This window comes from Coturnix japonica, chromosome 3, assembly GCF_001577835.2.
Source record: "Coturnix japonica isolate 7356 chromosome 3, Coturnix japonica 2.1, whole genome shotgun sequence".
In the NCBI taxonomy this organism is placed as follows: Eukaryota; Metazoa; Chordata; class Aves; order Galliformes; family Phasianidae; genus Coturnix; species Coturnix japonica.
In genome coordinates, this window is record NC_029518.1 from 45,333,792 (window position 1) to 45,405,880 (window position 72,089).

The 72,089-nt window shown below is 39.3% G+C and overlaps 1 protein-coding gene and 1 long non-coding RNA gene across 8 annotated transcripts in view; one reads left to right on the top strand and one right to left on the bottom strand.

The window, feature by feature from the left end:
- Nucleotides 1–25,092: 25,092 nt before the first annotated feature.
- On the bottom strand, nucleotides 25,093–40,266 carry LOC107311600. Of its 2 annotated transcripts, none has more exons than XR_001554159.2 (3): nucleotides 40,193–40,266; nucleotides 40,027–40,081; nucleotides 25,093–25,690 (listed from the first exon to the last, which is right to left on the bottom strand). It is a non-coding gene; the product is annotated as an uncharacterized LOC107311600 (long non-coding RNA). The 2 variants fall into 2 exon arrangements; XR_001554160.2 differs by lacking the exon at nucleotides 25,093–25,690 and adding an exon at nucleotides 38,701–39,232.
- An 11,934-nt stretch (nucleotides 40,267–52,200) lies between these two features.
- Nucleotides 52,201–72,089, top strand: part of SCAF8 (SR-related CTD associated factor 8) — a 144,167-nt gene continuing 124,278 nt past the window's right edge. For 4 of the 6 annotated variants that reach the window (XM_015858251.2, XM_015858252.2, XM_015858253.2 and 1 more), the window contains exons 1-2: nucleotides 52,223–52,302; nucleotides 62,885–62,905. In XM_015858251.2, coding sequence (XP_015713737.1) covers nucleotides 52,273–52,302; nucleotides 62,885–62,905 — 51 coding nt within the window. In that variant the 5' untranslated portion in view covers nucleotides 52,223–52,272. Of the gene's footprint in view, nucleotides 52,303–55,028; nucleotides 55,048–62,884; nucleotides 62,906–72,089 lie in introns of those variants that run through there. The other 2 variants (XM_015858254.2, XM_015858255.1) reach the window with 2 other exon arrangements.

The following is a 72,089-nucleotide window of genomic DNA, read 5'->3' on the forward strand; positions in this document are numbered from 1 at the left end:
TTAAATGGTCAGTAGGACCAAGTGTGCCCTCAGCAAGTTTGTGGGTGACAAGCTTCTTGGTGCAGCTGATACACATGAGAGATGGAATGGCATTCAGAGAGACCCTGACTCCATGTCAGGGAGCTGAAACTAGATAACTTTAAAGCCTCTTCTGTCTCAAGCCATTCTATGATCCTATGAAAAATAAAGCAGTGAACTGGAAATTTCATTGTACTTGATTCTCATTATGAGTGAGAGGATAGGATGCTGTTAGTAGCTTTAATTAACATGACTACTTGTGCAACCCCAGGCTTCATGGACTGTATAAATGTATTTCTCATACAAAGACATAAAGAACATGCAATAATCAAGATTAAAAACAAGTCATAGGATGATTCAAGTTTGTTTCTCTCAGAATGGATATCAGGGCTATTACAAAGCAATGTAACCTGGCAAGAGCCCAGGTGAGATGAAAGAGGAAGGCAGATAAAGGAGATTTCATTGTGTAAGACACCAGTGATACATCTAGCATTATATATGAAGTGGGAGAGGTTTGAAATAGGTTTTTAGAGACCTTGTCACAAAGGTGGCAGCTAAATCTATGGTAATAATTGGAGTAATCTCACATCCATCTAGCTACCCACACACATGCACATCCTTGCTGACTTCCTAATTGACACTGTAGCCAAGGAAGAAACACTGCATTCAGAGAGACTATTTGTTTGGGTTTTTTCTTTATTTATTTCTGATCCAGCTGGACCCAAGCAGTGCCAGGAATCTTGTGAGAAAAGCTCCGTTCAAAAAGAAATAGAGCTGTATTTCAGTCAGTGTGAATTATGGTTCTCTGAAACCTCAAGTTTTTCAAAAAATACTTTTCAGCTTGCTAAGCCAGCACGGTAATTTAATATGATTACATGGCTACATTATCAGATAGAGAACTTTGTAACAATTTTTAATAATTTCTGAACTGTGACATTTTAAAATACAAAAAAAAAGCAAGTCATTCTGTGAAGAAAAAAACTGATTAATCATTTTTTCCCTTTAGAATTTGCATTTTTCCTAGCCATCTTTTCATAGCTCCAATTCATGCTTTGCCTTGTACTGCAGTTTTTTTCAGCAAGGACTTTTCTCTGGGTCTCATTCCACTATTCATGCACTGATTCTCCTGAAAGGAGCAGAAGTTTCATATGTCTGACATCTTTATGCCCATTCATATAGTATAGGAAATGGTCCAGAAGTCTTACAAGGGCACAGACAAATAGAGCATAAAGGTAGTAGTTTTGTTGAATTTGAAAGCCTCAAGTTTCAACATCCAATTCAGTTCAAGTTCTTAATTACATAACACATATTAAGTTGTAGTGGTTAAGGGAAACAAAACCTGGATGCATCATAATTTGATGAAATGTAGGTCATGCTCTTCAGTTGTCTTAGGCAGCTTTACCATAGCAAAATAGCAAAGCACCTGTGCCATGCCTTCAGTAGTGCACCGGAGTAGTGTTGTGATTTCAGTGCTCATTTAACTGACACAACCTATTTCCTGCAAGACAGGAGTGTATATTAAACAAATAAACAAAATAAATAAATAGATAAAGTACTACAGACCAGAAGCCACTGGTCCTTCTTGCCTAATAACTTGCCTTTCTCAGTCTCTACTAGGATCTGCATTTGGGGGATGTCAAATCCTCACCCATCCCTCTTAATAATCTGTGTAAGCAAAAATGTATTCATTTCCTGTCCACCACTGAGGACTGATATAGGATCCAAAAGGACTGTTCAAGCTTGCCTGCCATGTTCTCTTTGTTTTCCTCCTTCCAAGGGGCATAATTCAGCTGATTAGTTAATTAAAAAAAAAAAAAAAAGCAAAAAACACTGTTGTTTATTTTTATATCTTCTCATTTTCTTAGAAAGATTTCTATATTCAGTACAGGATAATTGGAAGCATCTGATACAGTGTAGTCAGTGCCATTGAAGCAGGGCACAGATGTTGGACTACAGATAATGGAGACTGCTGACTAGCTCTACATGTCTGGAACCCTTACTGTAGGTTTTAATCTCTCAGACACTTACGTTGTTAGGTACCAGCCCCACACAACTCCCAGGGTACAGAATGGGTCCTGATGGCAGTTCTATAAGCCACTTGGTAGAACTAACCTATGGAGTCAGTAACTATTTCAAGCATCCTAATGTATGAGTTGTTTCCTGTAGTACTGATTTGGATATTATACTCAATAAATAGTAGATAGAGACACATCAAAATGTTTTTTCTGCCTGCACATATTCAACACAACTGACCATTTACAAATGCAATCTCCTTTAGCATTCACTTCATATAACCTCCAGCTTCCACTTGAGTCTGCTGTGCTGAGAGGTTTTGCTACAAGAAGTTTCCCCACGCTTGATTAGCCAGGCTCCTTATCCAGCTTGTAACACCCAGCTTGTTACAATTAGTCTCTACTGAAGGTAATATCAAATCTTCCTCCAGATTTTCTCAGTTTGGAGGAATGTAGGACACAAGTTTTGCCAAATTATTTTGACCCTCAGTAGTTATTATGTATCTGCATCTATTTCCAACCAAAACACAGAGTGAATTAGACAGAGACCAAATGTTCTAAGGCAGTTGTCTTGCTAATCTCTGCTACTGAGTATTGAACCAGGACATTTAAATTACTTCATTACCTTCTGATTTACAAAGTTAACAGAGCCAGAGTCAGTGTATTCAGATCTAAAGATACCCTCCTTGTTCTTAGACATCCTGCAGATGCTTTCCTTAAAAATCTCAATATTTGTGCTTCAGGAGGTGAAGTCTTGCTTAACTGCAGCAATGTAAATAGCGCTATACCTTCCTTCAGCAAGAATTATTCGCACACCTGTATTTTTTGGAAGAGTTTCAGTTTGCTATTTTTATTGTGAACACTGTTGGTTGACTTTTATTTATTTTTTCTTCTTTTTTTGTAGATGTGCCAGCAACACCTCTTCTCTAATCCTTGCCTGATTCAACAGTGGGCATAACTAATCACAGGAGTGTTTGAGAACCTCAGGGTACAGTGATTATTTTACATGCTCAACCCACTTCCCCTGTGCTAGTTGCTGTTATCTGAGGCATAAGTATTACCTCAGATGTGCCAGGTATGTGACATGACACATTTTCCCACAATGTCTTGCTCCTCTTCTCTGCAGGTATTAATACCTCACTCAACCGTGGGAAATATTTATGAGGATATTGGCACATGAAGGACAGCAGTGAATGTCAAAGTGGGCAGTTCCCATTGCCTGATGCCTCCACATTTTATTACAGCACATACGTCTGACTCACTGGGGTATACAAGGCCCCTAAAGGATTCACTGTTGTCAGTATTTTCTCCCCAATATGTCTTTGTAGCACAGCACAAGTTGTGGGGTGAGGCTGCTGGTCCATTCCACCATCCCTGAATTGGACTTATTTTTATGGTAAACTAAGAAGTCACAAATTAAATTATATTCAAAAGTGCTTACAGCTGAATGTTTCTTGTCAGTACAGTCAAGCACTACCAAAAGCATAATCCACATTCTCTCCTTCTGGAGTAAGAGCTGGAGCCACAAAATGGCCAAAAGCACTTTTGTCCTCTCAGCACATGCTTTTTCCTACCATCACTGGTGCAGTTGAAATGCAGGGAGGGACAAGGGTGGTGTAAGTAATGATACATCTGAGTATTTCATAAAGGTTGTAATACATATTTGGTAATATATTTTCAAGTTCATATAAAGACAGCAGGGCATAAACATGTTTTGTCGTTAATGTTTAAACCTAGAAACAAAATATGTGTAGAACAAACACTCCTGTGGCATGTGGCTAGATCCTACCTATGATACGCCCATTGACAGAAAGAACTAGGCATGTCAGTAATAACTATAGTTTTATTGGAAAAGGAAATACTACCTGTAAGGTCTGATAGGCACCTGAAGATCAGAAGAGCCTCTTTACTGATCTGGAGCTGTAGGAATTCAACTTTATTCATATCTCACAGAGACAGACTAACTGCTCTCCCTGCCCTGCAGATGCTTCCCTAATCTACAGGGAAGACAATCTACAATAATCTCATAAACATAAATTTAAGAACACTACACAAACAACAATGGGGTTCATATATTGCCATGTTTCTTGTACCTCCTGAATTCCTCCCATACTTGTCAAAATCCATACACTGGCAAGGGACATAAGTGGGGCTTTGGAAATCATTAATACAACAGACATGCAGGCCAGGACAATTGGAAGATGCAAAATCTCACTGCAGAGGAATCTTTTCTAACATGCTAGATTAATATCTAAAACACACTGAATTCCATCACCAAGAACATCATAATGAAGTGTAAGACTAAGATCATTACAACATGGATATACTTACAACATACAAACCTGTTACTTAACAGGCATGAAGAACTGCTTCCAAGATGTGATCTGCCTGTCCAGGCAATGCAGTCTTTAAAGTCAAGAGATGGAAAATATGTGAACTTAGTCTGTGTTACTTCTTCCAGTACTACTAGCTCCAAAATATTTAGCGGTATCATGGTGGGTAACTTCTGAAAATGAATGAATAAACAGATAAATAAACAAACAAAAGCTATTACTGACATCATAATCCTTAGTCTAGAAGTTAAATTTATTAGAAAAGTAATATTTCTCATAACAGATGTGAGGCAATGAAGAGCAGCTTTCACATGATGGTCTTGACACACCATCACTGAAAGACCACTAAAATGAACAAGATTTTTGGCAACATTCTCACACAGAGTATGTGTAAGTAATGCCTAGGGACATACTGACTATTTACTAGCCTATCTTTATATATAACAATTAGTTAAAATTGCTTACTTCTATAGCAACAAAGAAAAAAAGATATGTAACTATTTACATTATGTTTCCCAAGTACTTTCACAGTACTTTTTCCCACACAGACAATGGGATTACAAAAACGCAACAAAACAAACAAACAAACAAAAACTCAACAAGCCAAACTGGAATGTCTTTCAGGCAAACAGAAAACATTCATTCATAAGAGTAAGAGTGTGTTTCATCAGACACATCTGGTCAGATTAACTATTCAAGTCTATTATTACATAATGTTTTATTACTTTGATTTTTTTATTATTGTTAATGATTGACAAATAAGTTTCCTCGCACAAGGAAGGAAATAAATCTTTTAAAATCCCTTACTGTCTGCCTTGTATATTAATATTAAGTGAATAATATGTACATATGTACAAGTACATGATTTTACTATGGGACCATAGCCACAACCATAACAACTTTAATACACTGCAGGCTGTAAAGGACATCTGTAAAGAGTAGAACAGCATCTTCCTCCAATTACTATTAGCAGTTTCACAGTGGCAATAAATCCTGTTAGAATAGAAATCATACTGTTCTCATTTGGAGATTCACACAGTAGCAAGAAAAGAATTATTTAACATATTAATAATTTATAATGTGTAAATACAAACAGACTTATGAACATACATGCTCATTCTCACACACATACACTGAGTATATCTCATTACTAGTAAAGGAAAGAGCATTTGCAAAAAGCTCCACTCACTGTGTCTCCACCTTATACTTTCAGTTTCTCTTGTCTAAGCATGAGGCTTCTACTGTACAGAAGCAACTCAATCCAAAGAATCATAGAATCATGCAGTCGCAAGATTGGAAAGGACTTACAAGATCATCTAGTCCAACCTTGCTACCACAAAGGTCTAAAATCAAAATATCTTTGCTGTACAGCAACACATAATATTTGGGCAATGAATACTTGTACAGCTGCTCAGAAACAGGGATACAAAAATGCAGGCCACTTCATAAGGGATTTATAATGACAAAAAAATCCTGAATTACAAAAACCCAACAACCAAAACAAAACAAAAAACCCTACAGTGTGAGAAGATATTTCTCCAGAAGTAGAGAGCTAAGGGCTAATATTCAGGAGCACTACCTTAGAGTTCAAATTTTAGTGACATTTTAGTTGGATAAAGCAAGCCACAAAAAATACATTAGCACATCATATTCCAACACCTAAAAATTTCATTTCAAAGAAACTGAAACCTCTAAGCCTTGCTTCACAAACTGAGATTGAAACAAGCCTGTGGTCCTGTAATACCCTCCCTTTTCCTCAATCCCAAAGAATCCTGAGAGGTTTCAGTCAGACACTGCAACCCCAGCACAGAGTAGCTGCTGTCTACAAATAAATGTATATAACCTCTTCTAGGTCTTCTAGGTATAGGGTAGCTAAAAGTAATTATTCTTATATTTTTATTCCACATTTTAAACTCTTCTTCTCTCAGTGGCACCACCTTCCCCAGAGAGCCTTAGTTTCCAAAAGGGCTTGAGGAGATCCTGTACAACCCCTATCATCTCAATAAATTAGGGATTTTCAGTCATCCAGTGAAAGTATTAGAAAAAAAAATGATGCAAAGACTACCCCAGTGCTGTACTGTATCTTGAGGAGAGTGGTGACTGTGAGTGACAGAAGAAATTTTAAGTATTTTAATAGCATGCATACAGAACTAACAGCTAAATAAAGTACACAGAAATAGCTGAGATACTCAAATGAAAGCTGTCGTATACTCTATGCCCAAAACTGCAGGCAGTGAAATTAAAAATGGAGAGGAGGTAAATGAACTGCATTTATTACTGACTAGAATACAATAATAATAATAATAATAACAATAATAATAATAATAATAATAATAATAATAATAATAATAATAATAATAAGAAGAAGAAGAAGAAGAAGAAGAAGAAGAAGAATGTTTGTTTTTGAAACCTGTCATTAACAGTTAAAAAACAAACAACAACAAAAAAGGGTAAGCAATAAAAATATGCCAAAAATGGTAAAAAGAAAAAATAAAAATTAAAAAAAAAAAGAAAAAGAAAAATATTTGTAAAGGGAAATTATGCAAACTAATAGTTTTTAATGACTAAGGTAATACTTTTAATATGGGTAAAGCATTCCTTCCACACACTTATGAGCCAACTACCTGAGGAGTAAGTTTAGAAGAATAAAGAAAATGCATTTGTAATAATTTATAATTTATTATTTCTTTAACATGAAGTAACGTATACATGAAATTAGTCTTGGGAATTCAAATGCAGCATCACCAGTGCCATGCTATTGGCCTGTAGTGTTTCTTATCCTGTGAATGGAGATATCTTTGTCTAGCTATTTATTCTGATCTTCTTCCTTCAGTCATCACACCAAATAAGAAGGGCAGAAAATGTAAATCTTACTGCTTCCTTTAATAAATCCAGAAATATTTCTAAATTTTGGTTCTCCAGATTTGTGTCCCTGTGCCTCACAGGATTACACAGGAACTGCAAGTGGAAGATAATTAGTCTTCCTTTTCTTCAGCTCAGGAATGTTTATTTTAAGTCATAGCCTCTGACCTGCTTGCTTCACCATGGGTGGAAGTTCCAGTCATCAAAGCAGTTTCAGCAATAACCACATTAAGTTTCAGTCCTAATTTCTTCACGTGGAGAAGAAATCATACAGGAAATTGTATGTTTTCTTTTGGGCACTGCCTTTTTTGTACCACAATTAGCTTTATTTGTGCAACAATTAGGGATGGGACCCTATATTCCTAATCAGGGAGTGGATGTTTCTCTTCGGTTCCTGTGCTCGCTAATGGGCAAAACTATGGCGGTCAAACATCCACCACTAACACTAACATCTTTTAGAGAAATCATAAATACAGGAGGTTGATATTCATCTTACAAACAGTCCTGAGTACTTCCGCACCCCTTGGTGACTGTAATTTAGCACTGCTCTTCCTGTTGCAGCCCCCTTGGAACCTGTGCTGTGTGAGTGGAAATGGCACTCACTCACTAGGAGTTCCTCCTGCATAGCTGTGCTGCTCTGGCAGACCTTTTGCAGATCTTTCTAAAGGACTGCATAGAGACAGAGTCCATCTGGCTCAATGACATTTAAGTGAACATAAGTGGAAGGAGATCTCATTTCAGGAGATTTTATTGATTGCATGGCTCTAGAATATGCTTTTCCACATCCTCTTAAGAAAGGGAAGCATCCTCTTCTTCCTGCCATATCTCAGTTGTGTGACAAAAATGCAGACTGTTGGACATATACTGCATATATCTCATTTTGTCTGCCATGTCTTCTTCTTGCTGAGCACCAGAAGTGAAAACGCAATCAAACTGTCAATGGGAGTTGATTAAGAAAGAAGCTATGTGAGTCTGACCAGAGAAAAGAGGCCCATTCCTTTCATGAAGTCAGTGCCTCTGCTTCTTAAAATTAAGGAGGAGTTTGGAGATTAAAGGTGCTGTCTTGGCAAGCACCAGCAGAGGAGAGAGGAGCTTTTGGCAGACAGGTAGCATAGCAGACAGCCTCCCTGCCCACCTAGGGCAGGACCCACAAGCAGGTCAAGGGAAGCTACAAGGCTCTTGGACATTCTGAGCACTTCTGTGGGTGCTCCTTTGGCAAATAAACATGACTTCATTTTGGAGAAGCTGTTTTCTGAGTCACTTTAATTAGCTGCTGTCACAACAGAGATAAAGGGTGTGTATATGCCAAATCCAGTCAGTCCTGTTGTGTTAACCCTGCCAGTAAACTCTTCAGTCCAAGTCTTGAGATCTAATCTGAAAGTGGGAGCATGCATGATTCCCTTGAGAGGGGCAAGGTAGTCAGATCACCAGCCTCCCCAGAGGGTGCATTAATGGGAGATAAAAATAGGTCATCCACCTGTTGGGATGACCACAATTGGACTAGGTAACATAAGGACAGGCCTCTCACTGTGTCCTTTAGGTAGCAGAAGAAATAGATGTTTCCTATTCCTAAAGGGTAGGAAGTGGAAGAGAAGGTTATGTCTTCTCCTACCAGATGGAAAAGGAAAACATAAGGTGTTTCTATCCACCTGACACTCAATTATTAAAATAGCAGTCCATAATGATGAAATACTGTCCTAGAAAAGAAGCTTATGCATGTATCATCAACAGAGTACATGAAGAGGATTCAGTGTCCTGTGAGCCAATGTTCTTGCTACCAGCAGTCAGGTAGCACAAGAGGAAGGCAAGCCCTTGGTTGGCTCTGCTGCTGCCACCTGTAAGGGTTTGTAGATGTTGCCTCAGGAAAACAAAGAAACAAAAAGCTGTCTTCCTAAGACAAAGAAGACAACTACTCTAGAGTGCTGACCACAGTTGTATGTACTGTTATTTCTTTTTTTCCCCACTCCCCATTTTACCTTCATCTGTTCCACCACTGAGTGACACATGCTTGTGTTTTCTTAGGATTTGAGAACTGTCATTAACCATCTGTGCAGATTGGTGAGACCATCAGAGCCATTTGAATTACACATATTCTTTCAAATCAGTTGTATAAGATGGGCTAAGACCTTTGTCATCTCTGTGGAGATCAGTGACATGCATGAACACTTGACATCCCTCCCAAGCAAGCTGATGTGCCTGTTTCAGTATTTTCACCAATGAAAAGGGGGGTTGCTGTTTTCAATCTGATATGTTCCTCCTAGATTTTGTGAGGGCCTCACCACTGAGTCCTATGGAAAAGAAAGTCCTCCATCTGGAACAGAGGCAGCACAAAGCTCTTCAGCTTGGACAAAATGCAATTTTGAAACTCAGAGGTGGGAGGAACCAGAAGTACTTTCAAAGGAAGAGAAAAGGAGTGGGGAAAGACAGAGGAAACTATGGAAAACTAGGAAAAGGAAAGCAGAATAGGAGTAAACCTTAGAAAGCCAGGATTGCTGCTCCCTCTGAAGGGCATTCACCTTAAAATTCAGCAGCACCAGAATGGTGTTCAGGGCTCCATGCCAGGCAGTTTCCCAGTAGGCAGCAGGTGTGACTGCCTCACCTGCTTGTGCCTGTGCCCATGCTACAAATCAGCCCAATCCTCAATCTCTACTGGAGAGCAGCTGAAGGCTGCTCCCACCTGCATGCACCTGGCTGCCCCAACCCTGCTGGCACTGGGTGCAGGTAGTTCCCCCAGGGGAAAGGGCAGAGCTACCATCCAATTTTTATGCCAGCTCTAATTCCAGAAGCTGAGGCTCTTGAAAGGAGCTGGTACCACAGTTTATGAGAAAGTAATCAGATGGCAATTTCACTTGTACCTTTATGCTTAATCCTAGGCAGATATTTCCCATTGGATATTTCCCAAGGCAATCCCATTGCTTAGAACTGTTTTTTTGCAATGGGTTACAACTCTTTGTTTGCAAAATGACATCAACTATAAGTGCTGTTAGTGCTGCTGATTGTCACCAAACTGCCATATGTAACTGTATCCAAACAGCAGTCTCTAATTGTCCAACCGCATGCTTCAGCAAATTTATATTGTTTCACTAATTGAGCTTTGTCTTTATTTGGCTCAAACTTGTTGTGACTGAAACTGTTACCCTGTGATTGTACAGAAGCCAGAAGTATGGAAACTTGATTCCAGCTGGAAACTATAATTGATATTATTATCTACAATGCAAATAATTATAACTCTGTGTACTTCCTTTCTAGTAGATTTTTCTTGGCAGGACAAATTGACCCTTGTTGTTGAATTATTCATTTTCTCCCCACTTAAAACATAAAGCCTATTTCTTTATTCCAGAAACATGGCAGGCTATTCCATAGCTCAGCCAAATGCGTTCCAGAGTCATGTACGTTTTGAACTTCCTTGAAGCTCTGTGATTCTGTGAAGCTCCTCTGCTCATAATCGGAACCTACATAATATAAAAATATTCTTGTATGTCAAATTTTGTGAGCAGGTAGCAAACTCGGTGTTAGCAAATCAGTTAATTATGTGAAGATTATTAATTGGGTATAATTTTCCATCAAACCTACTTTAACCTAAATGCAAACAATCCATAAGCAATGAACTAACAAGTAATAAGCCTACTTGTTAGGAGTAAACAAACCTGAGGTGAATAAACTACAACTTAAGTAAAAAAGGGAAGACCACACTGGTCATAGGCTGAGTGCAAGCAGTGAGACAATGTGCTCACCTGCATACTTACCAGGATATTTACCTCAGCAGTTCTCTCCCAACAAGAGTTCAGAAACTGGGTTACAGGCAGCAAAGACACCAACTTTCACATGGAGACAGGCTTGCAGTCTTGAGTAAGGCAAATGGTAATGGACTTAACCACAAACCATTCTTCCCTAAGCAACAGTGCTCTCCTAAAAAACAGTGAAATATGCTGCAAATTAGGCAGACTTCCTATTAAATGATAATATGCTCTTAGCTAATGACATTGGCTAGTAGCTGGCATCTCCATAAGAGACTGAAGGGTAACCTGAACATAGCTTACCATTTAGTTACTATTTAGACATAGTAATTTCAATGCAGCATATCAGTAAATTTTACTTTTCCTGTTACAAGGCCTAAGTTTTGTTTTCATTTTTCTGGAAGGATTTATCTAATTGAACTACTGGAGCACATTTGCCTGAAACATTATTTCCAGTGAAGCTGAGATTAACTTCTATAATTTCCTTGGATTGTCTATGCATGAACTAGGGAATGAAGATGGTCTATCCAACTACACAAGGGATTTTTGCTACCTCTTCTTATTTCAGTTGCTGAATACATAAAATATAAGTGTAGTTTAAATAGCGTTTTGTGTGGGGGCTGTGATCACAGCCTGAACCCCTGATTGACCACCTGTGGCAAGCAATGAGTCAGCTGTGGGAACACAGGTGAAGGCAATTCAGCTGTGGTACCGGAAGGGGTGGAGCTTGGCTGCACCACTCCTAGACCCCATTTAAGGTCTGACTGCCACTAAGGAAGGATATCTCCCTGGAGATTGCTCCTCTGTGGACTTTTACTGTGAGCTTTCAGAATCAGTGAGTATTTTCATTTATTATTATCTTTCACTGCAATAATTTTACTTAATCAAACATCTGTATAAGTCTAGCCTCTGTACACTTATTGACTGTATAATACTATAGCATATGTTACATTCACATACTACTAGCTAAAATGTTCCAAAGCCCAGACCTGTTTCTCTTGCCTATCAGTCTCTATCTTCCATTCTAGAGTGTTTATGACATCAAATATACCCCCTGCTCCTTCTTCAGAACTTCCTAACATTTCCCAGTCTGAATATTCAGCCTCAATCACCTTTATACCTTTATTTTCCTCCCATACACAACTCATCATCCTTAAAACTTTGTTTTTCCAAACCTAAGCTTGTCCTGAGCACATACAACCTGTTTCACACTCTTAGTCCTTCTTGCTGCCCTTTTGCTTTTCAGTTCAACAGCTTCTTCAGTTCTTTGTTTCTGATTTATAGTCCCTGACCTTGCCTCAAAGCACCCTCTAAACTCAGCTCAATACACATGCCCTGAAATCTGAAGTATCCCTGTTTCTTCAGTCTCTACATCCATCTGTTTTTTTTTAAAGCTCATGGCTGAAGCATCTACACATCTTGCATGTTGCTGAGTTGTTCATCTTCAGTCTGCTTTATCATCCCAATCGTCAGCACCTCTCATCTGATAATAGCTATGTACTCTAAAACCTGCTTCCCAAGATCTCTATCAGGAAAGAAACAAATAGAAGGCATATATTTAAATACTAACTACTTACCCAAATGGAACACAAAGGGTAGAAAAGGAGGGAATATTTGAGGGGAAAAGAAGTTATATAATAACAGGAATGTGGGTGTGGCAGCTCATTTTATCACAGGCAGTCTTCATGCTGAAACAGAGTAGAGCCACCTGAGGTATATGCTTCAGGGAAATAAAACATGAGGAAAATAGCTTCTGGTTATATGTATTAGCTATGCACTAGCTTCTAGTATGCTAAATAGACAGAAACTGCATACAAGTTTGTCAAGGTGATACCAGCTCTGAAAGGAACACTATCCAGGTGAGGGTTTGTTTCTGCATTTATTTTTTTTTTTCTTGTCATGGTGTAACATATCCCTGCCCTTGCTGGCTTTCTCTAGTAATGGTCAACAGGAGATAAATACAAGGCAGGAAAAGGAAGGATTCGGGATTTTTCACCTTCAGGTGTTCCAGTCACTATGACAGCACCTTCCTTGAGCACTTTTGCTTTCACAGGAGAGCTAAAGAAGTAATGTTCATGTTACTATCTTGTGACAGGTTCTGGCTTACATCTGAGTTTCTTTCTTCTCTGTAAAGGTTATAGTTTACTCTGTTCGTGAATTGCTCTGCCTTGTCCTGCTGAGATAGGAAGACCTTGAGAACATCACACCTGAAATTTCTTCTTGAGAGCTTTGCTAAGACAAAGATATTGCAAATATTACTGAGCTGGTACTATACATCACCTATACATAATGCAAATATATTGTTGAGCTAGAGCTTTTACTGATAACTACAAAGAAAGAAAAACAATTATCTTTGTTTTTAGTGCTGAATGCTAAGCCAAACATATGCACACCCAAATAGGTTTTTCATTTAATTGGATTATTAAGCCCAACTATTACAGCATCTAGTACCACTGGTTATACAACAGATAGGAATGGTTATTGTTGTTAGAATCTCTCTCCAGCACAGACACTGGCTAGGTTTCTTCCTCCACAGTAGGGTGAGTGCCAATCAGGCTGGCAGCAGTGGCAGAAACCATTTGGCAGTTTGCATGCAAGACTGAGGTTCAGCAGCTCTTTGTGGGACATGCTGATTAAGTAAATAAATGCACATCTAAATTCTGTCTCATTAAATCCTGTAGCTCTCTTATGGATCCACAGTCATTGAAATCGATCGTCTGAAATCTGAGAAATGCCAATGCATTGGCAGGATGTTCTGAAGCAGATTTTTAAACCTTACTGGCGCCTGTTGGGCAGGAAGAAACAGTCCAGGGACAGCTCAGGTTACAGAAATCCAGTACATACATCCAATGGGAATGTTATGCTCCACTTTAGTCTTATTTAATCTTTCTCCTCGTTTAATGAATTGAGAACAGGGAAAAGGTATTAGAAGTTTGAGATACCCCTGCATTAGCTGATACACCGACTCAACAGTGCTCTTGAATGCAAGTGCCACATTTCCCTCATAATAATCTTTCAATCTGTGTTTCAGAACCACTGAACTGTGAAGATCTCATACCCTTCATGCCCACAGCAACTTGAATTAACAACCTAAGAACATATTTCGTCCATTTATACACAGGCACTAAGTAAAAGTGCCTGAGGGAAACACTTCAAACCAACTGAAAAACATTTCTAGGGAAAGGACACCTTACTTGCAGGAATGAGAGTCAAGAACAAGAGGTACTTTCTCCTACGAAAGTTTTGGCTGTAGACACAGAAGCAGAGAGCGTTCTTCCTCTAGTCATCATTTCATCTCAAGCCTCTCTACCTTGATTGTGGAAGAAAGGGCAATGAGACAAAAATTAAGACAGTCTTCTCCAGTATTAAGTGATTTGCTCATTAATGTTACAGTAGAAATATCTGGGATTCTTTATAGGTCCCATCACTACACATTAGAGTTTTAAAAGTATAGGCTCCATTTTCTGAAAGAAGCATGATTTTGTGACATTTGGCCGGTGTTTCCAGGATTAAGTGCCTCAAGGTCAGTATTTGGTATCAGGAACCTAGTTTACAAAGTTGCTGCTTGTCTCACAGATCTCGCTTGTGTCTCTAGTTTGTTGTGCTTTTTAGCCATCCCTGGAGATCAGATTGTTTGTATCTATTCATCAACACTGAATGTGGGTCCCAAACCAAAGCAAATGAGTCTGATGTGTTGCAATCCTGACAAATCCAAAAAAAGTAACCTAGGTGTACTTTTCTCCCCCATTGATCTGGCCTCCCTAGCCCTGCTAGTTTGCTCTTAGGCTTAAAGAAAATGGATTTGCTGTTATACAGTTAATGAAATGTAAAGCTGCTATGAAGCTATTAAGGGCTCCAGCCATCTAAAAACATATCACATGACTGCTTGAATATTCAAGAACTGCCCTGCAAAAGCAAACAGTAATACAATGAAATTAGCAATGGAAAATACTAGCAGCTCTGTTCAGATTTGACAGTAGTGGACCCCCAGAGCTCCTGAAAACATAAACCATTTAAACAAACAGAAGAATATGTTTCACAGCTATAGAGGTTCTCTTTAAGTTTGTATGTGCAATGACTGTTCTCCCATGTCCATGCCATCATCTTTACTGTAGACTGTTTATATAACTACTCATAACATCTTCAAAGACTTCTTCTTTATGAAGGAATCTGTTTCTCTTGAATGTTTATTGTGCATATTTATGACAATACACTTTTATTTCTGCACTGTATTCAGCCCCTTGACCTATTGCATTTTGTTCACTGTAGTACCAGTGAACACCACAACTTCAAGTTGTTTTCTTTTTTTCATCTGGTCTTTGCACCAGGGTGGTTCAGCCATCTGTCTCCCAGGGAACACAACCAGGCCATGCAGACAAGTGGGTGCAACAGAATCATTCAGCATAAACTCTTAGATCAGCAACAGCCAATTGTTTCATACTGTAGTGATGGTTAACACATCTCTCAAAAGAAAAGCAGTAATGCCTGAGGGCTGTACTATCCACTAGTACCCTCTCTCAGCTCTATTCCTATATAGGAAAAGCCAGAAATACCTGTTGCAGAATACTCTTTGGCTCTCTGTGCCACAGATGTCATTAAGTTGTTAACCAAAATGACAAAGACTTAGTAGGCATACATGAAGTTTATTTCTCAATCAAATATTTGCTTGACTGCACAGTTTACAAATACAGTCATGTGGAAGTCTTCATGGGACAACTATCCCTTAAGGGCTTTCTCTCCCCTTGGGATTCCAATATTTTTATACCCAGGAGGTGATATTAACACTTCTGTAACTAAACAGAACTTGTGGGAAGTGTTGTATCTTAGGTCTATATAGGATTATTATTTTTTTAAAGAAGCAAATCCAGTTGAGAAAACTTTAACGCTGCTTCACTGGAGTAAGCAATTAGCTCAAAATTAATAAACACTTTGAAAAGATAAAATGATGTGAGTACAAAGCTTTTCGTAAACATCTTTTAATCCTCTGATGTCCCTTTGCCAGTTTCCCCACCCTGGTTTATAAACCAGGCTGTCCAAGGCCACACAGCAAGTCAACAGCTGAGCCAAGATAGACTTTAATGCTTTAATTCCATTTCTCAAGCACCAATGTTTCTGTCTTTTCTTACACTTTGCCTCCTTTTTCAAGCAGTGTGTACTTCTCAAATCTGTCCTCTTACTGAGAAATGAAGGCTATATTGATTCCTATGCTTTGTGAGTCCAGCTTTCTACCACTGTGTCCTTTACTGGCATCTGAAGCCAAACAAATTCTAGCCATTAGCAATAACTTCGTTCTGTCTGTAGACTTGCTGGGAGGCAAGCAAACACAAGAAGAATAGAGTCCTAAGAAAATAGGCAAGCAGTAATAAAATTGGCCAGAGAGAAACTCTTCAGCATTTCTCAGGTTGCAGAGATGCCTAGGTTTGCATTTGCGCTGTTATCTTGAAAAATATGTGACTTGATTGTATTCCTTCATCACAGCAGCAGTTTCCTCTCTTCCTGGCTCAGCAATGACATCTTGTTTCCTCCCTGTCTGCAAAACAGATCCCTGCCTCTAGCATTCTACTGGTGAAAAATTCTGCTTTGTTGATTGGTTGCCAGCCAAGGCTACTCAGAACACAAGTGAAGGGGATACAAGCTTTCAGATAAACAGTCTTAAGTTCCTGCATACCTGAATTTGTGCCAGATTCTTCCAGTAGCATTGTTCATTAGTGCTAGCTACCATCTCTAGAACTCAAACAGCATTTGAACTAAGCTCTCTAAAGAATGTCAGTGTTGAGATATAGACCAAATAGTGGAGGACAGTCTCCAGCCTCAAGTCTTTGGTAACAAAAAAAGACTGCGCACTCATTGTCTGTAATTATAATACAGGCTTTCTGTTTTATGTATTTTGCCTTACTCCGTGTGTGAAAGGTGCAGATGTTGATATGGTGATATGTTGATAAACGAAGAGCATTAAAGCACTGCCATTCAATGAAGTACCCATCTGTTTTACTACATCATCTTTAAAGTTCCAGTTTAGCATATATATCAAAGAGAGGATTACTTTTGATACAACTGGAGGGGAGCACAAACTCTATTAGGTCCCTAGAATATTTTCTATATTTCCTTCCTCTGTCATTCTTTACCGCTTTTTTTTGTCAAAGGTTCTACCTTTAGTTCATGTACTGCTCATCTCAGGCAGCCTGGAGGAAATCTATTTACACTCACACTATGGCCCCAAGCTAGAAAATTCTTAAATGTCTTTCTACCCCACAGGCATTAGTTGTATACCACTCCCAGAGGAAGCAGTCTTTTGGAGTACAGAGAACTTTCCCATGCCCACTGTTGGTACACTTGTTTGTTGCACGAACCAACAGCATAAGTATCCATACAGACCGCAGATGCATCACAAATGCAGGAGTCTGAAAGCAGATGCTCAGGCAGGAAAGGGCTTCTCCACAGCTTTCTGAAAGACTTACAAATGAGAAGTAACGAAAAGGAAGGCCCATGTGTGCTGATATGAACTTCTTAGAAGGCTTTTGCATTGAACAAGTAGAGATAGGGATTCAAGGTTCTGTTTCAAAACTTCCTGTTCATAGCTGGGAGCTTCAGAGGCCATCAAGGCTAAATGCCAAACAAAATGAAGGCTGGGCTCTGTCAGAGGCTTAGGACATAAACACCAATCAGAAAAACATGAACACCAAGCTCAAAAGTAAAAGCAGGACACCTACATCAGTGCTTTATCAGCTCTTGGGACATAAGCAAAATTGACCTTTTAGGCAGCACAATTTTGTTTTCTTTAAATGTGTGTTTATTCTCAAGGGACTTAATTTGTAATGTTTGGAAAATAATCTATTTTAAATGAAAAATTCTAAGAGAGGATTGTTAATGTTGCTAGGTATCCTTCAATCAGAAACCCATTTGATAAAAATGGAAATTTCAGTTTGAGATATCTTTTCTTTTGCTGTTGAATGGCCTACACAAACAAGGGAAATGACTCACTAACTAAAAGTAATTATACTTGGAGGGCTGGCATACACCAAAAGTAAACTGAAGATTCATACACATTAATACTTAGGTCAGCTATGTGAAATGCTTAGATATGAATTCAGAACATTCTACTTTCCATTCACATTTTTAACGATCCTAACAGCTGCCACCTGTGTTCAGAGGAAGGAACTGATCAACTTCTGAAAAATTTCAATTGTTGCCATCAAACTACTTAAGAATTTTCTTCAGAGTCATAGTTCTGAAGGTGAAAGAAAATGCATAAGATCTCAGCCCTGTCAGGGCTTCAAAAGAGTCATCAGAAGATGACTACCATTTCTGGTAGAGAAGAAAACTGGAAGTGATCTTTAACCAAATTCTTCTTTCTGTCCTAGAATCTCTGGCAACACTCGGAGGACAAGCAAAGAAATGTTTTCATACCAGCTAATTTTTCTCATCAGTTTTCTTCAGCAGCACTCCCCTATGTACCCACAATGCCACTTCTTCCGATCTCAGGCAGATATCCTAAATATTTCAGATAGTTATGTGACACAAAACAAAACAAATTATGGTTCTGACAAGTAAGCTACAAGTACTCCTACTCTTGTCTTCAAAAGTTTCTCTGTCATTGTTCAAAATATATGTGGCTGAGCAGACCCCACATGGTGAGTTCCCTGAGGCAACATGAGGAATTCGGTCTGGTCTCAAACAAGAGGGAGGATGTTTTAAACAGTACTTCTATGTTTTAACTATTCTCTGCAGGTTTGTTTTCTTTTATATCAAACTACATTCAGAAGTCTTTTAGTGCCTGTGGTAATTTTAAATAAAATTCTCCAGATGAGTAAGCTGTCTTGTGCCTTACTGAAACAGTTGAGCAAACAACTTAAGCATTTCATTCTTGGCTCCATATTGAAGCAAATAACCTGGTTATGATCATAGGAGCTTAACCTACATAGGACTAAAGAAATACAAAGGATGCTGTTCCACATTTAAGCGCTCCATGTTAAGAAATGAGGCTCTTAAGTTTTGGCTCAGTTTGGTTAATTGTTTTGTTTATCCTTTCTCCGTAAATCAAAATACACCTGGAATTTTTGCCAAGAGCAATTGCATACTGGCCAATGGCAAGTAGCTCAGAATCACTTTTTTTCTACAGTACTATGAAGCATCTTAGTAGCCTTGTGGGATGTTTTTTGTTTATAAGTATATATGATTAGATCTAAGACACTTACACTAACCCACAAATCTCTTTGCAGGTATTTAAGAATATCGCAAGTATTCTTAAGGTGTCTTAAAAGTAACAGCAGTGGATGCTGACAGTGAATTTAGAACAGACCAGTGCAACACTAGATTGCCTCATACAGCATCCTCTCCCTCCCTCTGACCTGAGCCAACAAGGGCAGCTGCTAATCCTTCCATTTTTAGCACAATGCAGACCTTTCTCTGTTCACTAATCCATCACTACATCAGCAGCATCAGCTGATGGGTGGCCCCTTTCTCCTGCAAATGCTAACCCCAGTAGCTCTGCCAGTTTGCCTGATCCTGTGTGCACCTCCCACCCAAAATCCACAGTGCAGTGAAAGGTGAACCAAATCCTGCCCCTAGAATGGTGCCCCATGAGAGCTCAGGCAGCCTGAGTTTGAGTTTGTTTTCTTTAAAAGGCAGTTAAGTCTAATAGATGTAAGATTTACAGAACAACGGGAGAAAAAAACACCCTAGTGACACTGTCATTAATCTCACTGTAGTATTGGAAAGAAAGGCCATTTTTGTTCCTAGGGAGGGTCTTTGCTTTATGATCCAGCAAAGGCTGGATGCTTCCAGGCTGTCTGAGCTTGTTCCAAATTCAATAGAGACCCACAGCAGTGGAAAGCAAAGTCACTTAATTCTTCAATTAACTAAACATCTACTATATATAAAAGAAACAAACATAGATACATCTTAGATTAAGTCCACAGTTTTGGCATTTATCCTGAGTACGTATTTGAGCACAACTAAATTTGTTATAGTCAGTGGCAACACACAAGGTAGGAAAAACTGTACAGCCCAGCAAGTAGCTTTTCTTTAGTCTTCATTCATCTTATGGCTCTTCTTTATCCTTTTGATGATACAAAGAGTGCTAAAAACTGAGATTATGCAAGGAAGGAGATGTTCAAACTGTAGAAGGTACTCTAAGATGCAATAGTATGACATAAAAAGTACAGATCCTTACTAGTTGTTTTTATTAAAGAAAACTCCTTGCACCTGAGGTAAGGAGATTTATATGTAAGGTTTCATATAGATTTGTTCTCTCCTGAGAAGCAGTGGGACACTTTGAATTAGCTGTTATATAGTCCACAGCATAAAGCTCAGCATATAATTCATTCACAGCACAGTTTAAAAAAACATTTGAGTCTTGAAATCTTGTGTTAGCAGGAATATGTAATAGGCATTTAACCTTTACAAAGAAAATGAAGTTTATATTTAGAATTAAATTTACTGTTGTTCAGCAATAATGACCTGTCTCCTACTTCCAGAGTATGGATTGCTCCTACCTTATCTGCCACTGCTTCCACAGAGGGGAAATGGAACAGCTCTCCAGACAGCAAATATCTTCTCTTGTGCTTCTTAAGAGCTTTTTAAAATGCAGCAGGACTAATGTGAAAAAGCACAGGTTGCAGGCACAGCCCTGCATGTATACAAGATAGCACAAAGCAATTGGAAGTTGCTTCTGCATCACTCTAGGCCCCAGAAGGAATGGTCTCAAAACTGGGACTTGGTCTTTCCCACTTGCTGATGGGCAGCTGGAAATGTTTGCTCAGCTTCAAAAACACTGCACTGCATGTTTCTGAGCAGCCTTGCACCTTGCTGTGGAACTTTGATATTCAAAAATATATTTTAAAAAGCATGTTAACATGCCTGAGACAATCTCAGGAGGGAGCTGAATAATAGAATTGGTCCTGTAACAGGTCAAGCCTGCAACAAGCCTCACCCATCTGTGAAGTAGTCACATTTGTTGATTCAATTCAGCTTTGTCCAGTAAACAAAAGGAAAGAGGAGTATGCAGCAAAAAAATCCTGGCTCTTGCTTTGGAACAAACAGGAAACAATGTTACATTATCTGAGGAACTTCCTACATCATGATTTTTGCAAGGCAGTCAGATTCAACTGTCAGTAACATAAGCAATACCCACAGCCATAGAGCAAAAATCTCTAATCACAACTACACTAAGCTGAATGCTTGCTCTGCCAGTGGCCAAGCAACACAAAACCAGCTATGCAGAAGGCCATAACTATCTGGAGAGTAATATAGTACAGCAGGCATTTGCAGATGTGGAATTATAAGGAGTCTGCACAGCAGATCTTGCCCTGCAGACCTCAGACTGTATTTGCACTGTATACTGCGGAACCTTCCCCCCTCTTCACCCCAAGCTGCACATGACAGAAAGTGCAGCACTGCCCACAACCTACCCAGCAAGAAGGGAACGCACCACCAGGCCTGGCTCCAGCCTTGCAAGGAAAGGTGTCCAGCACACAAGACCCATCAGGCTGAGCAGTTGAATAAAATAGGAATGTTTTCAACTAGCATCTCCAGGTAACACCCCTCCACGGAACATCTGGGCAGAAGGGAGGGAAATCTCCTGGAGAATCCCTATCCACATATTGGGAACTGAAGGGGTCAAAGAGACACCAGTGCTGCATTTGCTGTGCAGGGAAAGCGATGGCACCCCTGTACAGAGGTACACATTAAATACAAAATGGCTTTCTCCACTCTCCTTTAAAAATAATGGTTTCCTTGTCCTTCCTAAAATAAAAGGAAAACAAAAGATTTAGCGTTGATTATAGGGCATATCCACTAGGAACACCTGCCTGGGAGCATGCAAAGAATTGCTGCATCTAACTGTCCTCCCTGCAGCCCACTGTGCTGCTGGGGGTGTGCAGCAATAAAGGCACTTCCTCCAAAAAAAAGAAGGAAAGGCCACCCATCCTCCCCAACAATGAGATTAAATTTCCATTAACTTCTGACCTACCATTGGTCAGCATTTTTTAAAGCAACCAAACATACATAACATATGAGTTTAAATAAGAAACAAAAGCAAGAATAAGGATGAAATTAAATACAGTGACACAAAAAGCACTGGGGTTGGGCTGTGATGCAAAATTATAAATAATAGGATTCCTAACAATACACTATTTCTTGTTTCCTTTCTGGAAACATCTTTACTTTCTTTTTTAAAGTCAGTTCATGTAGGAACATATTGTCTCAGTAAAGTAATAGTTGTTACATTCCTCTTTCCCCTACTCCCTTCCCACCCTGATATATGCTTATAAACCAGAAGTGATTACAATAAATTCAGTTTCCAGACACTCGATTAGACATCACAGTGAACACAGACCACCCACTGACTTCATCTGCTTTGCTTTTCTAGTCCCAGATTTCTGCAGAATTTCCACTGCCCTTGATAATGAAGAACATAAGCTTTTTTATGTTTTAAATACGGAAAGCAACATGCAGAGGCCGGTCAAGGAGAATCTGTTAGAAGACTGAAAATCCAAGACAACCCATTACACATATCTTGCCCTCAACTGATGTACCATCAGCCAGAGAACCCTCCTTCCTTTTAAGCTCACACTCTAGCTCAAAGATGCCAACTGTTTTAGCTCAGCCTACCCCCAAAACCTGTGGGTCATCCTAGTCTGCCTTTTTACAGAGGCTACCTACATTAAACACAAGCTAGAAAGGTGAAAATAGAAGTGAAATAAAGCTTAGAAACATAGAATTTTTAATCATGGTTCCACCAGTCAAAGGCTTTATAAAGCTCTTCCCCCATGGTCCATGAATTCCCTAAAATTTCCTGGTTTGGGACATCAGTGCAAGAACATAGCACATTTCAGCCTGGGTGCTATCATACACAGCTATGATCTTGGAGAGACACACTGTAGGTAGAAGGAACAACAAAACTGACATGGTTTAAACCACAAGTCACTGCTAAAAAAATTATCTAGCTTCCAAGTCTCTGCAGAGCTAACACTTCCAAAGGTTGCCTCCTTCCTGCTGGAGAGCCTTCTGCCACATACATTCAATCCAGCCCAGCTACTTCTGCCAGTTAGTTTTTGTTAATTATTAACTCAATTCACAGAAGCATGAAACCCTTCTATTTTAATTGAAAACAGGGCATGTTGCTGACAAATGCTGAAGTTTAGTTTGCCATAAACAGTGCAGTCCTGTGCTATATTTACATAGCTTTTGCCAGCAGTACCTCAGAAAAACAACATACCAATAGGATCACTTTATCCTTCACTAAAATTAATCAGTCTGAAATTGTTAGGTGTTACACAGCAGCAGTCTGCAAAGCACAACTTCAATTAAGTACAGAAACCCAAATTAAAAAAAAAAAAAAAAAAAAACTGTAAGAACATCAGTCATAAATACAAACCAAAATATCGCCAGGACTACAGAATAAGTTCCTTATGAAAAAGGCAATGAAAGTTCTGAAGCTTCAGCTGGAAAACAGTTGATTTCTCATGGTGAAACAAACTACACATTGGAAAAGGAGAACACAAAAATACATCTCAGTATAAAGTTTCAGGAGCTGACTTATTTAATATTACATTAGTGAGACCACTTGTTACACTGTGACTTGGCTTAAAAATCAAAATTGATTAGCAGCTCTCTCTTGTAATAACATTAATTATGATTATTATAACAAAAACAGTTTATGCTAACTGTGGCCAGCTGCTGTGGATCATGTTGAATGTGGTACAGATTTCTGTGAAAGACCAGCAGCCAAGACATGCTCTTAGGGTGCACATGCACATTCTGAGATTCTTGCCAATCAAGTGAGATGTGCCTTGAAGCAACAGGTAGGAGCTGTCTTAAGTATTTAGTACAGTGAGCATTAAGAAAATAGCTAAAAGTAAAAGCAAACACATCAACCCTTAGAGGATAGACACCAAACTGTAATTTAAGAACACCAGATGAACGAGTATTCTGGACTCCGGGAAAGAAGATACTTTCTCATTAAAGGTAATAACTCCCTTAACCCCACTAACCTCTGAGAACAGATTCACCTTCATTTCTTCTTTTCCTCTCATGTAATAAACACATCAACACAGGGGTAGATGTCACTTGGCCAACTTCAGCAACCAATGACTAAACTGCCATACTTAAAACTGAGATTTTCAATCCCTGCACAAAGCAGAGAAACTTCTCTGGTTGAAGTGTCATCGTCAGCTCAAGATGTCACCTCCAGGGGCAACGAGGGCAGGGATTCCAGAGCCCTAACCTGCAGCAAAACTCAGTTAGCCAGAAAGATGTCTTGCGTAAACATCCCTGACAAAACACACTCCTCTACAACCTCAAGTAATCCTTCACCCTCAGTATTCCCCCTACAGCTCCCCACAGGTCCGTGCGCACAGTTGTACTGCACAGCCATACCAAACAGGTCAAGGAAGAATTAAACACATTAAAATGTTAGCCTGTCTCTTCTGGGAATTTTGAAAGATGCTAACCCTGCTTCACCACTTTTTCTCCCCCTATTCTATCCCCCTTATCTAAACATTAAACCATAAAACAAACATTTCCAGGGTTCAGCATGAGCTTCTGCCACTTGGGCCTGACATCTTTTCCCTCATCATCACCTAACCATACTCATTATCCACATTCATGTCAGGGACAGACTGCAATTCCTAGGGCACTTCTCTCTGGTGCACGCTGTAGACCAAAGTTGCTGAGGGAATTTAACAGCTGTCCAGAGGACAGATGAAAACAGGATGTCGTTTTTCCTCAGTGGCAAGGCTGGAGGTCTTGCCAAAGCAGAGGCCACAGTTAAGCTACCAGGTTATGGCCATTTAGCAATTCACATGACAGTACTTATGGTCTCAACCCAGTTAACGGTGGAAGTGTTGCCCAGCAACACGGCATTAATTACTACTGCCACTGGGTGGCTCCACGAAGGTCACAGCCAGGTCTGGATCACACAGTGAATTACTCCATCCCACTAATGGTGGGAATAGATGACAGATGGTTCCCATGGAAAGGTTAAGTCAAAAGTGACCATCTTATCTAACACAAATACAGCAGGAATTAGAACATATATAACAATATAATTTTTATTATATTTCTTATATATTATAATAAGCATATAGAAATCTAAGAGAAAAAAAGCAGCACACCACTGCTTCCATTCTACATTAAGCCTAATTGCAATTCATTCATCGTTATTCAAAAAAAACTTGAGACTCATTCAATTTCCAAAGAAACCAAGATTCCCCACTGACCCTCAGACATTTCAAACCTTTAAAGCACACAGGTGTGCAAGAGGATCCACAGCAGCAATGCTCATGTTCTTGTTTGATGGCCTGAGAAGATAGGAAGGAAATGCCTCAGGAGTTCATAGTGTTTGGGCAGAGTGCAAAGCTGGAGAAACTAGACAGATAACTAAAGCAGATGAAAATCAAATCTAGATTAGGCAGTGGGGAGTTGTAGCTGTGACAGTACTGGGGGATGTGACCACATCCTTCATTCTGAGCAGCCAGAGTAGTAACACTCCCTGCCATAGGACACAGCTGTACATTGTGCCCCCTGTTCACAAGGCCACATCCACTTCAGTTTAGCAGAAGTCTTGACTTCCTTGGACTGTATGTGTGTGTGTATCTATTAAGTTCTTAAGAATTTAGTTGGTAGAGAATGAGAAGGGTTTGCACCGCATCTCTGTGGCATAACTTCAGGCCAGCTACTGAAATCTGATGTGTGTTTCCAATCCTCAATCTTCTGTTGACATCACCATCTAGGAAAGAAAATCAGGGAGAACTGAAGTTTGGCTTACATAAAGTATTATTTTCCCTCCTTTCTTACATGCTATTATTGCTTTTAATTAAAAAAAAAAATAATAGATTTTGAGGAGATGGAGAGATGAGTCTCTGATGTGCAATGGTCTGAATCTGAAATCTGTCACAAAACAAATGTAGAATTAAGAAGGAAGCCAGAGGTTGTGAGATGGACCAAGATGAGTGCAAAACAAATTAAAGGGGCAAATAAAATGGATATAATCTGGCAAAAGGTAAAAGTTAAGATAAGCCATTCCTTCTAGATGACTCTAGAGAAGCAGCAGAGTAACAAAATGGAGAATGACCTAGTTTGTTTGCAGAAGTGCTCATAGAGACATGACACTGGCCCATGAACCTACTACTGACACCAACTGTGTACTCCACCATAGACTGCAGTGGAAGGAGGATGCCATCCTCACAACTGCACAAAGGAAACAAGACAAAACAAACCTCACAACAATAAAATATCAGGCAGTGAAGACTCTGAAATAAAGGGTTTGAAATGTTAATTGCCATTCTGGGGTATGGTTCTTTCTAACAGCCTGCTTTGACACTACAATTTCCAGTGAGGTAACAGAATGCTTTTAAATTGATTGTAGCAAGTTAGTACTTTCACACTTCATGGTCTCAAAGAGGTCAGATAAGACACTTCTGTCTTCAAACCGTGGGGGAGGGTACAACTTAACAGCAGCAACAGCTTCCTGTGTTTTTACATTGTTGACACACAGAATATATGTTTACCAGAATCTAAGCAAAAACATGGTAACATAGGCAGAAACACACCTCCTGCACACAGACCAAGCTGTCTGCTCCTTCACAGAAACAGACATCCTCACTGCATGCCAGCCCTGAGGAAACTGAGCCCAGAGCCTGGAAGTAAGTGACCGCCGTGGAAAACCAGAGCTCAGTTTTATAGACCTGACTCCCATTTATTAACATATTACTTAGAGGCTACTGAATACCTTTCTAGGAAAAGCTCATCAAGTGTTCTAGAAAGAGTATGAATTACTGTCATTGCTTTTATAGAATAAAACCTATTTTCTCTACCAGTGTGGGACAGGGCAGGTCTGTGCTATTAAATGTTTAGATGCCATTAGATTTACCACTGCAGTCACATTTCTCAGTGAGGACTGTATGGAAACAATTACGTATAGAACAGTCATATCTAGTCACAAGCAGATGGGTCTTTGTTGTGTTTTTTTTCTGACCGCTCAGGTAAAATTGTGAGCAGAAATTTGTTATGGCTTTTTGTACTGCTGGAAAGACAGAGAAACAAACATAGCACCTACCAACAAGTTCCTCCTCATACAGATGTGACCAAACAGCATTTTCCTTGCTGTTACACAATCATACGGAGACAGAAAGGGCCCAGAAGCAGGAGCTAATATTAGTACCGTATATTTTTATGACTTCTGCTATGTTTACAGAACACAGAAGCCATTCACTCCTTTCCATACTGAGGGGGAGGGAGCTGGGAAAAGGCTTGTGAACAGTGCTCTGCTGGTACACAGAAACCAGAGCCAGCAATCTCACAGTCATGGATCCCCAACCCCCAACCTCAACATTTCACTCAAGCCAGTGAAAAAGCAGGCAAGAGCTGCCAAATATGCACTAACATGTGACAGTGAATGAAATTTTACTCTACTAAAAAGGCAAGAAAACTTTTCTTAGCCTTCTGTTGAAGTTTTGTACATTGCTTTGGAGTCCACATAGTTCCATTGTGTCATATTTTAGACAACTCCTGATAAATACAAGATAAAGCAAAATATACAGTGGTATTTCTGTTGCAGCAAACAGTGTTTGAACTTGCCCTTTCTTTCCTGTACAGTAAATATTCCCATATTTTTCCCTTTTCTTGACCATAGAGGTTCCTCACCACTTAACTCACTATCAGCCATATTTGGTGCTAGATGAATATTAGAAATGGTGCTTTTTTTTCCAGGAAAAAAATCAAGCAAAGACCAGACCTTTCCCACCCCCATTTTCTCTCCACTTTTCAAGTTCTCCCCTAGTTCTAACAGCCATCATTCTATAGAAATTCTGTACCTTCCAGGAAATTGTCTCCTCAGAATCTGCTTTATAGATATAAAGCAGAATTCTCAGGACAAGGAACACCAGGCTGATGAGTAAAGACCATGAATAATTCACACTGATAAAACTCTGCCAAAGAAACTGTTAGAGCCTTTGGATCATCTGCCAAGGCACCATTTCATACGCTGACTAAAGAAGTCTCAACAACCCACAGTTTTCCATCTGAATTTATCACTTTTAATATACACTAGGAAGTATCCACTGTTGTAAAAAAATAAAAAATTTTGCTTTCCTTAATAAGACAATTTCCAGCAATTCCACACTTCTGATAGATGTTTCAGACACTGTAAAGGCCATAATTCACTCCGAGTATCAGGACGTTCTTAAAACATGGGTATTCAAATGAACATCTTCCCTTTGCGTTGCTTCAGACAGTATCAGTACTGGAAGAAAGAACATTAGTGACAAAGAGAGAGGGTATTAAGTTTGGAAAAGTTCAAATAAGGGGAATTTTGAGATCTTTCCCCATACCTGAATATTCTCAGGAGCCACCTTTGTAACATAGTCTCTGCTCTGAACAGTTCATCCATTTTGTTGGAGGGGAGAGGAACTGTGATGCTCAAACTCTTGTAATATGCTCACAATTTGCTCAGAAAGTAATTGTCACCTCAGCTTTTACAGGTTAATATTGTGAACATTTCCACATACATTTCTGTCCAGCCATTGGCTGCCACCTTTACACCCCTTAATATGCACATATCCCAGAAAATCACACTGCTTCATCTCATTGGCTGTGGGGCACAAGGAGACTCAACCAAGTAGCAGCTGTTACTTGAAAAAAAAAAAAAAAAAAATTAACACCAGGGGGTGTCAGCAGGCAGGAGGATCTGGAGCATCCCACCAATTAGTCCTTGGCTGGTTAGTCAGACTGGCACCTGAGTAAGAGGCAAATTGCTTTTTCTTGCCTTTGATCAAGCCCTACTCCTCAGTGTCATCTAGGAGTCTTCCCTGTGCTAGAGATTGGAGCCACACACTCCTGTTAGAACTAGCTCACAGAGAAAGGCCAGAACACACTAGGGCTATGCTGCTAGCTCATAACGCTGTTTAACAGTTCACATGGCAGAGAATGCTCTGGGAAAGAGCCTAGGAGCAGTGGACTGAACATATAAACCACCACCAACCAAAGTTACTGACATTTGTGAAAGAACACCAAGCTGGATCTTCAGCACAGACCACAAGCCAGCAGTTTTTCCATCCTGGGATCTGAGTCCCATACTCTTTGTCTTTAGCAGATCTGGCCTACCAGATCTGTGGTTGTATCATTCTTGGAAAACACTGAGTAAAAATGGACAAAAGATTCCAAGCCCAAAAGAGCAGTCGGACTGACAAAAATCAGTTCACATTTTGTTGTTATTTAAACTCCAGTAAATCCAGCCTCAAGAACAAGAGAAGTCTGGATGAAATCCAATAGATTCTTTGGCCCGAACGAACACAGCTATACTAGAAGCTGAGACAGGGAGAAAAGGCTTTCAGCAATGTTTTTATCCTCTTTGTCCTCGGGCTGACCCAGTATGGATGTAGGTCTCGGACATGCCAGACTATTTAGAAGGCCTGTTTTTCCAAGATCACTGGAGCACTTTTATCATGACACTGTGCACAGTCTGGCTCTACTGGTTTTGAATAGGAGAACTTGCAAGAGAGAGGTTAAAGCTTTAATTTTGCTAAGAAAAATAAGCTGAACTCCTTTTTATACTGAAAAAATAATGTTCCCTTTCCTTGCAGCATTGCTGAGAAAGTTCACTGCTTAGCACAAGAAAAGCCCCCATATTTTTACCCGCATTTCAGAAAAACTCTGTGGTTTATGCTGTTGTGGAGCTACAAGAGCTACAAGGGCTTAACCAGGTAGAATAGAGCTACCCTAGACAGAACAATCTCCCAAGCATGGGAATTAAACAGAACACCAAGTTCGTGGATTGTTTCTTTTGTCTTGTTTCCAATGCCTCCCACAGCTCAGCTCCAGCCCCAACACCTGTTCCCTGAGGCTGATTAAAAAGGTCTATACAAACAGCAAATGGGTTGGTAATCCTTAAGGTTACTCAAGCAATGGAAGCCACAGTCCTGTAATACCAGCTTAGCTACAAATCCACCTTTGTTACAACCATACAAAACACACTTTGGAGGTAGATAATGAAAATGTGAGAACCTCCAGCAGCTGATATACAATATTGCTACTGCTGATAGGCTTCTTTGGAATAAGAGGAAAAACTTTGGATATCTCTAGTCCAGTCACCCTCTCAAACCAAGACTGCTGCAAATAGTAAATCAACCAGCCATGCCTTTGTCTAACAGAATCTTGAAGACCACCTGGATACAGACTACAGAGCATCTCCAAGTACCTTCTTCCATGCTGCATCACTGACTTGCAAAACACTTCTCTAGTATGCACTAAGTTTTCCCATAACACAAGTGTTTCACAGACACCCAAGCAAGAAAATATGGCAGCTGACCCTTATAATGCCACCTACCACTAAGAAAGAAAAAACCTTGAGTAGCCAAAACTTGCATTAGATTAATCCTTAGTTGTCTCTTTGCAAAATTAAACCAATTGAACTCCCCCTATACTTCCCTACAGAGCATGTGTTTTGGGCTCCTGATCACTGTGGTAGATCACTAGCACTGAGCAGAAGAAGCTATTAACTTCCTTCAGACTGCTAGCCACAGTCCTCCTGTGACAGTATTAATAACAGCACAAAATCAGTAATTCTTATAAGTGAATTTGCAAAGAGGCCACTGTCGTGGCTCACTTGCAACCTAGTATGCACTGTAACCTACAGGTCCTCCACAGGACTATCTCTCAGACATTTAATTCCCAGCCTGGACAGACACAAGGATGGGGTCATATCACCTTAGAAGCAGGACTTCGGTTATCTTCTTATTACATTTAATGAGGCTTCTGCTGGCCCAGTTCACAAGTTTTTCATGGCTTCTCAGGACCATTTAATTTGTCATTCAGTTTCCCTAGGTCAGTAACACTCACAAATATGCTGAGAACACACTGAATTTTCCAGGCCACCAAGAAATATTTTTTCCATATCAGCTCCAGTAATAATTCATGAGGTGCTTTGCTTATTTCAAGTCACCAGAGACTAAGTCTCCAAATCTCACTGCCCAAGATTCAGCATATCTGATACCCTAAGAAGGCTGTGGGAACTGGAATAAAAAAAATTAACTAATTTCCCCTCACCCACATAGCCCTGTCATTTCACCATACAAGGTGATCTTGTTTGTCAAGCATGATTTGACCATGGTAAATTGAAAACTGCTGACAGCTCTCAGTTACTTTCCTGTCTTCCACACATTTGGAAACAGACTGCAAGTGGTCCCTGTGCCAAGCCAGCAAGCCTACAGTTTCCTAAGAGTACCCCTGTAGCAATTGGACAGATCAATACAATGGGAAAGGCATTACAACAGAGGTGTGATGACAGAAGGACCAGCACAATAGAAAGGTGCTATAAAGGAAGGGAAGAAGATTGCTCACCCATATCAGAAGATTCCAGACTCACAGAGGAAAGCTTCACCAAGGAGGGATCTCCAGAAAAAGATCCTTCCCCAGTGGCAGTCAGCCCTTAAATGAGGTCTAAGAGGTGCAGCCAGGCTGCAACCCTTCCGGTCATGCAGATGAATTGCCTTCACCTATGCTCCCAGGGCTGACCAGGTCCTTTCCCCAGGTGCTCAATGAATGATTCAGGCCATGACTGAACAGTTCCTGTACAACTCTGCAAGCTGAAAAAGAATCACATTTACTCCCTTTTGCTACAAGCATTTCTATAACATCTCTATTATCAACTTTAACATCCCTCACTAATTTTATCTCCAGTTACTTCTCCAATTTCATCACTAAACACCTGAAGAATAGTTGACTCTTCATTCCATTTTTTTCCCCCCTCATTTCTCATGATCATAGTTCAGCTAAAAGTTCCTCAGTCAAGCAGGTTTTCTACCTAAATTTCTTCCTTTTTTTTTTCCTAATGGATCCCAACCTCCTAATGAAGTCCTCTCCAAAAACTCTGAACTCCCACTGGCACCTCCTGCTTCCTAACTACCTCCTTTGGTATTCTGCCTTCTAATTCTACAAAGTAGTAGCTGCTCAAAAGGTGTTATAAACTTCTATATAAACACACAGTCACTTTGAAAGTAATGCCTCCTATTTATTTCCACAGAAACTACAGCAGATACAAAGAGCACAATAACGCCATTTAATAAAGGAAATTCTCAGCTACAAAACACTTTTTTTCTGGAGCCACCACCATGAGCTGTGTATTTTTATCAGCCATAAACAAAACCTGGATACCATGCTCATAAAGATTCATATCAGTGTAGGTGATCCACTGTCACCACAGTTGCGACACACCACCCACCACTTCACTGTGCTCACATCCACTGTCTGGTCTTCATCACTCTTCAGAGAACATTAATAATGACAATGGGTGTCAATCTTTTGCACTTGGAGGAATTCAGTGGAAAATCTGAACTTCACTTTACTTCACACATACTTCCATGTCTGATGTCATTTTGTCAGACTGTCCCACTGCTGCCATCTGTAGCACAGCAACAAAATGTAGTGGAATATTAGCCTAGAAGTTCAACCCCCACTGCCTGCCTTACCACCAACATCCACCTCTGAGGTTGTAGGCCAACATAATAAAATGGGAGGCATTACTTTCAGAGTAGCATTTGCATATATGAAGGAGGTTTTTGTTAATTAGAGAAGGATAATTGCCTAATCACTTGGAAAGCAAGATGCAACTTGTACTCAACATCCAAATAAAACTTTTAAAAATTACTGTTATGTATAAGCTTTCCAATTATATTTTAATTATCAAAATAAAGGCTTATAGAAAACAATGCTGGAATTGCAAAGAGTAAGTTACTCCTGACATTACCAGAATAGACTTGCTTGTTTCATTAAAAACAACAACAACAAAAATTAATTGGTAGCAAACTCACATAACCACAGAAGTAACTTTAATTGGTCTCTTGATCAATTTGACTTGGAAAGCATCACAAACCTTTTCAGTCAGTAACTCACAAGTATCACCCTGCGTTTCCAGCATGGAACACTACACAGCAGCCCTACTCTCTCCTTCCTGTCCAAGACATGCTAGTGTTAATCAGGACACTTCCTGGTGGCCAGAGCACAGCCAGACCACCAGCTACACTGCAAACTGAGTCTATTTGATTATATTTCTTCAGTTTCTGCAATATCATATGTAGGTCATAACAGCACAAATAAGTCCTGCCATACAAGCAAATAGTTTTGGAAATGGCATCCACTTGCCTTCAGAACTTCACACTTGTCTATAATCTTGAAGCTTCCTAGAATAGTGGAACTCTTTCCTCCTTTCTGTTACAGGAAGGGGTTAGAGGGCCAAAATGTAAAAAGTCATAAACTTTAATCCCAATAATGAAAAGGAAACCTTTCAGCTTCCTCAGCATTTTCTCAGTGCACAGACATCATGTGTTCTTCATGGTCACAGTTATTAGCCAGTTGCCTTTGAAAATCACTAGGACTGGCATATTTTCCTCACTTCCTGCAGGACTGACAGAGGAAAAAACAAAAAACACAACACTCCCTAGTAGTACAAGAGCAAACTTTAACATTTCTTGTCTTAAAATAAGCATTTCTTTTTGTATGCATCTCATTCTTTCACCATTTAAGGCCAAACCATAAAATGAATCTCTGCAGAATCTTTCAGTCAGGTTGTCATCACCAAAATATTCACCCCCCAGACAGGTAGAAACACTTCTGGATACTGGCTCTCCTTTCCTGTAGCAGCACAGGTACCAAGGTACACTTTGAACAAGCACCTGACTTTACATGACTGCTTTGTGCAGACAGATAAGTAAATTAGCCTGAGTCAAGCTATTAAGTATACAAACCTAGTGTGCATGATGGATGATATCAGGAATGTCAGTGCCCTGAATGTTCCCTGCATAGCTACAAGGAACATGAGCTAGCAGCCCTCAGGAATACTCTACTCCCATCTCAAAAGAGGACAGGAAAATTGGGACACATTGGGAATGTACTGACAATGACCCTTGCTGTGATCCACTGGCAAAAGATCAGACAACAAGCAGATCATGGAAGAAGAGAATTTCTGTTTTCAGTCCAACAGAGTCTGGGTTTTTTTTGATGCCCAAAGTGGGAGTTTTGATGTTTTGCAAAAACAGTTTCAGCATCATAAGGCACATTCTCTGGCTAGTAAGTTCAAAGGAGTGTGACCACCAGGATCAGAAGCTTTATTCAGTGTCTGCTGATAAGCACATGCTCTAGGGCACCTGTCCTGTAAATAGGGTCCTTTCCCTCTCAGTACATTGTAGCTGTGGGACCACCACACATACATGGAAAAAGAGAATAATGAGAGTCCATAACCACAACGTTAAAGTACTTCTCATAGAAACTCATAGAGTTATGTTCCTCCCAAAGGTCTTGTCAGGTTAGCGTTAGTGAGCTTACACATTCTTTAAATGGGCTAGTTACTAATTAAAACAGTATTACAGTAATATTTCCTTATCTTCCCTTTCTCTTCTTTCATTACATCAGGCTATTTTTTAGTATAATCTTTAAAGATTTCACGTTTACATTTCAGGAAGTGCAGGGTCCACATTCTTTTTTAGCTAGCTGGGGCTAAGAGCCTAAATGCCTCTTGTTTTGCTTAACCTTCATTACTGGTAGAAGAAAATCCTTTCAATTTAGTGAAGAACCATTGTCCACAAAGCAGACAACTAGCTCTCAGAATTCTTGATTGCCTTCCAGCTTCTGCCACGTGCTTCTTGGATGCCTTCCACGACTTTTATATTTAAAGAAAAAAAAAATAAAATTCACTGTGCCTCAGTTCTCCATGTATGAAATAGAAATATTATCTGGTCCCTATGGCTGGTGAGTATCATTGAGACTAAGCTAAAGAAAACATTCACAATTGGTTTTTGTGGTTTAACAACCTATAAACAAGTAATGTTTACCTTTTCCATCGGAGAACGAAAAATGGAAATGCACTTCTTCCACAGCACACTTTTATGCATTGAAATAACTGCATTTACAAACGGAAAGGAGCGAGACATGTTATTTATCACAGTGTATGAAGTCCCAGAAGAGATGGCTTAATCACAGCGATTCTTAGCAACGTGAGCCATCTATACAAATACAAATGAAGTCCCTCAGTAATCACTTCGCTTTCTTGTCTGAATAAGGGCTTGGGGAATCTGCTTCCCCGGGGAACTCTGAAGAAAGGGAGCATTAAGGGTAGCTAAGAGAAAAAGATCATCTCCCTGTGACACAAACAAAAGTCACTGAGAAAATGCAGTGATGAAAACAACAGACAAGTCTCTTAACTAATCTGGCAAGAAGATAAATAGCAAGACGCTTTCTGAGGAATCTGAGCCTCCTCAGAGCCACCAAACAAAAAAGCTGGGTGCTACAGAAGTGTTTTATGGAGATTTTTTTTATACTCCCTTGCGCTGAGGCAGCAAAGAGGTTCATGTCAAGAGCAATCTTCAGTAAACACTTGCTTTTTTCTTAAGCATGGACTCTCAGTGATCAATAATCTCCTTCATATAGGACACTCATTCTGTCCCTTTGGTCAATACTCAGAGAGCAGCCTTAAGTTTCAAGATTGAGTTCATGAGAAGATATAATCGTAAGGAAAATAAAACATCATGTTTCCCCGAAAAAAGCACAATATGCAGCTTCCTGCAATCGGCTGCACTGTGAATGGAATATAATAGGTTGGCTCTTCCCGGCATCCACAGGGCTGCTAAAAAAAAAAAAAACAACAAACTAAAGATGAAGTACGCAAAAGCACAGAAATAGGCATTGTATTACTTCTGTCATATTATTATGAGAGAGAAATGGGGCGCAGAAAAATAGGATTTATCATGAAAAATTAAGAGTGCGGAATGCAAGGCATGCACGCAGGGCTGCATTTGTCTGTTCTGCTAGTGCTGGCAGCTCAACCAGCAGCCTGTCTTTCCGACGTCCAGCACTGCCCTCCAGCGCCCGCGGCCAGCTACGCACAGGAGGCAGCAAGGGGGCAAAAGGATAAGTGGAGCTTTAAGCTCTCAGAGCCTAAGGGAGAGCAATAGAAGGTCCCCAAGAGATGACTGCGTGCTTTACATCCTCACCTCACTCAGCTGAATGCCAGATCGATTCTCTCTTCAGTGCTGCTAAAGCTTTATCAACTCTTGCATTTCTATCTTTCCATATAATAGGGAATTACATTCTATACACAGGATGACAGCTGTAGCCACGCAGCTCAGCTAAGGTCTTATGTTCTTAAGTCAGGCTTTCCCCCATAAATCACCTGGAAAGGTACTGAAGTGGTTCTGCAGCACTTCCCAACAAACCACTGTGAGTGCTCCGCAGTCAGTACCCTGCGCTTTTGGAGCCCACAGCGCTCTCCAGGACAAAAAAAAAAAATAAAAATATTGCTTTTCATAACACTGCTGGAAACTCAACAACTTAGTGAATGAAGTTTCACTTCTAGATTAACATTTCTACTTACAACTTAATCTATACCAACTCTGTCAAAATCTGACAAGACTACCACTTTAGTGAGACCACAGTACTGCCATATGCCCTCCTCCCTCTGGGCAGCCCTGTCCTACAATGGATGCAGTCCTGGAGTGATAAGTGGCTGCTACTAGTTTCCAAAGTCAAAAACCTAAAACCAGGACTCGATTCTTCATTTTAAATATTGCCACGTCACCTTCTCACAAGGCAGAAGGTGTGAGACCTGAAGTGTCCTGGCTGACCTCCAGTGCTTTGACCCTGGACTGACTCCCCACACTACTTCTGCAGCAGTCTGCCAATTTTTTTCCCCAAGTCCTTAAGAAAAGGATGACTCTATTTCTTAAAGCTATGTCAGCAAACATCCCTTTATTCTTTCTACACCATTGCTCCTCTACTTTGTCACAAAAAGTAAGTGAATCCCACAAGTTAAATCTCCTCAGAAGTTTAGCATCATTGAAAACAGACATCCCAGATAAACAAAACAGCTGGAAGGGACTAAAATCATACAAGAGGTACTCAGAGCCTAATGTAGAAAAAACAGTTTCAGAAAGAGGATCCTGTCTTTAAATGAAGAACAAATACTACTTACCTTTTTTTTTTAAATCAGAGCAAAGAACCCAAGTTCAGGAATACCTCAAGCTTATTTATTAATTAGGAAATTAACTAACAAAGTTAACAACCTTGACTTCATAAGGTGATTTGTACATTTCTATATCATAGACTGTATTAAAACAAAGATGTGACTCTCGTGCTACTTGTGTTCTCTGTTATAAAGAAAAAGGGGATGGAAAGCTGCAGTTTACTCACATAAGTGTGTATCAGTATCTAGATCAGAACATTTGATGTTTGGAGTTCACACAGACAAGTATCAAAATGCCCTGATATATATGTATATATGTTTGTGTTGTCCAAATACAGCAAAGCTTAACAGTCATGCTAGGAATGCTACTCAGCAATTCAGGCAAGAAGCATGTAGAGACTGGCTTTGCCACTTTCTTTTACTTTAAGAGAAAAAAAACAAGTATTTCCTAACATTTTCGCAGTTACTCCAGCCCTCTCAGTATTGTAACAAAAAGGAAGAACCATTTTAAACTTTGAATGGTACCTTTTTGTTAAGGTTACAAACTTACCTAAAAAAGGATTTGAGGCTTTGTTATTATAGGTCCACAGTGGAGTCACCCTGGAGACAGCAATGGTCTGTCACAGCTCTGTAAAACAACACCCTAATCCCCTGGACTTTAATTTTGGAAATTGCCCTGACATTTATAACACAGCACTTTGCCTCCACATATCCATTTTCTGCTTCAGCCAGCATTAAATACTTTCTGACTCTGTCACCCTAGCAGTTGTTTTATTTTGGTTTTGACTCCGTCTTTGGGAAACGTGACATTTAGAACAGAACAAGAAAGAGAAGAACCAAGTGCAGAACAATGAGAGCCTTTCCCTTGATGTGAAGGCAGCTCAGCTGGCATAGCAGTAGATGGGCGCACAGATGGGAGCTCAAGGGAGGCTTCCGGCTATTGCTGAATCATTTCTTCCTTTGTTATCGCTACAGGGCTTCCTGTCAGCCACTCAATAGGGCATTCAGGACGACTCTGAAGGGCCAGATCCTATTCACTGAGGAGCCCCGATTAGCCACGTGATGTCAGGGGACCTTCCAGATCTAACACAGCAACACTGTACCAGAATAAAGGTTATCCACGCCCAGAGCTAGAGGAACGAAAGCAAACAGGAGCACACCCACGTACCTCTTCTTTTACAGACCCAAAACCCAAGGCTTTACAGCATAGCTATCGGGATTTATTCTTCCCCGCCCTTTTCCTCTAGCAGATAAGGGAAAAGCATTCAATGGGATTTTTCTTCTTAGTTTAAGGGAACAGAAGATAAAAAGCATAGGACCTTCAAAGAAATGAATACGCAGTTTTTACCGAGCGTACAATGTATCAAACCCACCCACACCCTCCCCGCATCCTCAGGGCAGCACAGCACAGCCCCCCCAACCCCCCCCTCAGGAACCCACAGGAGAACAGCACGCACTTCTCACAAGGCCTCCAACTCCTATTATTCCTACCAGGGTTGCTAGTGACAGCTTATTCATTTTTTCCTTTTACATCAAAAAGCCCAAAATCAGAGCTTCTGTTATTAGAAAAAAAAAAGTAAAAGCAGCAGGATCACTTCCCATCTCTACAGTGGCATTCTCCTGCAAAAGATGTCACACTCTGGAGGTCAGTAGTCCCAGACAAATACTGGAAAGTAATAAAGCTTGTTTTTTATTACTAATAAGTAAAGGGGAAGGAAAACACATAGAGGATCCATTCTTCAGGGAGCTCTTGTCTTTATTGTCAAGGACATGATAACGTGACAGGTTAAGGCTCCAAAAGGTTTTTACTGTTCATCTAGTGCTTGCAAGATCAGCTATTATTTTATTTAGGAGGCTGCATAGATGCTGCCCAGAATCATCCAATTGCTTTGTTGCACTGGGCTCAGATGCCTGCTCAACCCATGCACTACCCAATGATAAACCCTACCAGGTTGTAGTAATTCTCCAAAGCTTATTACACTACTTTAGAACACCAGATAATGGCAAACAGAGCACACACTACGTTAAACTCCCTCTACCTGTTCCAAACCATATGTCTTATTATGCAACCAGGGACAGAAGGCTCCATTCTCAGTAACAACAAATCTACATCTAGGAAAAGTTTTGATGATTTTTGTGATGAAGACTATGTAACTAGGAACTGAGTAATAAAATACAAAGAAAATAATAACTTCATAGAAAATTTACACATATAAATTCTGCTACATAACACAAGAAACACTACTTCTGAAAATGTATCTGAAATCCCTTCTCTGCAGGGATTTGGACTGTTTTTCTTAAGCTTCCTCTGTATTCAAGGTTCTAAAAATAAATAAATAAATAAATAATGCACTATTTATTATACCCATTACATAAAATATTTTTATTAGAATTTCGAAGAAAGTGGGAAAAAAAGTCTCCAAAATTCCCAGCAAACTCAACATCTCAAGACATAAAGATAATAATTTAAGACTAGATAAATTCTGCTATAAAATTACAGTTAGCCAGCACAAATCATATGTCATATGACAAGTCAGATGAAAGATATCACTGCCTTTGAAGATAAGTCAACACTTTAACTTGAATTGCTGTATCTTACACCAGAGAGATAATTTCTTTAGGTTAATTTGTACTGCTTAATCACATGGAGTCACCATAAACTTCAAGGTTTAAAGTTTCATTACCCACCACTTAAGACAACCCTATCTTTGCTTTTAGAAACACAAGCATAACAAGGATACTGTATACATAGACAGCTTCAACAAAAGCCTAATAATAATCACAAACTCTACAGAAACACATTATGCCATAGAGAAACTACAGACATCAGCACTGAAATATATTTCCTCTTTGTCGTTTAAACTACTTAAGGAATAGTTTAAAGGAGTTCAAGTGCACAATAGATAAGATAGAATAGGTAAGTTTTTGTATCTGAAGCAGGTCTTTCCTTAGTCACACCTAGCATTTGTTAAAGCTTCTAGTACAGCTCTATTTACATAAGTACCTAAAGAGTATTCACTCTGTTCAACAGCAGAGCACAAAAAGCTACCAACAACACATTAGCTAGAAACATTACTTTATTCACCTGTACAAAATCCACCAAGCAATACGCTTACCTGTTCCATCACAATATAACTTCTTCCATCTTCTATCACATCTGCATCTCTAAGACTAAAGAACACAGAAACAAACACATCTGAATTAGCAAAGGACCACAGTCCAGAACCAATTACCCATAAAACCTCTGAATTCCATAAGCTCCTTAGAGGCCCCTAACAGTACCTGTTTTTCTTTTTTATAATAGCCTTTCATTTGTAATAATTTGCCACCTGCTCTCAATGAGGAATACCAATGAGGCACAGCTGAATTGGTTTATCTCACCTGCCCACCTGCCCCTTTTCTTCTCATCATGTAGGCTAAGATGCCTATATAAGGTGGTAGGCCTCACTGTGTGCTTTTTGGTTTTTTCTTGTTGTTTAAAAGAGAAAAGGATTCTCTAAGGATGCAACAAGGTAGCTGATTTACTTTTCTGCGTTCTAGATGTTAGTCAACCAGTGCAGTCATAGATGCATAGAATATATGACATATGTATTGAATGTAATTAAGAAAGCTTATTTCCTTTGTTGTGACATTCATTTATGGTCATGTTGCTACTTTAAAATGCTTTTATTTTGAAAGTTCTGGAAGTGTGGTACCTTTAGTGTAACTTTTATATGTGTTGAAAGTTTTATCTTGCATTCTGTTTGCTTATTGTATGTTAAAGAACAGGTTATGCTATGTTGCTTATTCTTAGTAGTAGTAGCTGCTATAGCAAGGACAGCTAAAGTTTATGTAAAAGCAGTATATGTAGCATATGGCCTGCTTTACTGAGATAAGCAAGTACTTACTATATGCAATATTACAGACATTTTTAGATAGTAGTATTGATTTTGTTGCTTGCCTTTATTTATGACTTAACATAAGTCTGATACTACTACTACTACTACTATCACTGATACTATTGAAGTGAGTTGAGCATCTCAGGTGCTTTTGTTGATGTTGCTAGTAATCTATGTGACTGAGTAAGTTTCTTCTGTGTTTCGTACCCAGATAATGACCTAGGTTATCACCACTTCAAAGACATAGTAGGACACAAGGTCTTCTTTATCACTGATAGATCCTACTTTGTAGACTGGAAAACATAAGGGTTTTTCTTCTTATAGGAACTGAGGTAAGTGTCATTTCCCTGTTTGCTTTGTATGGAGGTGGTTCCATCCTTTTCCCTATTCTGCTTTCAGGTATGGACGTTATTGTACCACTGAGATACATCGAAAGGGCAGAGATGTGAGGCTACGCTTTAAGGGGTAGGGAAGGCCTATATCACAGGCATAGCATGTTCTTAATCTCTCAGACAATAATCTGTTTAAATACATATATGTTTACTAATTGTTTATCTCAATTTTAATTGAACTTAAGCTTGTTGCTCAGGATGAAGAACTTGTGTTTGTGATCATATTAAGTCAACCCTCTTTTTTCTTTCCCATTTAAATGAACCTCCATGAAAAATTGATTTTGTATTTTTCTTCTCCGCAGTATCAAATTGAAAATACTTTTAAGTATAATTATTGTTTCTGCTAGTCAGGAAACCTAATGTGTTACACTGTGGTTTTTAGGAGAAGGACTTGTTTAGCAGATGATATCTAAAGTGAGTGTACTTTTTCAAGATTATGTAACTTAAATGTTAAATAATGATAAAACAAATGTATGGTATTGTAAGTCCCACTTATAGTGTGGCAAAGATTATGTAGAAACAGCTTCTGGAGGGAAAAACTGCAGAATTATTGAAGTGAGTACTATGGTTCCTATGGTAGTCTGATTTGTTTTCAGGTGCAGTATTGATCTGCTTTCTGGAGTTGTCTTTCTAGTGTAACATTCTTTCCATTTTTTCTCCAGTTCTCCTCCAAAACTCTCTGCAATTTCACATCCAGTACAAGTCTTACAGGAAGAAAAATACACAGCAAGTCTGAGCAGTTCTAAAACCCCAGTTCTAACTTTTTCAAAGGAAAACTTCATGTGAAGGATTGAACTGGCAAAATTTTAAATACTACAGCTAATTCCTGACAAAGAAACTGTATACAATAGCAATTACTGTTCCTTGATAATTAGGAGAACAGACATTGCAGCAACAGAAGCATGAAATCTAGCTTTGCTCTGACTGATTCCTTGTGTTCTGAGCTCAGCTGACTTTTCAAACAAATACAAAGAAAAGTCCTGAGGGATTGTCAACATCACTTGTAGTTGTGTTAGGTCTGATTCTGTAATTGAATGGACTGTTGTTTCTTCATGGAGGCTTGCTTATGTCAGCGCACTCTGGTACACAGTTTGATGTTAAGTTAAGGAAGAATTAAAGTATGGTTTATTAAGAACAAATTCTGTATTGAATGTTTTGTTTTTGTTTTTTTTCTAGATAGCATCCTGGGACAAGACAAGCATGTTTAGAGACATTTAACATCTCCTCTCTATCATAAACTTATTCAGCTAATAATTCAGAAATAGAATTAGTTATCCCTCACAGGTGCTACAGCATGCTTACTGAGTCTGACTGGTATATATCACATTCTGACCAGCTGCTAAACATGCAATTGTAAATCAAATTATTTTGGAAGTCTTTTGATAGTAGCATAGGGTTGTTTAACTTTTATGGTTGCCTCCCATAACATTTTTCAGCAATTCTCATGTTGCTGTTCTTGCTATTATTGCCTGTTTTCTGGCATCAGCTAAACCTTGCTGGGTTTCTAGTATAGACAAGACTTAGAATTTTATTTCCCTCTAGCTACACTCAGGTTTGTCACCTTTCCATGAGATAGTATCAGCAAAAATGACTCAAACTTGGGTTCCTTTTGTTAGAATCAATGTTTTAATTACAGCATTACTAGAACTTATTACATGAATACAAGTGCTATAGTTGGTAGACCTTATGCCTGTGCTTATCATTTACTTCATCAGTGTATAGCCTCATCATTCTTACATCATATTATAGGTTCAGTTATAACGTGAAGAATTCAGAGGGCATTTAAAAAGATTTAAGAAATAAAGAAGTCTTAAAATTCATTAGTTCTAATGACTGTGAACTTTGTGGGGGCCTAAAAGTGAAAACTAGAGTGCAGTCTTTGTATATGAATGGAGAAAAGAAGGCTGTGGGGTGACCTCATTGCAGCCTTTCAGTACCTGAAGGGAACCTATATCCAGGAGGGGGGTAAACTCTTTAAAAGTGCCAATAATAGCAGGACAAGGGGAAATGGTTTTAAGTTGAATGAGGGTAGACTTAGGTTGGATGTTAAGGGGAAGTTCTTCACTAGGAGAGTGGTGAGGTCCTGGAACAGGCTGCCCAGGGAGGTTGTGGATGCCCCGTCCTTGGAGGTGTTCAAGACCAGGTTGGACGGGGCCCTGGGCAACCCGATGTAGTAAATGTGTATGTTTGGTGGCCCTGCCAGGCAGGGGGTTGGAACTACATGATCCTTGAGGTCCCTTCCAACCTGGGTCATTCTATGATTCTCTGATGATTCTATGAAGTGATAAACAGCCTCTAGCCTGTTACCTAACCAGGGAGTTCAGATTCTAAGAAAATCTATTGTAAAGCAGGGGAGGCCGGGGTGGGGGGGGGGAAGGAAGATATCACAAAATAAAGAGGATGAATTTCTAAAGGCATGGAGGGATCATTAGCTTCCCGTTTTGTATATAATTATACTTTGTATCATTCCTCAGAAAACAATTAGGAGAAGAGAATGCAGGCTGTCTCTAGCAGAGGTGGTTCACAACTTGTATTTATTTAAGTAGATCTCTGAACACAGTGGTTGATGAACAACAGCTGAGTTCAAGTTCTGGTCCACAGCACTTCAGTTGCATTCTTATTAAACCAAAGCAAATGCATGCGAGTTGGAATAATTAAGCTGAATGGAAGAATGAAAGTAAAACTACAGTTCTAAAGTGCAAATCTTAGGCTCTTGTTTTGAAGTGGTATGCTCAATTATTAAACCAGTGTCCAGCTGAAGGCAATCCTTTATTATTGGAGCAGTTCTTAAGTAGAATATTCATATGCGTGTTGTTTTTTTAAATCACTGCTAGCTATGGGAAATGGAAAGGGAGGAGGAGGGGGGGGTGTCTCTCGCTCTGCGCTCCTCTCTCCTACTGGGCTTCTCCGCGAATGGCCACCAGGTGGCGCAATTGTGTCGCACTGCCTTCAATCCGGGAGAATTTCTGAACTCTACTAGAACACACTGCTTTTCTGAACTAATTATACTACCAGCTTTTTGCATTTAATTTGCTTGTACCAGCACCAGAGTGATTTTAGATCACAGATATTTGTAACGTTGACACTCTTGCAAGTAGAAACTCAGCTTATCTTCAATTTAAAGCTGAACAGATGCATGTGGAGTTGAAATGCTGGATTTGGTCATCAGTGAATGAAGCTTTCTGTCTTCTAGGACACATTCCTGGTTGCATAAGAGTTATTTAAATGCCATAATCTTGTTTTATGAATCCTGCAAAGCAAGCATATGATTGAGAGGGATCATCTGGCTCATAACAGTTCATTCTCTAATGGCTGTGCTGTCTAGAGAGATCAGCTTTAGCTCTCCTATTCGCATGCAGAAGGGATGGGGAGAGAGAGGAGGGTGTCCATCTTTAAAGCATTAATGTAACTTGCTGCTTTGCTGGTATGCCAGAAAGCTCCACAAGCATGCCCAAGCCCTGGCCCTGATGTGCCCTCCTGTCCTTCTGAATGTGTCATTGGGCAATTTGAGTGACTTGTGCTAGTTTTATGACTGCTTAATGTGAGATGAGTTCTTGGAGTAATGTATTCAGATCAGATAATACAAAAAGCTCTCAAATGTTCCTGTTCTTATAGGACTCTCACCTAGGCAAAATGACCTTCCAGTTGAGACATGAAGAGTGGTGCTAGTGTTAGTTTCTTAAGGCCTGCCCTAAAAGAATGACCATTTTAAAGTAAATCAGGTGTGACAAAATTTCTGCTGTTTCTTTAAAACCTTTGAGAGTCCACAATCCAGAGATGACTACTACAAACTCTTATAAATAGCTGAAAAGATCTTTTTCTCTATTCCATGAATTCTGACTAATTTCAGAACAACCTGTTATTATTCTGTAAAAATAAGATTTATAAGGTGAACTTAAAATACCTCAGTATTTACATTCTTGTAGGAGTAATGTTTTCACCTATGCAAATGTATTGTATAATAGGGAGTTAGAGAGATATGGGGCATATACCCATCATCTTGCATTAAGGTTAGAAATAAGAAGCCTGTTTATGGAGCCTGAGAGTTGAAGATGAAGTGTACTTAGAGATATCAAGCATGGCAAAGGATGAAGTAGATCATAAGTTCTTCTGTATCAAACTTGAAGTAATTAAAGGAGTTTAGACTGCACTGTGAAGCAGATACCACTATTCCTACAGGAGGGATACTCTTGCTCTCAGTCCCCAGCAGTTTCCCAAATTTCCCTGTTCCAGGTACTGGAAGCTGATATGCTTTTACAAACAGTATTTGCTACAGTCCTGTGTATAACACACATAAAAGTGTAGTCATCAGGACTGAACAGAATGACAGCTTTTTTATACTTGCTTGTTTTTGGGTAAATGCAGTCTTGAACTGGGAAACTGTAGTCAATACATAAGGTTTTCTCTTAAAATGAGTTGTTTTCAGGAATGAATTCTATATTAGATTGCACTGGGGTGTTTCTTGATTTCTTTTTAACCTCCAGATCATTAGTATATTACTATAAGGGAATGTAGCTTCATACTTGTTTGAACGTATCAACAAAAAAAGTTGGTCTATAATGTGGCATCCATAGATGCCTTCCTGATACCACAAGCTGGGTGAGTTTTTAAATGGAGAAAGTTCACTGAGAATCTTAGTGGATGTTGAGCAGCATCATGTAATTACTCCTGATCTGCTAATGAATTTAGAAGGTATTCTCTGCTGTTAGATGCAGCAGGGCTGTTGGCCTTTTTATACCCAACACGCAGACAGTGTACATCAAGAATGTTGAAATAATTTTTGGCTGGGTATGTTCCTTCCAACACACCTTCTTGCCAGAAGGTATGTATGTACTTCCTGGTATAGCCTCCTTCTCCCTGTTCTGAGATCAGAGCTTCAAGTGAGTCTGAGAAGAAAATTTAGTGAGTTATCATGCCAATCTAACTAGACCGTTTGGAGGACCACCAAGATCTAGAAGGTATTTTCCTGCTTTTCTTCTTGACAAACTTAAAGATGGACATAGGAACATTACTGCTAAGCTCTGCAGGACGTGAGCCAGTAAAATTCCAGCTTGAACATCCTGAGCTGAATTTTGCATTCAAGATCTGGAAAGCTGTGTAGTTCAGCTGTGTGGGACTGTCTAATTCCCCCTTCTGGAAAAACTGTGAGTGCTGTCCCAGCCAAGTAACTGATTGTGATTGTCAGCTCAGTCCAGCTGAATTGAGCAGCTCTACTCAGTGCTGCTTGTGCTACAGTTTAGGCGGTGTTTTGCAAAGCCTTAATGTACCTGTAGTATGCCAATCTGCCCAGTTTTTCCTTATTCCACACAATGAAGAGGTATAACTAATATAAATAAATGAGTCAAATAAGCATTGAGTTCTGAGTGTTAGAAGTAGTCATAATTAAGTGAACCTTTTGGATACATGAAGGATTTAGACTTATTTCTAGGCACTGTTAACAACTTGGCCTTAGTAGGCATAGGATTCAGCACACGCTGAATGTGCCTGTATTTCTTTTCATAAAGTCCCATTTTGCTGTGCTGTCATCTCCTAGAATCAGTCCCTGATGTGATTTCTTCTGCTTATATTCTCAAGAGAGGATACCTTGATTATCAATAAGTTATGAAGTTCTCTAAGCATCATCTGTACAATTACTTAAAAAGAAAGTATTTGTGACTTTGGAAGGGTAAGTTCCTTTCTTGGAGAAGGAAGATATGGAAAACACTGCCATGCCTTTGGTTTGGTTCTGGTTTACCAGTGGTACAAATGATTAAGCTAATGGTGAAAACCAGTAAGCACATGCTTGAAGCATACTCCTCATTGTATGATAAGATCTAAAAGTACAGTCTATGCCACCACAGATTTCTGGCCTCATCTCTTTTTGCTGTGGGTACTGCTAATGAGGTGAGTGCCACTGTTTGAAACACTAACCGAGGGGAAATCTTTTACTTCACTTTCTGGCTGGAATTATTGTTCACTGAAAAGTGAAGGAAGAGATGAGAACTCAGTCCCTTTAGGAAAAAAAAGTGCAGTTGATATGATTGTAATGAGGTCGTGACTTGCATAGAGAAGAAGCTCTGAAATGAGAAAATCGGGCATGACTGCTGAAAACGAGGAAATTGTCAGTGTGATGAGAATCTTTTCTTCAAGTACTGGAGCTTTCTTCTTCAAGCATTAGAACATCTTCAAGTCAGTAGCTGATTAGGAGTTGCAGACTGGTTTAATCAATATAGAATGAAACTTGGGTATTCCTTCACTTCTGGTCATCTACATATTCTGATCTTCTGATGGCTGGAAGAACACAGATATGTGATGTGAGCCTAGACCAGATGCTGCAGAAAAGCTTGAGTTCTATAAATAGGCAGTGACCTATGTCTAGAAAATCTGTACATTAATTTTAAGAGTTATGTTTTATATTGTTTTTGGTAGAAAAATTGATCTTAAATGCCTGTTGAAAATTTGGTTTAATTTCTCTAGATTATTATGAAGACTCTAAATGTGGTAGTCCAAGTCTCTCTTTTTAAGCTTGAAATGAGTCTTAAAAAAGGCAGAATATAAACCATTTTCCTACATTTGCTGGAGATAGTGAAGAGAAATTATGCAAATGGCTCTTAGTGTATTGTACTCACTTCTGTTATGCCCCATAGAACCAAATACAATTCCCGTCAGGATGACAGAAATAATTCTGCTTTTGCAGTGTTAATGACTGCAAGAGAGAAATCTGGGGAGGAGAGAAAAAAATAATATGAAAAAATAATCCAAGTTACTGATCAAGGACTGGTGCTCCTGGTTGTCAGCCTGTATCTCAATAGGAACATGAGAGGTCTATGAGGAGAGATACTTCAGAGCTACCAGAATTGAATTCAAGATTTCAGTGCATATTCTTTATACTGTTTGTAATAGGTTTTTTTTGGTTTTTTTTTTGAGTTTCCAAAAATTGATATGCTTGTAGCTGGAGTTGGCTAGAGAAACTAGACCACTTTCTACAGCTTTACAGTGTTTATAAATGAGAATCATCAGGATTTTTTGTATTCAATCTCTGTAGTTCTGCTTCATTATAATGAGATAAGTGTGCCATAGTTGCTACTGCAAAACCATTGTCTGACCTTTTCTTTAAAACAACAATATTATTAGAAGCAGAACTAATTGTTTGTTATGCAGCTGTAAGAAATAGTGATTGTTTTACCCAGTGACTGTAGACTGTAATCAAACCAGTACAGCATGAACTTGGAACTTCAGGGTTAGAACCCTGTACAGAATAAGAAAGCAACAGGATTAGTGTCTGAGATTCTTAAAAGTGTTGGAAATTCCACTGTAGGTGTGACTTACATGGCAACACTGTTATATATTGGGTTATCCAAACCCACAAGCAAATCCAAGAAAAGTTGCCAAAGGTAATTTATATATATATATAAATATACATATATATATATATATATTTTCCTGAAGGAAAGAAAAAAATCAAGTTCATTCGAAATTCACATAGATCCAGGGTCTGCCTCTGAGCATTACAGCTGGCCTGCAAATTGAAGCCTAAGCTGTCTTTCAAAGATCACTTTCAAGTGATTTCTGCGGTGTAATGATTAAAGCCTGAGACCATCAAGCCAGGATGAGCACAACAAGTTTAGACTAAGTCAAACTCAATCAAGAGGAACTGGATAGTAAACTGACTGCAGTTTTCAATAATTAGGTTATCATGATTACAAATACTTACTAATGCAGTGGTCTAGAGTTCCTTTTACTGTGTTTGAAATGTATGCACACTTGGGTTGGGGGGAACAGCTCCCTATGAAAAAAAATGTCTAACACATTCAGGATAAGTTCAATGGAAAATGTTTCAATGCCTCTACTCACAAATTTAACACTTTTAGAATGATTGTAATGATGGAGTGGCAACTAAAAATACAAGTGGAAGACAGTAGTTTGTGAAAACTGATGATGAAGAAGAATGTACTAAAATTCGGACAAAATTGTAAGCTGCTCTTTGAAAGCACATTGAAAAATAAGACTAGCATTGTATATGAAGAATGATTTGTCTTTGGCTTGTAGATATATTTAAAAATAGAAGTGTGGCAAGAGTTTACTGCAAAGAAACTTACTACTATTTTCTTACCTTTAGCTTTAGCTGCAAGTGGCTGTTATTACAGATCTGTTTTCCTCTGTGCTAACCTGAACGCCAGCTCTCTCCTGACACCTATTTTTAATTCTAAAAGGTGAGAGAAAAGCGCAGGGAACTGTTCTTGTGTATGGAGGATGCTTCTTAGGAGTATTTGTCAGTATGACACTTGCACATTCTATTGAATCTGTATTTAGTCTTGTCAGAAGTAAGGAAAAGTAGAGGATATTTTTACCTTTTCATGGAAAACTCACTATGTGTCAGATTAAGGTATCCTCATTCTTGCTCTTCACTCACAATTGCAAAGTTGTATTCGACTCCAAACAGGAACCATAACCCACCACTGCAAACCTTGCTTTTAAGTCCTTTATATTTTGGAGAGCAAGAGCATAATTTAAAAGTTTCTGCTATGACTTTCAGTAGTTTTACAAAGCAACAGAACTGAAAAAAATCTTGCATTGAATAGTAAGCTGTCAATCATTCTGTTCTAGAGCAAAGTAAGAAACCTCCTGCTGACTTTGGTATGTTATGAATAATACCTTAAGTTATTGAATTAGGTGATGTCATGAGGTAAGGTAGCCCTGCCATGGAATAAAACATTTTTTTGTGTGCTGTTTTGGTATTACTTCAGTTGTGTGCTTGTTCAATCTAGAATATCTAGTGTTATGGTGAGAGGCATAGTATTTACTCAGTTAATTGCTTTCTCACTCTTGGATGATAGCTGATTCCCTCACTGCAAATTCAGAGGTCACTTCTGCATTTCAGAGGTCAAGGCTTTGTGCTTATATCTAAGTGTGAATCTTACCCTTTCTTCTCTGATTACTTCTTTATTCACTCATTCCTTTCCCAAACTGGAAGAACTTATGCTACTGGAATAGATGTTCCATAAAAGCAGTCACATGGAAGTTTGTGGCCACTTTGAAGTCAATTTCAAAATAGTTTTTGAAAAATGCTTTCCTGTCCAGTGTAATATTCCATACGTTTTCATAGGCAAAACCAGACCTTCTTCAATTTCACCCAAAAGGGAGGCTACCAAGTTCTAAAGAATAGTCCATAACTAAAATATTTGAGTAAGTTTTCCAAAGGAGTATGAGGTCAATATTTTTAACAGTTTTTGTAATATGATAAACCCCTTGCTCTACAATAATTTCAACAGTTGCCTCTTCCAGTTCCCACAGGAAAAGAACAAAAGAGGAGGAAAGGCCATGTCCAACCTGGGAGGTAGAATGTGTTTCTCTCAAAGCAGTTGTGAAGGGGAGGGACAGCACTGTCCTGGTAGAAGACTGCCAGTGTTGCTTGGCTTGGAAGGAACCTCAGAAGCTCCCTAACCCAATCTGTGGCTCCAAGTATGCTCAACTGTGAGTTTTGAGTGGGTCAGCCAGAGCTTGACCCTCTTTGACCTTGAAAAGGTATGGACACCAATGTCATTTCTCTAGGGGCCTATTTATCTGTTTGGCTATCTTCTTGATGGAAAAGGTTTCCCTGCTGTTGAGGCAGAACCTCTTCTGCCTTAAGACTTGATGTCTCTCTGATAAAAAGAAATACAGAGCAGATCAAGAGATTATTGGAAATTATTTCAAAATGATGAGAAATATTTAGGGATTTTATTCAGTCACTTCACTTCGTATGTGCTGGCTGTTAGAGTGCCCTTCCTACCTCAAGCTCATCTCTTCTCTACACTGAAGTTCTCCCATCATCTCCAAACAGGGCATTTGCTCTGGCCTCTTGACTACTTCTGTGGCCTGTTCTTGCAACTATGTTGCCCCCTGGAGATGGGCTTTTTTCCTTGTTGAACCTGTTGGAGAAGAAAAAACCTTAAGGCTGTTTTTAACAAGATTTATTCTCTATGTGAGCTTCTGTAAAAATGCAACTGTGCAATTCCGTGTCTCCCTAGGTTTAACTTCTCAGCTATGCTGTTTGTGAAGTAAAGATCTTGGTGCCTTTGGGTGAGATGGTTAACTAATGGAGCTGTGGGGAGCTGGTGTGGGTGAGAATGTCTGGGGGTATTCATGGGGAGATAAAGAAAACATACATGGTCTGAACTGCTGTGTCTGTAGGGTCTGAAGAACAGCATTGAGCTCTGCAGGAATTCCAGCTGAAGGTGCACCCATGACTGTGGCCTGAACACTTGTCTCCTGCTGCTGGCCCTGTCACAGGTGAGCCCTGCAGAGGCCTTCCTGACAGGGAGAGCAGCTCCCTGGAGGCCAGCCCTTCCGTGTGACAGGATTTCAGCTGAAAATACACTCCGGGTAATAAAATGTCGCTTCTTTGCCTCACAGGGCCGCGTTACCAAATTCTAAACACAGCTTTGTTTTTCCGGCTTTGCTCTCAATCAATAATAATCCTCTGTAAGTACTTGTGACGTCTCTCGTGACCTGTTACGCACTCTGTTATGCCCCGCTGCTCCTTTCCTTGTCGCAGCCCGACCTCTCACAAGCACTTAGACCTCATACCAGCCCTGCCCCACGCACCCTCCGTTCAGCTCTTCCCTCCCGGGCCCGGCCGCAGCGCTCAAGGCGGAGCCGCTGGGCACCAGGCCCCGCCCGGCTGAGACAGCGAGAGGGGCGTGCCCGCTCCGGCAGCGCATCTGCGTGGCGGGCGCTGCCCGGCAGGTGGCGCTGTAGCCGCCTTCGCCGCTCTCGGCTCCTCTCGGAGCTGCGCTGCGAGGAGCCTCCGCGTGTCCGCCATATTGGTGCCCGCGCCGCAGCCGCTGCGCCTTGTTCGTCCATCTCCTCCCGGCGCGGCCCAGCGAAGCCCGACGGGGGAGGAGACGTCGGCGCCGCCGGGCGGGAAGTGGGGGCGAGGAGACCGCGCGCCGCCGGCAGGAGACGGAAACGAGCGGGGCCCGCGTCCCTCCGCGCCCGCCCCCTGCGCCACCCGCCATGGCGAGGAGGCCCGGCGGTTCCTGAGCGCGGCGCGCACGCACGGAGCGAGCCGAGCCCCGGCCCGGCCGCCATCAGCGAAGAGAAGCCGCCAGGCTCCCACCTCGGCCGCGACATGGAGGCCGTAAAGGCCTTTAACAGCGAGGTGCGTGCCCCCTCCCGCGCCTTCCCCTGGGGTCGGGGAGCGGGCGGGGCCCTGGGGCCCGGCGCCTTCCCTGCCCCCTCCCGCTGCGCGCGCCTCGCCGCGGGGAGGGGGCGGAACCGGGGGGCCGCGATCGGGCAACCCCGGGCTGCGGGAGCGGCCTCCCCGGGAAGGTCATCGGGGTGCGGCGGGGGCCGCTGTCAGCAGAACGGGGGGTGGGGGTAGGGCGGGAGAAGCTCCCCCAGTCCGGGCAGCTTCCACCGAGGGGCTGGGGGACACGGCGCCAGGGGGGCGGTGTGGGAGGCTGGGGGGAGTGGGCCTCTTCCGTGCGCCTGGCTGGTGAGGAGCACGGTGACCGGCCAACTTCACCCAGAGGGCTCGGGGAGAGCGGGGCATTTCCTGGCTAGGTCTGCTCTATTCTCCGAGCCGCTCACCTTTTCCGGCACCCATTCCCACCTTTCTTGTTTAATCGCCTGCCCTCACCCCGCCAGCGTACATCTCATCACCTCCTGGAACTGCCTTTTGAATCGGGGGGTTGGAATACGAGGGCCTTGGAGGCTCACCTCCGTGACCGAAAATAGCATATTTAGAGAGGTCAGGATGAAAGCAGACATTCCATACGTGTTCCATGGAACCGCACTAAAACCCTGCTGAGAGCGATACAGAAGATTTACAAACACTGTTCACAAAGATCAGCTATTGATAGGCTACGTAGCTTCTTTCTTTCTTTCTTTTTTATTGCACCAGTACTTCGTCTTATTTCAAGATAGTTCTTAGGATAGCTCTGCTTTGTTCCTCTTCATTGCAGGAGTTTACATTTGAGAGCTCAGGTGAGAATAAGGAAAATAAATAGCCATTTTCTCCATGGGAAGTTCCATGCCTTAGAAAACTCAACTTTTATTAAATGTAGAAAGTATCAGCTCTGATTACAGTGTGTACTTCCGTAGGCTGCTCAGAGTTGGAGCTCCAGGTTGCTTTCTTCACCTCCAACATAGAAGCAGCAAGGTTTTAATGATTTAAAAGTAATGCATTTTTTTTCTTCTATTAAATGGCAATTTGCTTTTTTTAGTGGAACAGTGTGCCAACCGTGTCGTACCTACAAGTTGAAATAAGGTTTTAGAAGTGTTTTTAAGTGGGCAGGTGCTTCTTGAAAACTCAGTAGCGGCTGAATAGCCCTAACAGTGCTGAATTTTGCATGTAATAGAATTTAAATTCTCAAGTGGAAAAATCGTGTTGTAACCAGAAAAAGAAAATATTATAAACATTTCTACTTTTTACTTAGCTTACATACCATGTTCTTAAGTAGGGAAAAGGAAGAGTCTAGTCACAACAACAGAAGAACATAAGCGGTTTAGAATCTTTTGTCTACTTCCTAGCGTGGGCAATAGTTTTTGCTTCTGTATTGAGAACCAACTTCAGGGTGACCGAGCATGCAGGTATAAATACTGTAAAAAAACATTGACTTTGGAGAATTAGGGTGAGGAAGAGGAAAGCTTCTGTGTGCCCATCTTTTAAGTGCTTGAAAAAGACAAGAATTTGCAGTCTTGGATAAAAAGTGGCAGAAGTTGAACCACATTTTCTCCTCTAGCGTTAGTTGACAGCATCTATGAATAGATTTGCTTTTATGACTTCTTTCTGTTTTGGTTTAACATACATCTCTGTATTTGAATGCTGGTCTACACTGATAGGAAAGTTTTGAAGATGCTGTAACCAAACCCCTCACGCTGGAAGTAAGTGATACACAACTGGCTGTGTTTCTGAAGTCCTGAGTATAGTTGCTTGATACTCTGACACCTCCGTATCCACCACAGTACTTGATTTTAACTTAATTTTCCATAGTTATTTCTGGTCTAAGTGACCTATACGTATTCAGCATTTTAGAAATATGAAATGACTAATAAATACTTTAAATAGTTGAAGTGTATGTGCCCGTAGCTTACGGTCTATGCTATAACTGATTACTTTTGAATAAGCTACAAAATATTTGTACTTTGCTTCCAAAATTCCTTTTTATTATTATTTTTTTTAATATATGTATTATGTTCTGAGATGAAGTTATACTCCAGAAATGACATCAGAGTTCTGTTCTAGAGATGCTTGCCTTAAAATAGATATAAATTAAATTTAGCGTCAGATCCCATAGACTAAACTCATAGAATTAAAACTCAAACCATGCTTTCACAGAATCACAGAATGACCCGGGTTGGAAGGGACCTCAAGGATCATGTAGTTCCAACCTCCCTGCCTGGCAGGGCCACCAAACATACACCTTTACTAGATCAGGTTGCGCAGGGCCCTGTCCAACCTGGTCTTGAACACCTCCAAGGATGGGGCATCCACAACCTCCCTGGGCAGCCTGTTCCAGGCCTAACCACTCTCCTAGTGAAGAACTTCCCCCTAACAATCCAACCTAAAATCTTCCCTCTTTTTAACTTAAAACCATTTCCCCTAGTCCTGCTATTGTCAGCCCTTTCGAAGAGTTTACTCCCCTCCTGGGAGTAAGTTCCCTTCAGGTATTGAAAGGCTGCAATGCTTTCTCTTATGCAGCTTGCATTCAATTAACAGTTTTACAATAGTTTATGTGACTTATTGTTGAAGTCTCAATGACACTTTAGAAAGAGCATTGCAAATATATTCAGACACTTAAATATGCAGACTGGGTACTTCTGTTGTTTGTGCTTTTTTTTAGGGAAGGAGTTGTGTTTGGATTCTGCAGTGAAGCTAAAATAAAAGCAGCTGTCCATCTAGGTAGTGTAAATTACTCAAAGTGTTTGTGATAGACTGAAAGAAGATCTCATAGCGATCCTATAGGAGAGTCACAATGGAAGTGATTAACATGGGTCATTAATTTGATTAGAAAGAAATGTCTTGAGTTTCCTCTTGTACTCTGAGTACTGGAAGTAATGCCCGCTACTGCAGAAAGTTGTTCCATGTCGTGTTGGTACTTGGCATTGTCAGTGCTGTACCTCTCTGTGAATGTAAAATTAATTGTAACATCCCATCTCTGGAGGGTTCAGGGTCAGGTTGAATGCGGCCATGGGCAGCTTGATGTACTGGGTGGTAACCCTGCATGTGGCATTACATGTTTTCATGTAATGGTTGATATTTTACCTTTGGTTAAAAATGCTTAGTAATTAAATGGGAAGATAAAAAATATTTCACAGCTGACTTCATATGCTGTTAATTGCCAGTGTTTCATTGCATGGCTTATTTTTTGCTATAGGTGGCATCCTTGAAGATTCTGCTCCTGCAGAATCATTTTCCTTCAGGTCTCACTTCAGACCCTGAGCTTTTTCTTGAAAGCATAACGTCAAAGTCAAGGATAAGTCTTGTTATTTAATTATTTAAATTATTAAACATTTAAAATTCTTCATGCATTCCATACAGCGTATTTTGTTAGAAAGAATTTGAATGGACTAGAGGCAAGCGCACATACTGTCAAGTTCCAGCAGTTGGATGATAGTGGTTTAATTGCGAACTTAAGTAACTAGAACACAGTACTTGTTGTATAGTTCAGTGCTGTCAGCTTTAGAACTAGCCATTCTCAAATCAGTTTCAGGTGCTGTGAGTGGATTTGTTTCAGATGCAGCACTGCCCAGAGTTTTCTTACCATACTGAGATATTTGTGAGGAAGAATATTAGTTAACTTTTAAGGAACGGTATTGGCTTAGATGCTTATTTCTCTTAAAACTGCAGTAATAATTTACTGATCTAGTTCAATTAAATGCAGCATTCTATTTATTTAATGCTGCTCACGTGTCTTAATAAACTATCTTAAGGCCTTGTTGGTGGTGGTGCTACCCTTACTGTCTTTCTGTTTTCTGTTTACATAGAAGAAAAACACCCTGTGCTTACATTGGACAGTTATTTTTCTGGTCTTAAGGCAGCACAAGATATTACTGATATCAAAGAGGCAAGTGTGAAGAAGTCACAGAATCACAGAATCACACAGGATCACAGAATGACCCAGGTTGGAAGGGACCTCATGGATCATGTAGTTCCAACCCCCCTGCCTGGCAAGGGCCACCAAACATACACCTTTACTAGATCAGGTTGCCCAGGGCCCCGTCCAACCTGGCCTTGAACACCTCCAAGGACGGGGCATCCACAACCTCCCTGGGCAGCCTGTTCCAGGGCCTAACCACTCTCCTACTGAAGAAAGTCAACCATATTTAAATAACATAAAATAAGAAAAAGGCAAAGCTGCTTCTTGAAGTTCATACCAGGAACAGGAAATCTCTTTGTACATTTGGCTATTGATCTTTTCATATGCAACTGAATTGAATGGTGAAATAAATATCATTGTGGAGGCATGGAATATGCTCCATTTTAAAGTGTTTGAAGGCAGGGTGTACATTATGTACTGAAGGATTAAGGAAGTGACTAGAATTTGCTTAAAGTCCAAAGTGGATTCCTGTGTCCTTTTCTGTTGTAAATCCACGTGTCTTCCAGGAGGAAGAACCATAAGTATGACTTGCCCTGAATTACTAGACTGGGCTTCAGGTGTTAATAACAATGAATATGGCTGTCCATACATAGGTTATCACAAAGCAGGGTTGTAGTGAGCATCTGATATGCAGAATAGTTTTGAGAGCTATGTAAGATGAAAGGAAGTGGTACATAAAATCTTCACTGTTACGTTTGAGTTCACTAAGTGCTTCTTCTGGAATCTGTCAGTGATAGGGATGTAACTGTCACTGATCCTTTACTGGTGGAGCAGTTGTCTGTGTGCTCCATTTAATTGAATTGTCCATCGGTCGCCGTTGCCATGATGTTTCTTCAGACAGTGTGTTTGGAGGGGTGGTGGGGAACAGTTTAGTTAGCTGTGGTTTCAGAAATGTCCCCTTAGGAATAACTCAGATGTTAATTACACATTGGAGTATAGGCACACAAAAGTACAGTGTAAATCAGTTACTCTCTTTTAGAGGACTGTATTTCAATGGCATATTCTAAAAATAATCAATGCAGCTTTTTTACAAAAGAATGTGGGTTGATACTAAAAAAAAAAGAAAGAAAAAAGAGGCTAAATAGTATGCCTCATAAAGATGCTAAATAGAAATTGATGCTGAATAGCTGAGTAGAATGATGAAAAGGATGCTCTTTGAAATGAGGAGCCAGGGCTTTGATTAGCACAAGTAATGATAATAGCGGTTGTATATGAGGAACAGTGAAAGGGCATGTAAGCTACTCCAGGGCAAGACAGGTCTCTGAAATCCTGCCTTCACTGAAGCACCTGTAACATCTGAGTGTTTTATTTTCTTTCTCTCGCTGCTGGGAAAAGGAGAAATCCTCTGCCTGTTTTCTTTCTCACTAATAGTTTAACAGTGGCAGAAAACAGTGATAGGAAAGTGCAGCCTGCTTTCACATCCTCTGCTGTTGCAAAGGATTCTGCAACAGATACCTTCGAAGCTTTTTTACTTTCTGTTTTGTCTGACACTTCATTTATCATCTGCACTTCGTAAGTAAGTTTTGTTGTAGCAGATGGGGATGCTTTTTTCTCTTATTAATTTTTAGGATTAAAAATTAACCATTTGCATCTGTGTGTAGGTACGTTTCCAGAAGGTTGCCTCAATGTTTCATTCTTAACCTCTGGCTTGGAAGTGACAATGGCCTTCAGTTTTATTTTGCATTATAATCCCATAGAGCTCCTTAGAGAAGAAAAAAAAAGCGACAGGGAATGTAGAGAAGATGCATGATTTCCACTAGGATGCGGCAAAGTATGTAAGAATTCGCTAATTTCACTTTTGCTGTCAGGGGCATCAAGTGCGATATCGGTGAAATGTAAATATTTCACCCTGTTGCTTCCCAGCAAGTGTCAAACTATTTGCTCTTTGTTAAGAGGGCACAGGAGCAGAAATCATTTTTCTTAGCAGAATATACTAAGTATGAAGTTTATGAAATCACCCGATGAAATGTCGGTGCGTGTGCTGGAGAAATATTTATAGTTTGGGTATCGCATTTTCAGAAACCTGTCTGACCTTCGCCTTTCTCCAGTCACAGAATCCTGAGTAAATGATCATGTAAGGGTATGTTAAAGGCCCCAAATATTAGCTGTTTTTTCTCAGTAGCCTCACTTCTTTTGTGGATTATTGTAGGGTAGGCATCAAATATTTTTCTACCTTCCATGCATATTCTTTATATTTCGTCTTAAACTGTGTTCTAGATTAGAACCCTGTACTCTTGTAGTGGGTTGTGAGTTTTAATGTAGGTCTCCGGATTCTGCCAGTACACCTGGGTTGAGGTTGGGTTGTTATAATCATTGGTCCTGTTGGTTACTCATTTAGGGAAAAGTGAACCATTTTGCAGTTTAATACAAATGCATTTCTGAACTCTTAGACCGTCATGAGACAGGTTAGTTTTACCCTACTGATGATGTGTTGTTGCACTACTACTATCTGAACTCCTAGGAACTCCTAGGAGTTCAGATCCTTTGATTTTCACATACTCACTAAAACCATGCCTAAGGCTACAGTCTTCTGCAAAGTACTCGAAATTATCTTAAGTCTTATTTGAGTTTGCCATCAGCAGCCTGTTTTCCTCTGGCAGCTGTAGAGTCTAGTAAGCAAAATGACTTTCTTATAGAAAAAGAAACATCGGAACAAGAGTATTTGATTAAACATGTCTTCAAACATGTGTTAGACATTTGATTATTTTCATGAAGATTCTTTCACTTGAAAGGTGGCTGACTTTTTTTTCTGACTGTAAATTTGGTCTATCATTCTACCTCTGGACTGTCAGTGAGAGATTTATCTCCTGAGTGATTCAGCCTTGCTTAGAGCCTGCACTCCTGGCCTCAGCAAACACTGGTGTAACTGTATGGTGACAATGGGATACGATTGTTCATGTACGTATTCAGAGTTCATCTTGGCTTTGAAGTCTGTAAAAGATCAGTCCTTGTTCTCATATCATAGCTTTTCATGAATTGCACGTACATTTCTTCTGTTTCTTCACTTCTTTGAAGTTATTTTTCTGCTGTATTGCTGTGGGAGTACTGACAGCAGCAGCAGCCAAGTGGGTAATTTTATTAACCATTTTCAGTAGGAGCTTCTACACTGTATGAAATGTGTTCTGTAAGAGAACAAGAGGTCTTCAGCTACTGTTGTACTAGTTCTCATTTTCACCTGTTCTTGGTCAGCTGTACCAACCAATACCAAACCTTTCTAAAAAATAGTTTCTAAAGAAGGCTTGTTTAAATTTGGAGAAAGTAAGAGGATACTACTATGACCCACCATCAAATTTATTCCACCAAAAATGAATTCACTCTATACTGTCAAGCTTTTGGCAAGTGAATTGCTATTTGTATAGTATGCATGTATGTACACTCTACAAGTGGTAATTATAGTCATGTATATCTATGACTACCATGGAGATTCAGTGTATTTTGCCATTGTTTTTCCTCTAGAGAGCTTGAGTACAGAATATATCTGATTGTACTGGGTACAGATTTAGATGCTATGAGCTTTTTTTTTGTTCTGTTTTAAGTTTCAATTGAATAATACTGCTTTGCTATTTTTTCTTTTTCTTCCAGTTTTGTGATTATGTGAGCAAGTATGTGGTGGATATTGTTTTGATGCTTTGACATTCAGAAATATAATGCATGTGTTTTAAGTTAATAAATTGCATTTGCATATGCAAGGTAAGGCTTGACACCAGAAGGAAAGCAACATGGCAAAAGCAATAACAATTTTCAACTTGTTTATTGTTTTGGAGGCTTGACAGACAACTCTGGTTCCCATTTACAATCCTAGTAGAAGATGTGTAAGAGAGGAAGAGCAAGGCTTAGATCCAGGAGGCACTAAGTGCAAGGAGCAGTGCTTTGGATGGGTGGTGGCTGAGCAGTAGGAGAGCATAGCATAGCAAGAGCTGAGAGATGGAAAGCACCTTCTTTGGTGGCCTTGAATTTATTGATTTTGAAGTTCTGTCCTAATTGTAACATCAATTTTGGAAGATAGGAGTAAGTATTCTTCTATGAACAGATTACAGCTGTACAAGGTGTTTTATAAAAGGCAGTGAACAGCTGTCTTACGTTGTTGAATTGGAATTTATAATTGAAATAGCAGGCATTTTTGGGAAAAGTATTTCAGAAGATCCGTCTTCTGGTGCTGTTTCAGTGTTTCCACATACTTCTTGATTTGAAATTCAATGCTGAGAGGTTCCATCTTTCTTGAAATGTCTTTTTTTCTTTTTCATTTTATTTATTTTTTCAATGTATTAGATACTTGTTTAAACTGTTGTATAATTAACTAGATGAATCCTTTGCTTTCCATACTTATTTTTTATAGCTTCTTTACAGAAGTACTATTATAAATTGAATACTCCTCAATCTAAAACAGATTCTTGGCCTTAAAATATGGCTTTATGGAGCTCACTCGACAGATCATTTATAGGATAATAACATAGATAGAAAATACAATTTAGTATTTTGATATTGATGTGACCGAAGTTTAAAAGATGAATAATCATGTTTACAAAGGTCTTTGCATTTTCCAAAAGCCAAGAACAATATATTAAACAGATTGTTGAAGCTTATGGAAAAATGTGATCAGAGTGAAATTTTCAGAGCAGTGAAAAAAGAAACAAACTCAGAGCTGGTTCACAAGAAAAGAAATGGGTTATTTTGTGAATATGCTCTATATTTCGGTTACAGATAACACACTGATCTTTGTAGCTTTGTTAATAGATAAGCAGCTGTAGCTTGCTTCTTAGTTTTCAGGAATTTGAAGTGAGAAAGGAGGAAAGGAGAAACATGCATTTAAGAAATATATTGGTTGCATCCATCTTGCTACAAACCGCTATTTTAAAAAGATTTAATTAGTTTATTGATTTTTAAATCATGAAGCTTTGTTAGGAATGTAGGGAATTTTTAGCCATACCTATGGAAGAAACATTTTGAAGTCAGTGCAACAGGACAGCTTTTGTTACAAGCCTTAGAAGCAGTTGGCAGAGAAAATGTGCCAGTCTTTGATTTTCAGAACAGTTGGGATCTGGCCCTATACTTTGTCTCACAGCTGTAGAGATGTGATTGTGTTTAGACTTGTCTGAGGCACCTGACTTCACACTGTGTCACATCTTTCCAAATCAGTGCATTGCTGCAAGAGGAGAGGTGCTTCTCTATTGAGGTGGCCTCTGGAATTGTGCAGGCTGATGTTATGCTTGAAGCTGATGGATTTTTCAGTTGACGATAAAAATTAGAAAATCGTGAAGAATGGTAATTATGGGGGAAAAATAGTGTGTCAGGAATCCGAAAGAATTGGAGAAAGTGAAATACCCCTTTTTATGTTCCCTGTTTTCTTATGTGATGCACTTTCAAGTGTTCTGTGGACCTTTTGATCAGTTGTCTTTCTGTTGGGAGCTTGGGCTTTGGTAAAGAGCTTAGTCTTGCCTGGCTATTTTATGTGAACCATTTAAGTTTTTCTAAGCTTTTTGTTCCCAGGCTGTAAACATCCTAAGTTCCTATGAAGAGAATAAGGGGAATTGTATTTTATGACTTGTTAAGGGTTTGAGGGCAATAAAGAATGTTCTAGAGGCTATTCTCAACTAACCATCTGTTTCTCAGTAGTTGCAAGCAATTCAGGACACTAGACTTAAATCGAGGTGGTTTCTTTAAATTCTGGTTTTAGGTTCATAGTCTGTATTGTACCAATAGGAATTATAAGCTTTCTTTGAAAGCAGAAAGAAAAGAGGTTAGTAAATTGAAAACAGGCTGTAGTGTGATTTATGACTCTAAAATACAAAAACTAAAGTGGAATTTTATAATTGCACCTAGAATTGTTCAGGGTCAGTGAACTTGAAATTGTTGACGTCCTCAAAATAAAATGGGTGGTAGAGGGTCTAAACGAAGGCAATGTTTGTAATACATGACTTCTTCACATGCTGAAAACTGTTCAGCTAGAAACTGGCTTATTGACTTCATGGCTTATTTTACTCAATTGCTTGTACACTCAGTTAGGATGAACTTTCAGATCACTTTTGCAAACATTAATGTATGCAGGGAGTGGTGTGTCCTAAGTCTGACGTGGAGGGAGTAAACATTTAGAATATTCTCAACTGATCTTAAACATTTTGTAAATCAATAGTGTGCAATGATAAAAGGAAAATACTGGGATATTGAGCATATTGACTGTTATGTATTTGTTCATATGAACTACATATAATGCACTTTAAGTGATTGAACACAGTTGGATTAAGACAGTCTGTTGTCTGTTTTGTTCTGCATTTTGCTAGTATTGATATCGATTACTGGAAGAATGGAACTTTCCATTGTTCTAGTTTCAGACTAAGGTATCTTATGCAGAACAAAACATTTGTCATTTTCACCATTTTACGTGCAGTTTTGACCTATAATTTAAAACTTCTGTGCTACACAGGGAGTTACAAGGTATTAATAGGGTTTATTTAGCACTTTTCACTAGTAGGTTCCAGTCAGCTCCGAGCAAAAATTTATTCACTGAGGGATGGGCTTAGGTATTTTAAGTAACTTCTAGGCAGTAAAATTGAAAATACATAAAATGCAGCAATAAAAGTTGTTATTTCTATTTGTTTTTCAAAGCAATGACTGACAATGCTCTTTTCTTATTCTTTGCAGTGTGGTGATGTAGATATTTTGGTAAGCAATTCAGTGACTCTTTCTGTATATGCAATTGGATTTTGTTAATTTCTAATGCTATTGAAATGTGAAAAATTAATGTAATTTGTTAATATTTATTAGACTTATTGTGGAGTGTTTACTTTGTCTTCTGCACATCAAAATTGCAAACATTTACTGCTGTATTTGGTGTCTGGGTAATGTTGTGCCCTGGAGCCAGGACCAAATGCTTCAGAGAAAATAAAAAGATTTCAATAGAGGTGTATGTAATTGATAACCCTGGTACCAGTTCTACTTGTGATCTCAGAGGCTTGTCTGAGTCCTAAAGTAACAGTATAATGATTTAGCAGAGGCTTGCTAGGGTAGTATGGCTAGGTTGAGGTTGAGGTTGGACTTGATGATCTTTAAGGTCTTTTTCAACCGGAGCAATTCTATGATTCTATGTATCAAAATGTTTGTTCCCTTAGTTGCTGTAATAATGAGGTAACTTCTGAGTTACAGATTTGAGTACTCCTTTGGATTGCCTGATCCACAAGATGAGATCAGAGATATTCTTAGCTTTCAAGTCTTCTAGTGGCAAAATTTGTCTTATATGAGTAAGTTATTGCTTAGCCAGTCTTTATAAGACATGACCAGAAGTATCAAAAGGGATATAATACTTATAAAGATTTGTTTTAGTAAAGTTAGCACTTAGTTCTGGTTTTTAGCCAGGATATCACTGTAGTATGGAAACAGTTGTCTGGCTGTCTTGCTTGTTGTAAAAGGGTGGTGAAAAACCTTGGAATAAAACACTGGCCATTGTAGAAGTGTGGTATGCCATTGCCTTCTGTGGAGATGCAGTGAGTGGCTCTGCAGGCAGCTAACCATTCACAGAGGGTGCAGTAGTTCATTTTCATGGTGCCCAATCTTCACTGGAGAACCTATAGGGTGTAGTTATGTAGTAGACTGCCTTGTAAATTACAGTTTTTTAACAGGTTTTTTTTTCACTTCTTACAGATATTTACAATAAAATATTTTAGCACTTTTTGAATTACAGTTTTAATTATATTATTTGCATTAGTGAACAGGCAGAATTTGAGATATGCTGATGGATTCACAGGCTTTCAGTAATCCTTCTCATAAAGACTACTTATCTTAAAGGAACTAAAGTAAAGCTGTTGACCAAAAATTCAGTGCTTAACTACAGCATCAGCATGATTTTTGCCTTTAACTCATTCCCAATAGATAATTTATGTAGCTCATCAAATCTTTGAGGAAAATCATGATTTCTGCCGCATTTTGGAAATAAGACTGCAATTCATATAAAATGACTTTGGGGAAAGAGGTGATTAATGATGTGGTTAAGCCTAAGTCTTCTGTATGCTGGAATATTGCCTTCTACGTAGATTCTTAGCCATCAGTGTTATTGCTTTTTGCTATACAAAGCGTTAAATTGTTACATCAGATGGGAAAAATACCAAATTGTGAATGTAATTGGCTTTACTTGCCAACCTTCTTTCCTGGACATGACACTTAAATCTAGATATTTTTTGTGCAGGACTTAGTGTAGCTGATGCTTTTGGAACCTCTTACTTCTGAAGGAGATGTGTGAGGAAATAATACATTTTCTTTTGTCCAATAAATTCACTCAATATCCTTTTGAGTACAATCCCATCTTATTTTCAGATAATATCAATTGACGGAAATGAGTGAGAGTGTGGTATGAGAGAAATGCTTGTTTGAATGATATGATAGTAAAGTTGACTTTTAAGGCTTTATTATTTAGCTGGTATGTAACTCTAAAGAAATAACTGTTGAAAGTGGTGAAAAATAAGTAGCAGAATTTGTCTGAAACAGTGCCCAAGTGGATATCAGTGAGGAAGATTTGGTATGATTTTTATGAGGGAAGGTAGTATGGCGTGTATGTGGGAGAGACCTTTCAGAGTCAGCAAGCATGTGGACCGGGGAATACTTGGTCATGGATTTCATGGAGTATCCCATGGATACTGGGATTTCAGGAAAGTAGTTGACAAGATCCTCCATCCCCCAAATTTTGAAAAGAAGTTGAATTGTGTGGAGAAAGAGACATCTATGTCTTTGTATTGTATGGATAGCTGCTACAAGAGGAAAGGTGGTAGAAAACCCATATGTGGAAATTATATATGTATATATAATATCCCAATTATATATATCCCAATATTATATATGTATAATATCTCAAATTTAACTTAATAAAGCCTCATAATATTGTTCCTTTTGCACAGCATTTATAACTACACATGGATTCCTAGCATAAATCTTCCTACAAATATATATATAATATTATGTATATTATATATATAATATATACAATTATATATAATATATAATATCATATATCATAATTATAATATATAATATAATAATACAATATAATTATATATATTATATATAATATATATTATATATAATATTATATATATAATACATATAATATATATGTTATATATTTGTGTGTGTGTGCATATATATATATATTTTTTTTTTTTTGTAGGAAGATTTATGCTAGGAATCCGTGTGTAGTTATAAATGCTGTGCAAAAGGAATAATATTATGAGGCTGTATTAAGTTATTTGGGATGGTGATAATGAAGGGCCTGACTGGAAGGATTGCAAAATTACACTGTTACACTGATTTTTAGGTAGCGGACTGCAAGTTCATCAAGTTAAATGTGGAGTAATTCAGACTTGGGAGATGGTAGGGAAAAGGCAACCCTTGTGCTTAAGTGATAGACCCTGAAAATACATCATTTGGTGATTAGTAAGATCTTCTAGTCAAAGTGAAAATGCCTCTTCCAAGCTCAGAAGTATTCCAGAATTTTTTAGGAAAGAATAGAGACTCATTGTAATGCCACTGTATCTTAGTTTTATATCACGTGTAGTCTCATTGCCACCTCACAGGACCATTCTGGCAGAACTGCATGTGCAGGGCAGAAGGGACAGTCAAAGGAACAGAACAGGTCTGTATGAGAAATTAGTAAATATTTATACTCTTTTCAGGCTAGAACAGAGGTCGCTGAAGGGTCATGAGATGGCTGTCTGTAATACTGATGGATCAGAGAGGCAAATTACTGTTCGCTTTTTTTCCCAGTATAGAACTTGCGCAAACTCGGTATCATTAATAAAACTGAGATGAAAACAAGAAAGATTTTGCATAAGATTTTGATTAAGCTACCTGTCTTTTCTGTAAGCTATTTGGCATTATAAAGATTTACATGCATTAAAAAATTAATAAAAGTAATTCAGTACGCGGGGAAAGTTTAGAGATCGTGTGAGTAAGTTCAACTAGTGGCGTGTCTGGAATCACTGGGCTATAGGATAGTGGTGGCTACAGTACTAGAAAGAAGTATCAGAAAATGTTACTGATGTGGCAACTCTGTATCTACATGCTGTAAGCATCACCTGTTGGTCGCTGTTCCTGCTTCAGTTGTCTACACTAGTGGTACATCAGTAATTAACTTATCCTACCGTGCCCTCTCTCGAGGAGAAGGGTAGAAAGTGAAAAAAAATAAAATAAAAAACACAAAAACATAAAAAAGAATGTGAAAGGGAAAAAAAAAAAAAAAAAAAAAAAGGAGATTTGTTTCGGTTGTTGAAGGCTGACAGTTACTTTTTTTGGCTTGTCCTGTTGCTGTATAGAGAGAACAAAGAGGCCCCAGTAACAACCACCACTTGGAGGTGTCCAAGAAGGTCTGGGTGCTCTTTGGTGATGATGCTCAGACCAGAGACATAATTAGACAAGGAGCTTGAAATGATTTCCAGGTCTCTGTTGTCACACTTCCTGCTCTTCTTGGCAGTTGAAATGGCCAAATTGGCTGGCATTGAGGGTTGACAGTAACATCTGAAGGCTTGGAGAAGCTCTGGCTATGGAGCGTAAACAGAAAGGGCAATTTCATGAGATTCTGGAGAAAATGGAAAAGGAGCCCAGTATACTGGATGAAAGGGTCTTCTTATCATGGAATGTGTTTAAGTCAAGATCCTGTGGGAACATCTCTATGGCTTGAATCCTCCACTGAGCGTTTTTCAGTTTATATTTCTGTTAAGCAGTGAAGTTGGTTAACGGTACATTCTACCACACTGATGTTTTTAACCCTCCTGGGGCATTTAAGTTGTACTACTTAACGTTCCAGTATGACACAAGGCCAACAGTGGAACAGTGAAGCAAAGTTGGATAGGCGATGGTTTTTGAGGTGCAATTAAGAAGTGAATTGGTTAGTCATTACACAGCCTGCTGAAGAGACTTAGGGAAGAATTGTTGATAGCTTTGGAAACACAGTACAGGTTTGGCCCTTTGTCTGTCTCTTACTTACATGTCTGTGCAGTTGAATTAGGACAAAAGTTCATAAAATTGAGAAATCTGTTTTTCAAATTGAGACAGTAACAAAACAGGTTGAGAAGATAGTCTTATGTAATAAAGTGAGAACAAAAAGACACCCTTAAAACTACCATCGGTTACTGCCATCAGCTTGAAGACTGTGTTGTCTGTCTGATAAGCTGTTATGTGCTTACATGGTCATTTGGCTGGCATCTGATTCTTGCCTTGTAAGACCGTTGCTCTGGGAATAGCTTTCACTGAGACAGATTAAGATTTGGTGATAAGCGTATCTTTGCAGATTCATTTTGTCCCTTAAGTGCCATTCAGATTCAGGCCTTCCTTTTAAGGTCTTCCCTGTGATTTATATTCAGTATTTAATCAAATGTGAGTACTTCATGTGTTTATTGATAGTCTCCTGCCCTGTTATCGAAGTGGTGGTGTCAGGGAATGACTAGATGGAATTATCATTCAGCCAAGCTTTAAAGCAGCTTCTTCTCACCCAAATTCATTTCAGATTGTCCTGATGTTTCTTTTAGAAATAGATGGGTTGGGAAGACTAATGTTCAGTTGTGTTTTGTAGTTTCCAGTTTTGTTTGCAGTGTATTTGGAACCGAGCAATGTTCATTCATCCAGAATACTCAAGACAGGCAATTAAGTGTTTTGTCCACAGCTTTCTAAAATAAAGTATTGGTGCATTACATTTTCATAGGCGTTGCAAACAAATCTATTAAGTGCACTGCTTTGAAAGATCATTGGCAGTTGTTTTTTTTTTTTCAGAAACTTGGAAAGATTCTTTTTATTTTTCTTACAGAGGAAGATATTATTCCCAAAACGTCATATGGGAAAACTGCACTTGATGTTCTTTATAACTTAATTCTTTAATATTAGTTGCTTGCGTTTGTTTTTGAAAAAACGAGCCAATAGTTTATAAGTGATTTCTCTTTTAGCAGCACAGATTCTTCATGACTTGTCTCTGATTTTGTTGGACTTAACTTTGCTGTTTGTTCATGTCTGTTAGTCTTAAGGAAGCAAAGAAGAAAATAATAACAAAAAAAGCACTGTCCCGCGAAATTCTATGTGTGTTCTGATGACTTTTCTCAGGAGAGCCTTATGTTAGATTGAGTCTTGGCTACATACAGAGCTCTGTGTAGTAGTACGCTCTTCTGAGCAGCTGGCGGAAGGTTGTTTTCTTCCCTTCAGATATTAAGATAGGTGAGAAATGAATGCTACTTTTGTTTGGATTACCATATTCTTTTTACCTTCCGATACAAAATCTGACTACTAAATGATACTAAAATGAATACTAAATTAATACAATAAATTTATTCAACATCATTGGGTAGTTTTTCAGTAAGATTTTGAACATATATGTATGCATGTCATCAGCTGTTGATAGACGTGCCATATTCTCAAAAGAATTTGTATTCTCTTAGAACCGTTTGAAATGTGGAGACCACCATAGCAGTGCTTTAAGTTATTGTACTTACTGTTTTGTTTATGTTAAAAAATATATATGTATTATATATATATATATATATATATATATATATATATATATATATAATACATATATATGCAAACACTTTTAAGTATGCAAGTGTGCCCCGGTGGAGCAGTGGTAGGAATGCCGCTTGCAACACTGGAGGCCCGGGTTTGATTCCCTCCTGTGGTGCAAGTGGTAGAAGTGCCGCTCTGCTACACAGGAGGCTCAGATCCTGGGGGTTGGATTCGTTGATCTCTAAGGTCCCTTCCAACCCGCACGAGACTATGATACTATGATGAGACTATGAAGTCCTTTCAACCTTGAACCTCAATTTTAGTCAAGAAGGCAGGTTTAATGAGTGAACAGAGATGTGTTGGTAGGCATCAGATGCATAAGGAAATACCAGTTTTTCTCTTTTTCACCATTCCGTGTGTGTTGATGTGTATCCAGAAAAATAGATAAGTGACTAGTGATGGAATTAGGTCAATTTTCTTCAAAATTTGCTGAATCACATGGGAATTCAACTGCTAAGCATGTTTATTGAAGTTTGTGTTATGGTTTGTGTGTGCACCCGTGCTTTCTCCTTCTGAGTTTGTATTCTTAATCTGAGCAGCATGTTTCAAAAACTCTGAAACTTCTTTGTTTCATTTACCACAGGAAGAGTACAGTATTTCACTTTCGCTGTTCTCAAGTGAACTTAATTTCTGTTGAAGAAAAAAATGTAGCTGCCTGATGTGATAAGGCTTAAACTTCATTTGAAGAAGTTCTTTTAAGCTCAGAGTTGCGTTGTATGCTTACATACAGATTGCTGACTGTATTTTATGTTTATTTAAAAGAGTGTGTGTTTCATTGCAGTAGCTGGGCAAATGTATCAAGATGTTACTGAGCGAATCACATCCCTGGCAGGCATACAAAAGCTCCCCTCTGAGGCAGGGAACTCTTGGAGGAAATAAAAGCCAGCAATCTTGAAGCACTTTCACCAGCTTGGTTTTCACTCGGTCCCTGCTGATTTCATTTGGTGTTCTGCTCCTGCATTTGGTCTGCCCATTCTTTCCAGTGTGACCTTCCACACTACTCAGGGTTATACTGGCATCTGCTATTCCCTTAGAAATCCTGTTTGTGTGTTGAAGAGTCCCAGCCACCCTTGTTCATCACTTGAAAGCTTCTCCATATGTTTTATTAACCCTAATGACTTCCTGCGAAACTTGGAGATTAGGGGGGAGGAAACTCCAGAAATACTAAGGACAAGAGTGCCTTATAGGTTATTACAGTAACCTTAATGATGGTGTGGTTCTAAAAGCGTTTACTGCTTTTACTGCTGAAATTTTTCTAGTTGACTGTTGAACTGTTGCTTTCAAAGAATATCTCTTGCACCAGCATATCTTATTCCTGCATGGCAGTAGTCAGCTTCAAAGTCAACTTCAATGTGTGCTTGCTTTTAGTTTGCCTACCTCTTTGTTGTGTGTATCACTAATGTTCCTTGGCAGTTTTTGATGATCAGACATACAATCATAGGATCACCATGGTTGGAAAAGACACACAGGATCACGTAGTCCCAACCATCACCAATAGTTCTCACTAAACCATGACCCTCAACGTAATGTCCAAACGTTCCTTGAACACCTCCAGAGTCGGTGACTCCACCACCTCCCTGGGCACCTCATTCCACTGCCTGGCCTTCTTCTTTCAGAGAAGTAGTATTTCCTAACATCCAGCCTGAACCTCCTCTGGCACAGCTTGAAGCCGTTCCCTTCAGTCCTATCACCAGTTACACTTCATCTTTCCCATCCAGAACATATAGAACTACAGAACAGCACAGGAATAGCTGGTCAGGTTATTTGTCATGACAGTGCCTGTTTAGGAGACCCTCATTTCTTTGTACTCTTTTGTGAGAAGCATGTTATAAATATCTTTTGCTATTCCAGGTGGGCTGTAGCTGTGATTTTTTGGAGTGCTCCTGGAGCCTTTCAAAGAACAACAGCTTGAAATGTGGCTTTTCTTTTCAACAGCTGCCTGGAATTATACATGCCCAATAATTCTTTTCTTTATAGAAATTTGTATATTTTTTTCTGGTACAAATATTGAACCTAGATGATAAGTTGTTTCCTAAGTATCTCCTTGAGCCCTTTTCAGAAACTCCTGTAGTTTATCTTCTGTCTTTCAGAGCTGCTAGACTGAGGCTGTTTGGAGTGAGCATTCAGCAATGGGAGTTAGCAGCAAGTTTTTGATTCTCAGGTTCTTCAGAATTTGATTCTTACAGTCCATTATTTTTCACCTTGCAGACTTGTTCTTTGCCACTAGAAGGGGATTGTGGTGTGGGTGATCTCCCGTTTTTCCTCAGTGCATAGGTCTAAAAACAGATGAGAGGCAGGTTCTTCTGCTGGGTTTACTCTCCTATGAGTCTTTCTGTTTGCACTGATTATCTTTTGGCCCCAGAGGAATCCGCTAATGTGTCTTTTATTCCTTCTATCATTTGAAAAAGGCTTATTTTTATGTCCTTTCCTTACTGTTTATCAAACTTAATTGCTTTATCTTCTATACTTACGTTACCAGCTAGAGGGTAATGGCCACTTTTTTTCTTCTGCATCCCACTTTGGATAATCAGAATTGTATCATTTTGTGTCAGATAATTTCCCTGACTTCACTATTTACATTTATTGGTTTTTGTTTTTTGTTTTCCTAGTTTGTTTAGCAGGCTTCTGCCAGTGCTTTGATCAGGAGATGATCAGAACAATGATCAGGAAGTAATTATACCAAACTGTTTTGACTAAACATTTGTACAAAAGAGCATGCAAGATGAAATGAGCCAGAACTGAACTGCAATTTTTAAAAATATTTTTTATTTTCATGTTTTATAATCCTGAATAGACGCAATTATTTAACTAGATTTGAAATATATTTGATTTCTTTGCGTGCCTGCCATCGTATAAAAATAATCCTTGGAGGTGAAAAAAAAACCAATATCTCATTGCTTGAGTGTTATCCAAGTCTTGCTTCTTTAAGCAGCCTAGCACTAGTTTTAGTGGAGGGGAATTCCTGGTTGACTGCTACTAACCATGATGTATGAATTTCCTGAGGATGGAGCTAAGAGCATGGGTGCTGTTGGTAGGTATTCAGGAAGGTGTTTGTGCACGTTCAGCTTTCTTTATTCAGACATGTGGTTTTGGCCACTACTCAGTGAATGTCTGTGTTTTGTGTAGGCAAATTCTTTACAATGCAATAAATAAATAAATTACAAATAGGTATTTCACGCAAGGCCCTCAATTTCCTTTGCAGTGTTCCAGATACTGCTCTTCACAGTCCTTTTGCCATGCACTGACAGGCCTAACTCACTGGCTTGCCAAGTGAATGTTATTTTCAAAATAAAATGTTTGTGGGAAATTAAAACTT